Below are 64678 nucleotides of genomic sequence, written 5' to 3'. Positions count from 1 at the left end.
ATAAAGAATATTGCACTAGAAACCGGAAGAGGCAAAGGATATTACATTCAAGGCCCCTGACACTTCCCTGTTGCCACGCAGTTGTATAAGTTGTACCCCTGCATGAGAGGGCACCATCCTTAGGGAGAGAGGCAGAAGAATGGAGAAGACCCTATGAGACTTTTATTCTATAGAAAGAAACATTATACTTGTTTTTTTTTAATGTTGAGCCTTCTTTTAATTAATTTATTTATTTATTTATTTTTGGCTGTGTTGGGTCTTCGTTTCTGTGCAAGGGCTTTCTCTAGTTGTGGCAAGCGGGGGCCACTCTTCATCACGGTGCGCGGGCCTCTCACTGTCGTGGCCTCTCTTGTTGTGGAGCACAGGCTCCAGACGCGCAGACTCAGCGGCCATGGCTCACGGGCCTAGTTGCTCCGCGGCATGTGGGATCTTCCTAGACCAGGGCTCGAACCCGTGTCCCCTGCATTAGCAGGCAGATTCTCAACCACTGCGCCACCAGGGAAGCCCAGAAACATTATACTTTTAAAGATGTGGGATTGGATTAAATTTAAATGGAATTGGACAGTTAATTTTTTTCCTATTCAAATGTAGGGAATTCAAGTTGAAAACCAAAGTAGTTGTAGACAAAATAAAGCAATTACATTTTATGTAATTTATTTACGATAAGAAGTACATTCATAAATAAACATATATATGTATATGTAAAATGTATACATTACATAGTATGATGTAAAATTCTGACCCTGCTATATATATTAAATTTTGAATACAGTGCTCATAATAAGTGCTTAATAAATGTTAAATTAATGTTAAAATTTCCAGAATGCATGGAATCTCTTCTTGGATATTTAAGAAGCACATAAAATTTAGTATGTTAAATAAAGAATTCTTGACTGCCCACAATTCCGATTTATTTCTTCTCTGCCTTTTCCATTTCAGTAAATGGCCTCACCATCCAGCCAATTTCCTCAGTCTTTGAGTTTTCCCTTTTCTTTCAACTCCACATCTAATCCAGCATATCTTTTTTTCTTTTTAATGTCAGCACTTGGTCTTTGCTTTTTTTAATTAATTAATTGATTGTTTATTTTTAAACATCTTTTTTGGAGTATAATTGCTTTACAATGGTGTGTTAGTTTCTGATGTATAACAAAGTGAATCAGCTATATGTATATATATATCCCCATATCCCCTCCCTCTTGTGTCTCCCTCCCACCCTCTCTATCCCACCCCTCTAGGTGGTCGCAAACCACCAGAGCTGATCTCCTTGTGCGATGCAGCTACTTTCCACTAGCTATTTATTTTACATTTGCTAGTGTATATACGTCAATGCCACTCTCTCACTTTGTCCCAGCCTTCCCTTCCCCCTCCCTGTGTCCTCAAGTCCATTCTTTATTCCTTTCCTGCCCCTAGGTTCATCAGAACCACTTTTTTTCTCTTTTAGATTCCATATGTACCAGCATGAAATCTTGTTGGCTTTCTTAAATATGTGTTGAATCTTCCTTTCTCCCCATGTTCATTATCTAAACTTAAAACCAACTGGATTTCTGCATTTAACTTCCTAATAGTCCCCCATCCATTCTGTATCTCTCCCAGAAGCGAATGTAATCTTTTAGAGACATAAGAAGAATCTGGTCAATCCCTTGCTTACAAAGACTTTGATGACTTTCCATTGCTCTTGGAATAAAATCGAACCTCGTCACCTTCATCAGCTAAGCCCTGCGTGGTCGCTCTCTGCCTATCTCTCTTTCTCCCTCACCACTCTCCCCCTTCCTCCCACAGATCAGACCACGCAGGACTCTGAAATTGTTCACTCATGTTCTTTGTGTCTGGAATTCTCTTCCTCGGGGTCTTTGCAGGACTAGCTCCTTCACAGCCCACAGCTCTCATCTCCAGTATCACTTCAGACTTTCCTGACTCTCCTGCTCATTCTTTATCAAATGTTTATCTCCATTATAACATTTATCACAATCTATAACTATTTTCATTTGCAAACTCTGCTTACCTGTTTGTCGTCAGTAGATTATGAGCTCTGTGGGGGCAGGAATCTATTCACTGTTGTATCTTCATCATCCAGTACCCTTAGCTGTACATAGAGGAGTTCAATACTTATTTGCTGAAGGGAGGAAGAGGGAAGGAAAAAAGGAAGAGAAGGAAGAAGGAAGGAAGGAAGGAAAGATGTGGGTAACAAATGAAGACTCCCAAGTCCAAATCATTAATAAAATTCATTATAATGACTGTAACATATCCTAACCTATTTTCTGCTATATAAGTCTTAATAAACCATTTATTATTTATTATAAAATTAGCATTATTTGTTTTTTACAATCATTGCATATTCTGAACTAATGTCACAGGAAATTTTATTTATTTATTTTTTATATTTTTTGCGGTACGCGGGCCTCTCACTGTTGTGGCCTCTCCCGTTGCGGAGCACAGGCTCCGAACGCACAGGCTCAGCGGCCATGGCTCACGGGCCCAGCCGCTCCGCGGCATGTGGGATCTTCCCAGACTGGGGCCGAACCCGTGTCCCCTGCATCGGCAGGCGGACTCTCAACCACTGCGCCACCAGGGAAGCCCAGGAAGTTTTATAATTTTGGTTATTAAATTGTTTTACCAAATTTGAAACATAATTCACCATGTGGTAGTGCTAGTCATCAAATATTTCCAGGTTCTTGCCTTCAGGTAGATGGTGGGAGTGTACTTTCTGGTCCCTTTTTTGGTTGGGAGGGGCCCCGTGGCTAGTTCTAGCTAATGAGTAATTAGTTGTGATGGAAGTGGTGTGTTTCATTCGCAGACTGGAGCACATAATTACTGATACAAGGTCTTTCAAAGATTTCTTTCCTTGTGCCAACAGGTTCACCAGAGAAAGTAGTAGTCTTTATGTTGCTTTTTATTATTATTTGTTCTTTAGATGCTTATAGACACTTAAGCATTTTCCCCATTTATTAAATTTTGATGAATGTATGTAACATTTGCTTTGTTTTGTAAAGCTATTACTTCAACGTGTCTTGGAAATCTATTTTTATCGGCTGTTCATCATTCATTTATTCATTCAACAAACATCCACTAAGTATCAGGCCCTCTTCTATGCTCTTGGGATAGATCAGTGTACAAAACAGACCACGACGTTCACCCTTTCAAAGCTTGCATTGTAGAGTTGTAGAGATAGACAATAAGTATAATATTTAAGTAAATTATATAATATGTTGTAAGGTAATAAACGTCATGGGAAAGAGAAAATGTGAGTGAGATTCAGAAGTCTGAGATTTAGAGGAGGTGGTCAGGGTAGGGTCACTGGGAGAGTGAAGCACAAGCAAAGTCTTGAGGAAGGTGTGGAACTGAGCCAAGCAGATATGTGAGGGAAGAGCCCTCCAAGCTGCAGTGGATTAGCTAGGGCAATGATTCTCAGTGTTTTGGTCTCAGGTCTCCTTTACACTCTTCAAATTTGTTGAGCTTTTGTTTTATAGTTGACATTTTAGATCCCATGAAAGGGTCCTGGGGACTTACAGGGATCCCTGGGGCATCCTTTGAGAACTACTGAGCTGGAGCAGAGTCTCTTAGGGAGGCACACGACTGGTCTGTTGTAGGAACTCCAAGGGTGCCTGTGTGACCAGAGAGTGATCCAGGGGAGAGTCAGGAGAGGAAGTCAGAGAGGTAGGTAACTGTGTCCCAATCACGCAGGGCCTTCCAGGATCATGTAAAACCTTAAGTTTTACTCTGAGACACATGGGGCATCATTGAAGAGCTTTGAGCACAGAAGGGGTATGATCTGACATAAGGTTTTAAGAGGACACTGTGGTTGCCATGTTGCAACTAGACTGGAGGACACAGGAGTGTAAGTTGGGAGACTTGTAAGAGGCTATTACAATCATTCAGGGGAGGCAACCACTTTATCAGTTAACTCTAAATACATCAGTAGGCTCATTACAAACTCCTTTTGTATTGTTACAGTGATGCCACTTCCCTCTGACTGAGTCACATTCAATGTATTCTCTTTTCCCCTCATGGCCTTATGTAAAGATGTTATTTCTTAATTGCACATTTCCTGTAATTTTCTTGTTAAAAGGCAGTACCAAAAAAAAATCACTTACTTTCATAGCTCCTTTTTAATATTTTCAATTCTTACTCTTTTATCAGCAGACTAATTTTTCTAGATCTTTTCAAACATATACTACTTTGAAAGGCAATTATGAATTCTTTTGTTAACATTTTTGTTAGTCATTTTTTTCCCAAACCCATGTTTTTTTTATTGAGCAAAAATCACCATAGCGAAACCTTTGACATATTACAAATATAGCACCCTGAAGTACAGAACCACATCTATTCAGAGTATTGCCTGGCCATGTAAGTTTGCCTTTAATAGTCCATTCCAGCATTCAGTGAGGCCGGTGACTTCTAGAAGGTATAACCTTCTATAGTCATTCTCTGGGCTTCCTCTGGTTTTTGCAGAGATCAGACTGGTGAATTAAACACCAGTGATGTGATGGTGACCACCACCTCTGCATCCCACAATTTTAATGGTGACACTAATTTCCACTCTCTCACTTAGGATGTAATAATTGGTTTTCATTTACTACCTCGACTTGGGTGCAATTTCAGGGCTTCCTTACACTGACGGGTCTTACCCACAGGACTGGAAACCAAAATGAGGTTATTGCAACTGCTAAATATATCAGCCCCAAATATACATGTGGGTACTGGAGATGTGATCACTGTGAGCCACATTTGAGTCAAGACGCCCCTGACCCCTTTAAGACCCCACTTTAATGGGGTGACCATTTTGACCCTTTGGGTTTCTATGAGCCAATCAATGTCAATGTTTTATTACTGGTCCAGGTTTCCTCATTTTCTCCTCAAGTAAATGATAGACTATTAAAAAAAAAAAAGAAAACTGTAGTATGTTTAAACTTATTTATTCTATCTCTAAAATTTGTATCACAGAGAAAATGTCACCTTCTCTTATGTCAAGATGGCTTATAATCCATGTCTCAATCTAATAGATCAACCCTATTTTAAAATTCTTTGACTGTTTTAAAGCAGTGGTGTACTCAAATTTGGTCGTGCCAGTAGCCATGGCAACCACAGACCTCAAAGGCTACCTTTGTGGGAAGTCACTATTAGGACTTGGCAGCCCTCCACCGTGGACCCTCGGCTCACACCCGCTGAGGTTGGAAAGAGGCATCAAACGTGGCCTCCAGTGGGGAGAAGATTGGAGGCGCTGGCTGAGTTCTCGCAGGTGTGGAGACCCACAGAAGCCTAACACGGAACAGATTATTTTTTATTTTCTGGTCAGTGAAAAGACCCAAACCTAAGTTATCTAAAAGGAGAGGATAATGGAAATGGAAAATTTCTAAGAAGAAGAAGAAGAAAATTAGTGAAACAATTTGAAACACTTTTCCTAGCTCAAGAAAATGCATTTGATAATTTCCTGAATGTCTCTAAAAGTATGGTTATACATTTTGCTATGATGAAATTTTAAGTCACTTTTAATGAAATTCGATTCACAAACAGCACAATTCACCCACCTTTAGTGTGAAACTTGGTGAGCTGTAACAAATATAAAGGATAATCACCACCCCACCTGAGATAGAAAACCTTTCTATAACTTCAAAAATTAACTCCTTCAAAAAAGAGTGGATATATGTATATGGATAACTGATTCACTTTGCTGTACAGCAGAAACTAACACAACATTATAAATCAACTACACTCCAATAGGGATTAATTTAAAAAAACAATTAACTCCTGCTCCTTTAGAGTCAATCCCTCACCTCCAGGCTCTGGCAGCTACTGATCTCTGTATTTACAGTTTTGCCTTTTTAGAACGTTTTATAAATGACCTGGCTTTTTCCACATACCAAAACACTTCTGAAATTAACCCTGTTATTCATCAGTAGTTCACTCCATTTTATTGCTCAGCCCTTATTTCTTTAGATCAATATGTCCCAATTTATATATCTCTTTATAAATTGATGGATAGTTGGGTTGTTTCCAGTATGTGGCTATAATGAATGAAGCTGTTATAAACATTCATGTTCAAATCTCTGTGTGGGTATTTTTTACATTTCTGTTGCGTAAATATCTAAGACTATTCAAAGAGACTGCACCATTGCACCCCATCAACAACGTAGAAGGGATCCAGCTCTGCACACTCAAGCATTTAATGTTGCCAATTTTTCTTCTTGTTGTTGCTTAATTTTAGCTCTCCTAGTAGCTGTGTATTAGTATCTCATGGTGATTTTAATGTGAGTTTTTCTGATGAAAACTGATGGAAAGAAAGCGCCTTTCTATGTGTTTGCTCTCCAAATCATTTCTTTTTGGTGCATCTGTTCAAATATTTTAATGAGTATGTTTAAGTTCTTTATGTATTATTGATACAGTCTCCCATCAGATATGTGTTTACAAACATTTTCTTTCTGGTCTGTGGTTTGTCTTTTTATTTTATTTTCAGTGTCTTTCAAAGAGCAGGGAGTTAAATTCAATTACCCAGTTTTTAGGGGTTCTGCTTTTTATATATGTTCTATAAAATCTTTGCCTAACCTAAGATCTCAAAAATTTTCTCCTATGTTTTCTTTAATTTTTGAATTTTATTTTTTAATACAGAAGATTCTTATTAGTCATCCATTTTATACACATCAGTGTATACATGTCATTTCCAATCACCCAATTCATAACACCACCATCCCACCCCCCAACTGCTTTCCCCCCTTGGTGTCCATACGTTTGTTCTCTACATCTGTGTCACAGCTTCTGCCCTGCAAACTCGTTCATCTGTACCATTTTTCTAGGTTCCACATACATGTGTTAATATACGATGTTTGTTTTTCTCTTTCTGACTTACTTCACTCTGTATGACAGTCTCTAGATCCATCCACGTCTCAACAAATGACCCAATTTCGTTCCTTTTTATGGCTGAGTAATATTCCATTCTATATATGTACTACCTGTTCTTTATCCATTCATCTGTTGATGGGCATTTAGGTTGCTTCCATGACCTGGCTATTGTAAATAGTGCTGCTATGAACATTGGTGTGCATGTGTCTTTTTGAATTATGGTTTTCTCTGGGTATATGCCCAGTAGTGGGATTGCTGGATCATATGGTAATTCTATTTTTACTTTTTTAAGGAACCTCCATACTGTTCTCCGTAGTGGCTGTATCAATTTACATTCCCACCAGCAGTGCAAGAGGGTTCCCTTTTCTCCACACCCTCTCCAGCATTTGTTGTTTGTAGATTTTCTGATGATGCCCATTCTAACCAGTGTGAGGTAATAACTCATTGTAGTTTTGATTTGCATTTCTCTAATAGTTAGTGATGTTGAGCAGCTTTTCATGTGCTTCTTGGCCATCTGTATGTCTTCTTTGGAGAAATGTCTATTTAGGTCTTCTGCCCATTTTTGGATTGGGTTGTTTGTTTCTTTAATTTTGAGCTGCATGGGCTTCCCTGGTGGCGCAGTGGTTGAGAGTCCGCCTGCCGATGCAGGGAACATGGGTTCGTGCCCTGGTCCGGGAAGATCCCACATGCCACGGAGCGGCTGGGCCCATGAGCCATGGCCGCTGATCCTGTGCGTCCGGAGCCTGTGCTCCGCAACAGGAGAAGCCACAGCAGTGAGAGGCCCGCGTACCACAAAAAAAAAAAAAAAAAAAAAATTGAGCTGCATGAGCTGTTTATATATTTTGGAAATTAATCCTTTGTCCATTGATTCGTTTGCAAATATTTTCTCCCATTCTGAGGGTTGTCTTTTTGTCTTGTTTATGGTTTCCTTTGCTGTGCAAAAGCTTTTAAGTTTCATTAGTTCCCATTTGTTTATTTTTGTTTTTATTTCCATTACCCTAGGAGGTGGATCAAAAAAGATCTTGCTGTGATTTATGTCAAAGAGTGTTCTTCCTATGTTTTCCTCTAAGAGTTTTATAGTGTCTGGTCTTACATTTAGGTCTCTAATCCATTTTGAGTTTACTTTTGTGTATGGTGTTAGGGAATGTTCTAATTTCATTCTTTTACATGTAGCTGTCCAGTTTTCCCAGCACCACTTATTGAAGAGGCTGTCTTTTATCCATTGTATATTCTTGCCTCCTTTATCAAAGATAAGGTGACCATAGGTACGTGGGTTTATCTCTGGGCTTTCTCTCCTGTTCCATTGATCTATCTTTCTGTTTCTGTGCCAGTACCATATTGTCTTGATTACTGTAGCTTTGTACTAGAGTCTGAAGTCAGGGAGTCTGATTCCTCCAGCTTTGTTTTTTTCCCTCAAGACTGCTTTGGCTATTTGGGGTCTTTTGTGTCTTGAAAAAAATTTTAAGATTTTTTGTTCTAGTTCTGTAAAAAATGCCATTGGTAATTTGATAGGGATTGCATTGAATCTGTAGATTGCTTTGGGTAGTATAGTCATTTTCACAATATTGATTCTTCCAATCCAAGAACATGGTATATCTCTCCATCTGTTGGTATCATCTTTAATTTCCTTCATCAGTGTCTTATAGTTTTCTGCATACAGGTCTTTTGTCTCCCTAGGTAGTTTTATTCCTACGTATTTTATTCTTTTTGTTGCAGTGGTAAGTGGGAGTGTTTCCTTAATTTCTCTTTCAGATTTTTTCATCATTAATGTTTAGGAATGCAAGAGATTTCTGTGCATTAATTTTGTATCCTGCAACTTTGCCAGATTCATTGATTAGCTCTAGTAGTTTTCTGGTGGCATTTGTAGGATTCTCTATGTATAGTATTATGTCATCTGCAAACAGTGACAGTTTTACATTTCTTTTCCAATTTGTATTCCTTTTATTTCTTTTTCTTCTCTGATTGCCGTGGCTAGGACTTCCAAAACTATGTTGAATAATAGTGGTGAGAGTGGACATCCTTGTCTTGTTCCTGATCTTAGAGGAAATGCTTTCAGTTTTTCACCATTGAGAATGATGTTTGCTGTGGGTTTGTCATATATGGCCTTTATTATGTTGAGGTAGGTTCCCTCTAGGCCCACTTTCTGGAGAGTTTTTATCATAAATCGGTGTTGAATTTTGTCAAAAGCTTTTTCTGCATCTATTGAGATGATCATATGGTTTTTATTCTTCAATTTGTTAATATGGTTATTGATGTTAATCACATTGATTGATTTGCATATATTGAAGAATCCTTGCAACCGTGGGATAAATCCCACTTGATCATGGTGTATGATCCTTTTAATGTGTTGTTGGATTCTATTCGCTAGTATTTCTTCTTGCTTCTGCTGTCTGCCCTCTGGTTGATGAGGCTATCTAAGTGACTTAAGCAAGCTTCCTGATGGGAGGGACTGCTGGTGGGTAGAGCTGGGTGTTGCTCTGGTTGGCAGAGCTCAGTGAAACTTTAATCCACTTGACTGCTGATGGGTGGGGCTGGGTTTCCTCCCTGTTGGTTGTTTGGTCTGAGGCAACCCAACACTCTAGCCTACCTGGGCTCTTTGGTGGGGCTAATGACAGACTCTGGGAGGACTCATGCCAAGGAGTACTTCCCAGAACTTCTGCTGCCAGTGTCCTTGTCCCCACAGTGAACCACAGCCACCCACTGCCTCTGCAGGAGACCCTCCAACACTAGCAGGTAAGTCTGGTTCAGTCTCCCTGGGGTCACTGCTCCTTCCCCTGGGTCCCAATGCACACACTACTTTGTGTGTGCCCTCCAAGAGTGAAGTCTCTGTTTCCCCCAGTCCTGTCGAAGTCCTGCAGTCAAATCCCACTAGCCTTCAAAGTATGATTCTCTAGGAATTCCTCCTCCTGTTGCCGGACCCCCAGGATGGGAAGCCTGATGTGGGGCTCAGAACCTTCACTCCAGTGGGTGGACTTCTGTGGTATAAGTGTTCTCCAGTCTGTGAGTCACCCACCCAGCAGTTATTGGATTTGATTTTACTGTGATTGGGCCCCTCCTACTGTCTCATTGTGGCTTCTCCTTTGTCTTTGGATGTGGGGTATCTTTTTTGGTGAGGTCCAGTGTCTTCCTGTCGATGACTGTCCAGCAACTAGTTGTGATTCTGGTGCTCTCACAAGAGGGAGTGAGAGCACGTTCTTCTACTGTGCCATCTTGGTTCCTCTCCTCTGTTAGTCATTTTTTATTTATTCATTTTGACTCCATGTTTTTTTTTTGCTGTTTTTATCAGACATATTTTTCTACAATGAATGTCTTACATTTTAAACTAGCTCTTTCTTTGACTTCAATTCCAACAAGAATTTTTTTCTGAATACATTTTTTTTGGTACATGAGTTCATTATAAAGTAAAAATAGAAGTTTCTTTCCCTTGGTACATAAAAAAATCAAATAAGTCTATATCATCTGTTATGATTCAATTAGAATGCAGTCACTCTGTTTCTCTGCATTTTAAAAATTCTTTCTACTCATCTATTTCAAATCTCAATGTTATTTTGAAAGATAATTTATTATGCAGCATTGGTTTCTATGTCTATTTCATCCTCTTGAAGAAGAAGCTTCACTAATCTTCCTTTACCCACCCCTCATTTCCTGTCCCTTGTTGGCTCATGAGGATGTGATCAATTTAGGCATATATTTATGTTATTTCTCATTCACTTCTGGTTTCCATACTGAGGCACTTGAAAAAATCTTACTGAACCAACTAAAACATTTTAAAACTTTTAAAAATTGAGGTGTAACTGACATACAACATTATATTCGTCTCAGGTGTATAACATAATGATTTGATATTGAATATATTGCCAGATGGTGTCCACCATAAGTCTAGTTAACTATCTGTCATCATACATAGTTACAAAGATTTTTTTCTTGTGATGAGATCTTTTAAGATTTACCCTCTTAGAAACTTTCAAATATGCAACACAGTATTATTAACTGTGGTCACTATGCTGTACATTACATCCCCATGGGTTATTTATTTTATAACTGGAAGTTTGTACCTTCTGACTACCTTTACCCATTTATCCCACTTCCTCCCTCCCACCCCCCAATCTGACAACCAGCTATCTGCTCCCTCCTCCCTGTATCTATGGGCTTTGTTCTTTTTGGATTCCCCATACAAGTGAGCTCCTATTATATTTGTCTTTCTCTGTTTTTTTTTTTTTTTTTGCGGTACGCAGGCCTCTCACTGTTGTGGCCTCTCCCATTGCGGAGCACAGGCTCCGGACGCGCAGGCTCAGCGGCCATGGCCCACGGGCCCAGCCGCTCCACGGCATGTGGGATCCTCCTGGACCGGGGCACGAACCCGTGTCCCCTGCGTCGGCAGGCAGACTCTCAACCACTGCGCCAACAGGGAAGCCCCTTTCTCTGTTTTTACATAGCATAATCCCCACAAGATCCATCCATGTTTTTGCAAATGGCAAGATTTCACTTTTTATGTCTAAATAATATTTCATTATGTATACATATGTGTGTGTGTGTGTATCACATTTATCCATTAATGGACATATAGGTTGTTTCCGTATCTTGGCTATTGTAAATAATGCTTCTGTGAACATAGGAATGCATATATCTTTTCAAGTTAGGTGTTTTTGTTTTCCTTAGATAAATACCCAGAATTGGAATTGCTGTATCATGTGATAGTACTACTTTTAATTGTCGAGGAAACTCCATATGGTTTTCCACAGTGGCTACACCAATTTACATTCCCACCATTAGTGTACAAGGGTTACCTTTTCTCCACATCCCTCCTCACAAACACTTGTTATTTCTTGTCTTTTTCATAATAGTCATTCTAACAGGTGTCAGGTGATATTTCATTGTGATTTTGATTTGCATTTCCTAATGATTTGTGATATTGTCTTTTCACATATCTGTTGGCCTTCTCTATGTCTTCTTTGGAAAAATGTCTATTCAGATCTTCTGTCCATTTAAAATCAGATTGTTTGTTTTTTTATCATTGAGTTGTGTGAGTTCTTTACATATTTTGGATATTAACACTTGATCCAATATAAGATTTGCAAATATTTTCTCCCATTCAGTAGGTTGCCTTTAATTTTGTTGATGGTTTCCTCTGCTGTGCAGAAGCTTTAGTCTGAGGTAGTCCCACTTGTTTATTTTCACTTTTGTTGCCTTTACTTTTAGTGTCAAATCCAAAAATATCATTACCAAGGTGGATGTCAAGAAACTTACTACTTATGTTCTCTTCTAGGAGTTCTATGGTTTCAGATCTTACATTCAAGTCTTTAATCCATTTTGAGTTAATTTTTGTGTATGGTGTAAAAGATAATGGTCCAACTTCATTCTTTTGCATGTGGCTGTTCGGTTTTCCCAACACCATTTATTGAAGAGACTGTCCTTTCCCCGTTGTATATTCTTGGCTCCTTTCTCATAAATTACTTGACGATATATGTATGGGTTTATTTCTGGGCTCTATTCTGTTCCATCAATCTATGAGTCCAAAACTATTGTTTCTTAAATTTAAGTGGAATTGAGTTGGTTCAGGGGTAGCACTGGTAGTTATTAATCCAGAAAAGGAATTTTGGTGTATTCTGTATAAATGGATCTTAACATGCTCTTAAACAGATATGAGATGTTTCAGTGTGCTCATTAACTTGAGCCAAAAATTACATGAAACCTTGCCTCTCATGAGGAGAAAGAGTAAAAAAGTACAAATTGGTTTATTGAAGATGACTAATAATTCTATAGTTAAATTTTCAAATTAAAAAAACCCTACCCTTATTTCTAAGCTGTTAAACTCTTATAAATAAAGAATAAAGTTAATAAATAAAATTATCATATTGACTGATGTCACCAATTTTATTGTTTGTTTTGATTTTATAATTTTTTTTGCAATTTCATATTCCTCCAGTTTGTAGGTTAATTAGAAAGTACTTTGAAACTTCTTTTTTTGTTGTTTGTTTTACTCAGACAGTGTCCTCTTCCTCTTGCTCTCCCAAAGGGAGAGAAGAATGATCATCAGTGGCCAATGGCAGTTGCAGAACCAACACCAAGAACCAGCTTCACACTCAGGAGAGAACACTAAGCTTCTTCCTCAGAGTTTCAAGTGCTCTACACATTCAGAGAAACTTCTCTCATAATGAACTACAGAAATGATCCCTGAAAACATAATCTTTGAAATTTCTATTTTTGGTGCAGGCAGTTCCTGACTTACAGTGGTTCCATGATTTTTCAACTTTACAATGATACAAAAGCAATATTCATCCAGTGGAAACTGTACTTCAAGTTTTGAATTTTGATCTTTCCCTGGGCTAGTGATTTGCCCTAAGATACTCTCTTGTGATACTGGGCAGCGGCAGTGCTGCAGCTCCCAGTCAGCCACGCAATCACGAGGATAAACAACTCGTACACTTACAACTATTCTGTGCCCATACACCCATTCTGTTTTTTTCTTTTCCTTACAGTATTCAATAAATTGTGACATGTGACATTTCAACATTTTAGTACAAAACAGTCTTTGTGTTAGATGATTTTGCCCAACAGTAGGCTAATGTACGTATTCTGAGTACATTTAAGGGCGGCTGCACTAAGCTGTGATGTACAGTAGGTTAGGTAGATTAATGTGGTTTCAACTTAATATTTTCAACTTATAATGGGCTTATTGAGACTTAATCCACCGTAAACTGAGAAAGAGCTGTGTTATACTTCTCTTGAGTCTATATAGGGCAATTGCTACATATGTAGGGTGTACATATAATTTATTTTCTAAATTGGAGCAAAACTGAGAAATAAAAGGTGCACTAGAACCTAGGACAATGGGTGTAATTGTGACTGTCCCCAGCACACCAAAATATCTCATCACCCTATAGACATGTATTGGAGAAGCACATTTCTTTGCACGGTTTTTGTGTCCTGAAGGGAAAGAAATTTCCAGAATAGTATGGTAGAAACACTTTTATCTTTTCTCTGCCTCTTCCCTTATCCCTCCCCAGAAGAGGAGGAGATTCATGAGTCTGGGAGAAAACTGAGCATGTAATCTCCAAGTACAATCACTGCCAAAGCAACCAATGTAATACTTGATACTTCCAAAAATAAAGATTTTCCCAGATGCTTGCTGCAGAAGGTTCTGATATTATATAAAATGATAAATGTTTGCTTGATAATTCTAATTTTCAATATCCATGTGGAGTTTTGAAAAATTAAATTAAAAAGTGTCTCTCTCTTCACTACAACTCCCTCTACTGTAAATCTTTTCAAAGTCTTCAGGTAGAAACTTCTTTTTAAAGGAAAGCTTTCTTCTCATTTTTACGTATCATCAAAAGATGCCTTCTCTGTTTCTGAGAATCCTCTGTTTAATAAAATTTAAATTTAGCTTTTGCCTTTTTGCACTCATTAAGGGTGCAAATCAAGTTCAAACTACTTTATTTTGTGTATTCTTGAGCTACATTTATTATTAATCTAAAATTTAAAATCTAACCCAAATTGTGGAGCCCAAGTTGGGAAGTTTTTGTTTTTGTTTTTCATCTTTTAAAGACTTCCCTACAAAAGAGTGCCAATGAGTATATGTCACTTTTGAGCAGCCTATAGATCTTTCCATGGTATTGAATCTTTAATTTTAAAGACAGAAACAAAAGATACAAAAAGCAAAGCTAAACATTAACAAATGCCTATTTTCAACTGCTTGAAAAAATAAGATGGCTTAATAAATAAAAAAGAAAGATGCAGGGCTTCCCTGGTGGCGCAGTGGTTGAGAGTCTGCCTGCCGATGCGGGGCGCGCGGGTTCGTGCCCTGGTCCGGGAGGATCCCGCGTGCCGTGGAGCGGCTGGGCCTGTGAGCCATGGCCTCTGAGCCTGCGCGTCCGGAGTCTGTGCTCCGCAGCGGGAGAGGCCACAACAGTGAGAGGCCCACGTACCACACACACACACACACACACACACACAGAAAGATGCAGTACTGTTCCAAATATATCTTTTAGATTATGAAATATCTACAGTCGTATACTACTGTATCAGCTAGCATTACCCGTATCTCTTAAATCCACTAGTATTTCAGGACTAAAAGACATCAAGCTCCTGATTATTTACTATGACTCTAAATATAGTGTCAGTTTGTTCTTTTACCTCTTCAGGAGTAAATTCAGTTGAGTATATGGGAGTCAAGAGGCCTGAACCATCCAGGCATCTTTTTTTGAGACGGAATCCTCTCTTTACTCTAGCTGAAGGATCCCTAGAGAGAGACATCAAGAGGACACAGAGACTGCACTTGAGTCTGAGGAAGAATGCTGCCTTCACTAAGTGGATTCACTCATAAAACCCTTAACTGTCTTGAAATTGCTATACTGAAGGTCATTAGTCAGCATCTGATTGCCTCAGCAAGTTGTCTTTTCTTGGTTCTCATCTTGCACAGCTCATTACCTTCTTTAAATGCTTGTGGACTCTTATCCTTGGGTACACTGTCCTGACTTCCCTATTCTCTCGTGGCTTTTGTTTTTTCCTTCTGTTAGTGGATATTTTCTCTCCTTCTTCAATTTTGAGGTGATTTCCAAAATCTCCTTGTCTCACCTTTTGCCTGTAGATATTTTCTTCCTTTGTGTCAACCGCCTCCTCAACAAAGAAGATTCCCACTTCTATACTTCTAGAAAAATTCCTAACTTCCTGCTAGACTTCTCCACCTCGAGCTATCTACACCTCGCAAAGCAGTGTGTGTTACCATTTGCGCAGGCCCTTTGTCTCTCTTCCTCTGCGGTTTTCTTCCTGCTCTTCCCTCCATCTGGAGCCCCTTTGCAAATTCATCCTGTTCAAATCCTGCTTAAGTTCAAGCCTCAAATACACTTCCAGCTCAAAGCTTATCAAGACTTCTTTTAACCACATTTGATATCTTCATGTTTTGAACTCAGGTGGCACTCTGGGTTGTCTAACTTACAGAAATGATTCAACTTCGTATAATTTGTTGGTTATTTATATACCCTTATGCTGTAATTCATAATTTACTCGTACTATACTATATACATGTTAAGAAAATGTAGCTTTCCCCCCCATAGCCAGGCTGATTACCTTCACAAGCCACCACCCACTGATGTGAATAAAGCACAGTAGTAAATGGCATATATGACATGACAATTTTTTCCTAAACAAACATGTGATGAGTGTGGTTATTCACATATTTTTCCTGACTTTACCCACCATTGAGGATAAATGGTTCACATGTGTAATAATACACAAACTCCAGTGTCTGAGACCCCTCATGTGGCTATAGAATACTTTACTCTGTCCCCTCCAATTTGTAACTTGAGGAGTCCTAGAGGAAGGGAGGAGAAAGATCCTGATTTAATCAGCACGTTGCATTCCTTCTGCTCCAGTGTCCTTTGCTCAGACTTTATGACCCCTTGTCACAGTTCACTCAAGGGGTTTGTCCCACCCCTTTTCTGTGTGGCTACCAATCTACTCCACTCCTCCAAAGAGCGATCTTCTTATCTCTCCCCAGATATCTGAGAAGCTTGCTATTTTAATTCCACGGGGAAATTATAGGTCCCTGTGGCAGTAGGAATCACAGTGCTTTCTTCTATATCATTGTTCTCTTTTATTCAGAGCAGTCAAGCTCTTGAAGGGAGGAGACAAAGAGGGGTCAGAAGATGGTCAAGCCCAGTATCACACTGTACTTGTACCTGTTCCCTCCAATCTTTGGGTGCTGGACCTCAATCTACCTACCCTTCAAGAATACTATACTCTTCTTGTACCCGCTCCAGCCGAATCTCTTTCGGGGAGCCTGAGTTCATCTGACAGATCTTACAAATTGGAAACCTATCTGCAGGGAAGATTCATATTTTCTCCCACAGTCCTAGACTCAGTGAAGATCAGAAAATATGTCTGGACTCCTGTTCCAGTGTCCTTGAGGTCATTAGACTGACGTGGCTCTAATGCCATGGCAATCTGTGTAAGTAAGCAAACCAAAGTCTAAGTCTGTATTTTATAAGCTTTATAGAAAATTTTTTACTCCTTTGTTATTAATTTTTTGTAGGGGAATTTAAATAATTTGAATTTGACCTGACATCATTTTATTACAAATTGGAAATATGGGTGAATTTGAACAAATGCTCTATGGAGTCAAATCTGCTTTAATCATTATTTCCTTTCTTTTTCTTTTTAGAAAACTACTATGGCTCTCTCTGAGAAAATCAAAACCGTAAGTAACCTGCAGGTAAAAAATAAATCTATTGATGCCATGTGGCTTCTACAGGGCTCCAACTTTCATGCAAACAAGACATGCCTTGAGAGAAAATTTCACCTATGTCTGGAATGCCCCACAGCACATTGTAAGAGGCTCTATGATGTTATTATAAACCTTTGTTGGTTTAAAGTTGTTGTAAACCGCAGTGTGATTTTTACTGGATCCTAAGTTAATTAAGTGTTATCATAATGAACTTAGTGGTTGTTGATTTCATCATATGTAAAAAACATATCTATCTGGGAGACGTCACAAAGTTTACTGTCATTGACTGGAAAGAATGAAATCCCCAATTACATATGAATTTGGAGATATATATAGACATATATATCTGTATATATGTCTCTATACACACACCACACACACACACACGTGTGTGTTTAGAACCATGTTAATTGGTTCACATTTTAGTTGAAGAACATGCATAACAAAAAGCTAAACCACATCTTTTTCACCTTTGACACTGTCCTGGGCAGAATTGAAAGTGAGGCCCACAGAACTCTGAATGCTATTGGCAAAATGATGTCCCTTTCCCAATACTTCTCACTACAGAATATCTAAGATACCAATGACAAGTAGGAGGCTGTAATTGGAACTGACGACTTACCTCCCTTTAGGACTCCATCAGAATGCATTCCATCATGCCTTTAACACATAAAGCCCAAACTCCCAGGGTATTTTTATCACTTGTATTTTCCTCTATACCCTGTCATGGAGCCAAATTCACATCCCTCCCTGACCTGACAAACCTGTCCATTATATCCTCTGTAATTTAAAACCTGTAGTCAAGAAAATCCCCTAGATCATACATCTCTTTTTCTGAATGGTCACTTAACTTTCTTGATATAACAGAAAACTGGCTGTCTTCTGCTTCCCCTGCAGCATTCTTTTTAAGTTTATTCTTTAATTATGGTAAAGTAAACATACAATCAACTAACCATTTTAATGATTTTTCAAATGTACAGTTCAGTGATATTAAGTACATTCACATTGTTGTACAATCATCTCCACTGTCTACTTCCTGGACTTGTTTCCCTGAAGCCCTCTTGATTGATGGTTATTTTCTCTCTCACCTGTCACCTCCCATTGGACAGGGAAGGAGCAGGTGTCTCCTCATTACTGTTTGGGACCATTGCCCTTCCATTCGCTACTTATTGGACAACCCCAATTTACTGAAGCGTATGGCATCAGTTTAAACTGAACATCAGGCCAAACCACTCAGAGCTGCATCATCCAGAGATCGCTAGTTGCAATGACCAGATTTTAGCACTTTGGTCACTCGTTATAGACTTAAATTCAAAGTTCAATTAAAAAAAGTTAATATTTTTCTTTTTTCTTTGGCTTAAATCCTTTGGGAACATATCTGTCATGAGAGAAGGGAGGTATGTTTTGCTTCTTCTCCATTGTCTTTCTTCCAAATACTAGGCTGCTGCTGGCTCCTTCAGGGTGGAAGAGGGGATGGCGTGGCTTCAGGGAGAAGCAGGAAATGTTTACTTGAGAAGTATCAATCTATAATTGAATCTTTAAACCTGACTTTTGTCTTATGAGGGCTTTCATGGCAAAACAAGAGAATAAGTTAAAAGACGATGAGAGACTGGGAAATACTTCACGCTATTTAATGGAACCACATAATATATTTCATAATATATTTAACAAACTCCTTATTGATCACATATGTATGTTGTTTCTAGCTTTTCTCTATTGCAAATATAGCTCCCATGAACACAACTTTGTCAATGTTTTCCCATTTAAATTGATTTTATTTTTTAAAGAATTTTTAAGTTCACAGCAAAACTGAGCAGAAAGAGTTTTCCTACCCGCCCCCCACCCCGTCTCCACACATGCACAGCCGCCCTCGCTGTCAGTATCGCGCATCAGAACGGTACATTACAGTCAATGAACGTAGAGCGATGCATCATCATCACCCAAAGTCTACAGTCCACATTAGGGTTAACTCTTGATGTTGTACATTCTACAACATCAGGGTTTTGAAAAATGACATGAATCCACGATTGTCGTATCATATAGAATAGTTTCACTGCCCTAGAAGTCCACGGATTTTTTTTTTTTTTTTTCGGTACGCGGGCCTCTCACTGTTGTGGCCTCTCCCGTTGTGGAGCAAGGCTCCGGACGCGCAGGCTCAGCGGCCATGGCTCACGGGCCTAGCCGCTCCGCGGCATGTGGGATCTTCCCGGACCAGGGCACGAAGCCGTGTCCCCTGCATCGGCAGGCGGACTCTCAACCACTATGCCACCAGGGAAGCCCCACTGATTTTTTTTTTACTGTCTCCGTTGCCTTTTCCAGCAGGTTATATACTGAGAATACTTTTCAGATTGGTTTCTTTCACTTAGTAATATGCACTTCATGGCTTGATAGCACATTTCTTTTCAAGGCTGAATAATATGCCATTGTCTGAATGTACCACAGTTTATTCATCCATTCACCTATTGAAGGGCCTCTTAGCGGCTTCCAACTTTTGGCAGTTATGATTAAAGCTGCATCCTTGTGCAGGTTTTTGTGTGGACCTAAGTTTTTAAGTAATTTGGGTAAATACCAAGGAGCAAAATTTCTCTATCAAATTGTAAGAGTATATTTAGCGTTGTAAAAAACTAGCAAACTGTCTTCCAAATTAGCTGTTTTTGCTAATTTGCTAAAGATTTTGCTAATTTTGCTAATTTGCTAAAGATTTTGCATATCTTCTTTAGGGAGGTGTCTATTCAGATCTTTTCCCTTTTAAAATCAGGTTGTTGGGTTTTAAGAGTTTTTGGTAGATTTTGGATAATAATCTTTTATCAGATATGCTTTTTGCAAATATTCTCTCCCAGTCTTCAGCTTGTCTTTTCATTCTCTTGATATCATCTTTCACAGAGCGGAAGTCTTTAATTTTCCCAAAGTCCAGCTGATCAAATCTTTCATGAATTGTGTCTTTGTTGTTGTATCTAAAAAGTCATTGCCATGCTCAAGATCATATAGATTTTCTCCTATGTTATCTTCTAGGGGTTTTACAGCTTTGCATCTTACATTTAGGTATCTGTAACTCTTTGCGATGTGTAGAATTATGTTGGTTTCACCACTGTATCCCTAGACCTGGCTCATTGCCTGAATCACATCAGATACTCAGTAAAGATTTGTTGTATATATGTTATGGCTCAGAAAATTTAAATCTAGTTTTATATTCTGAATAATAAAAATGACTAGAAAATGGAATAAATCTAAGCATCATGAGGAAAGAATTAATTATATTTAAAAATTCATACAATTCACAAAGCATAATTTTTTGCTGTGGTAGAAGTTTATAATAAAATTCATACCGGGGACCAAGATAAGTCAGTAATAAGTTTTCCATAGGCTAGTGTAAAAAATAGAGGGTGTAACTTCTATACAAATAGAAAACATGATTAAAATCCTTTAGAATAGGAAACGTTTAACTGGATTTTACTAAAGCACAATGTTTTGGATTTTAGCATCTTTGTCTCTGAAAAGTTTAATGTAATACCGTAATAGAGCGCGCAGTGCGCAGCCCTTAGCGCTCGGCCATTGCTGTGCGCTGTTACCCGCTCCCCGCCCCACGCCCAGCCCGGACTCCGTTACCAGGCAACAGTTACCGGGAAACCATTAACGCGGGAAGAGTAGAGCGGGTTAGAAGTCCTGCTCAGCCATTAGTCGGCACCGCAGTGGGTCCCCCGACCCGCACCGAGCGATCAACTCTCAAGGAGCGACCGTTAGAGGGGCACTGAGCCAACAGTCTGCAGACTGGTGGTCGTCAGGTGGAGAGTGAGGGAAAAGGCAGATCCCGGCCTTCGCCCCGGGGCCCTCCAGCTCACCCGGCCTCGGGCTGGCGGGTGAGCCGGGGGCGGGGGGGCCCAGGGAACAGGCTGGGGGTGTGTCCCGCAGGGCTCCAGAGCCCTCGCCAGGACCAACCACTGGCCGGGCCCAGGCCCTGAGGCGGCAGCGAACCTCCCCCCCATCCCTGCCTCTGCGACCTAATGGCAGCGGCAATCTGCATGGGACACAGTCTGGGGACCTGGCCCCCACCGTTTAGGCGGCCTGAAGAGCCTGAAGGCCAGTTAGGACCTGGGTGCCTGGCTCCCTCAGCGGTGACAGCTGGGCAGGGTTTGGGGACCTGGCCCTGAGGGAGCCACCAACTGAGATCTGCCTCTTCAGCCAGGCCTGGGCACTGGCGGGAGGACCCAGACTGGGTGCTGGACGAACTCGCTGGGTGCCTTGGGAACTTCCCCTTTCTTGTCAGAACAGAGAGTAACATTTGTTTGGTGAGTTACAGGAATAGCCTTACCTGACCATGACCTGACCTCAAGAACAAAGCATCTGACACCAAGAAGTTTGCAACAACTAACCACACCCCTCCCTCACCTTTCCGATAAAAGGGCTTTGCTGATAGCTTTCAGGGAGTTTGGGGGTTTTAAGGCATGAGCCACCCATCTCCTTCATGGCCCTGCAGTAAACCTTTCTCTGTTCCAGACTCTGACGTGCTGGTATTGTTTGGCCTCTCTATGTGTCGGGCACACGGACTTGCATTTAGGTAACACTTTCATGGTGAGATCTCCCTGGCTGGAATGCATAATTATTAGACAGTCCTTGTTGGGGAAGATTCTTTGGCAGTTTTTGGCTCAAGTGTCTATTTAGAAGGGACTTAGTCAAGTTTCATTTGGGAATTGACTGGTAAAAATAACAGTCCAATTTCTTCATGGGAAAACCATGGAGTTAAACTATTAGTTGGTTTTTAGGTTTATTTATGTACCCAAGAGAAGATAGCACCAAAATCCATAATCAACAGCAGGTAAATGCCATTTCTACCTGTTTTCTGTTTTAGCCTGTACTAATTCCAAAGGCAATTGCTGTGTTTTAAAAATCAAACAAACCAACAAATGAACAAATACACTTTTGAGGCCAGTGCCTTTCAAATAGCAAGCCAGGTATTACTTACTGTTAGTACCATTTGATAGTTCTTTTTGTTCTGTTTAATTTTTGATAAAAATGACAAATGGTTAATGTAGTCAGGATTATAGGAAATTAAAACCAGAACAGCTAGCAGAGAGAGTTTGCATAGCTCAGGATTTAGGTGAAAATTTTTACTCTGGTTTTTATACACTGGATTTATTTTCACTTTTCCAGTTTTAAAAAAAAAAACAACTCATTTTTTCTTCCCTGTTAAGATAAAAGTATAAATTCAGCTTAAACACTACCATGAGTTTACTTGATCTGCTATTCATTGGGTAACATAAAACTAAAGGAACATTTAACTCCATCACGTCTAACTTATCTTCCTCTTCTTATTTTTATGGAGACTGCTGTGATCGTGACAACTACGAGCCATGTGTAACCCATGGGTGGCGTGGTTAGGAGGGCTGCTGCTCTTGATAGGGTTCCCTCATTCAGCCCTCAAGCCAGCAATGCCTCCAGTGATCAAGAAATGACCTTTCAACATTTTCTGGGCTGCCCCAACAATGCAGTGTCAGCATTTCTCCAATGTGGATCTGAATCCTCAGTTATTTAATATTATATCAAATCCTTTAGAGACTCAGAGTGGATCAACAATTGCCATACTTTATCCAAATGAATTAGGGTATTAGCCTTATTTCTCTCCAGAGAGAAAATCCTTTAATGGAGGGATACCACAGATTATGAGCCTTTCCAAAGGAAGACAACTGATGACATTGCAAAAGTTGTCCTTTGATGGAGGTCAGAAGGTCTTGTTGTCATTGACTGGGAAAGCTGGAAGCCACAATGGGACAGAAACTGGGGCAATAAAATAATGTAGAAACACTACTCCTGGGCTTCCCTGGTGGCGCAGTGGTTGAGAGTCCGCCTGCCGATGTAGGGGACACGAGTTCATGCCCCGGTCCGGGAAGATCCCACATGCCGCAGAGCGCCTGGGCCCGTGAGCCATGGCCGCTGAGCCTGCGCGTCCGGAGCCTGTGCTCTGCAACGGGAGAGGCCACAACAGTGAAAGGCCTGCGTACCGCAAAAACAACAACAACAAATAAAAACTCTACTCCTTAGCCTTTACCAGAAACCACCATCCTGGTTGGTCAGAAATGACAGTGAAAACAGTTGCCCAAGAGGAATTTGAAACTGCTGGAAGGAGTATTATCACACTGGCTTTAGAAATGAGACTAAACTCTGGATTATAGGGTAAATCCACAGACCTACACAGGTAAATGCCCAAGCGATGAAATTTTCTGCAATGACCAACTCCAGTGGCTATGGGAAAAAAGCAGAGCACTTTATACTTCCATATATTTGGATAAAATATTGAAGTCAAGTGTAAAAACTTTGAAATTTGTTCATTATCCAGTTAGAGAAGCTATGAGAATTGCTGAAATGGCTAGACATGACTGTGTTTTACCAGTTTTTATTTTTTCCAGACCATTTTATTTGCATAATATTGAAGCTTTGTCACAGGTAAGAAGAAATAAGTCACACATAAAAAATGGAAATTTAGTAGAATAACTCTATAAAGTTTAGGGAAAAAATGTTTTAGGATGCTCATTTCCCCTTAATGATAGAATGCTATTCTATTATGAAAGCTATATATTCCTTCAACTGTGAAGCCAATTCTGAAACAGTGTCACTGACAGATGTTTACTTAGAGTTTTTAGATGATGATTCCTACCAGCTTAGCATTTACAAGGGTTTCCTGCAGAACAGTTGTTAAGCTTAAGTTAAATCATGTAACATAGATTAATTTTGACCAGGGAGAAATTTCATATTAAAGAAGCTCTTAATATGAAAGAGTAGCAGCAATTTTCCAAATCAAAAATATACAAAGTAGAGCTTGGGTAAATTATTAACCAAGTATATTTTCAATATATTGCATTTTTAAGTTTTAATTGATTAGGTTACTTGAAAAATATAGATCCTGTTGATTTTATCTTTATGAGTCTACATTGTGATCTAGTGGTGAGTGTCAAGGCACTAAAAGTGGTTTATATAAATAGATAGATATTGTTCTTAGACTTAACACAAGCTAGGAAGGACAAAGATGTGGGAATGAGCTGTTTTGGAAGGTAATGAGTTTGTAGACACTTGGAAGTGATCAAGCGTTAGTTAGATTGTCACTTAGGGCGTTATTATAGGGATTCAATCATTGGATGTGTGGCTAGATGAGAAAACCCTTAAATCTCCATCCATACCTGTAAACTCACAATTCTGTTATTCTCATACCCAAAAGAGAAGCAGGGCTGTTGGATAGATAACACACAGCTCACCTTCTTAAAACACTTAGGTTTGAGATAAGGACATTTAAATGCAGTATCAATTCTTCCTCAAATATTTTACAATAAAATCTATTGACCCAAACACTGTTGATTAGACTTGACATTTCCATCCTTTCAGGATTACTCAGTATTATTCAAAATGAAATGTTCATTCAATAAGTTTAGGAGGAAAAGAAACATAGCACCATGACAAAAAGTTGGAGGATCTCAGAGGTCTCTAACCCGCCTCTCACTCAGACATGGATCTTTTCTTACCTGCTTTAGCACTTTTTGATGGGACTCTCCCTATTCCAGAAGGAAAACTGCCCTATAGGGACAGTATTAATCCCTGGAAAGTTCTTGAGTATGTTGAGTTTACTCTGCCTCTGGATAACTTCATACCACTACTAGTTCTAATTCTAACTTCTCGTGCAACACAGAATAAATCAAATCCTTATTTCAAAAGTCAGTTCTCCAGGTATTTGAAGACACCAGTCATGCCTACCAAAGTCTTCTCAATAAGTTATTCCTCAAGTAACAGATCTCTCAAATCACGTCACTTTTTCAAATCCTTTTGGGAAAAAGACTAGGTTATATTTATTCATTCAAAAACTATTTATTGAGTTGCTACAGTGTGTCAGATAAAATATGTTATTAATAATATTGAGTAGAAAATAATAATAATCCATGCAGATAGTTTGTCTTGATAGAAAATGAGAGAATGAGATGAGCCATATTTTAATGAAAGTCTTTTTCATAACTTTCCCATTTTTTTGTACTTTTTGATTTTGGAAGTAAATTATGGGCTAAATAAATGAGCTCTATTTCAGAAGACTAAAACTCTAGTATTACCTGAGTAATAGTATATTGAAGTGTTTTAATACTATCTTGTTGCTTTTCATTTTTCACATATCAACAAACAGTATGGATCTTTCTCATTTATTGTCTAAATAATATTTATTATGTTATCATAATATCATTATGTTCTTCATATTATAATTACAAAATCACTTAAAACCAATTCTGCTGAATATTTTCTTTCCAGTGTCTCAATTTAACTGAGAGACTTGATTTTCATTTAATGAACAGAATACTAGTTAGTATAATGGAAGAATGATTTTCTTTCTTGTTTCATTACTTAGACAAACTGTGAAACACAAGTACTAGTGTTAGTAGAGACTTCATACAATGCAGAGGGGCTTTGCTATAGCATGGCCACTTTCTCATTCTGGCTTTTGAACACTTTGCCTTTCTACTGGATCTCTGATTCTCCACTGCTTGTAGGGAAGGAAAGAATGCAGATGGTCCGTCAATCATTCCCTCTGTCTTTCATCTCTCCCTATTTCCTGCTTCTTTACTCTTGGTCTATAATCATGAATGTAACCTTCTCTCTTTCTCATCTTGGTGAATTATAATCTACTTAGTCATCCAACTTGAGAGTCACTTGGCTGCCTCCCCTCTCTTTCCATTACCCAGTAGGTAACTAAAACTTATCCATCTTAATTTCCAAATAACTGTTCAGTCTGTCCCCTCTGCTTTACAAGGACTGACCTTGCCTTTGTTGAGGCCCTCATCATTTCTCACTGAACAGTTTCTATCATCTCCTATTTGGGGTCCCTGCCTGCCATCTTGACTTCCCCCTCCAATATGATTTTTTGTGACAGCCAAAAATACCTATCAGAGTTGCAAATGGGGACTTCCCAGGTGGCACAGTGGTTAAGAATCTGCCTGCCAATGCAGGGGACATGGGTTCCATCCCTAATCTGGGAAGATCCCACATGCTGAGGAGCAACTAAGCCCGTGCGCCACAACTACTGAGCCTGTGCTCTAGAGCCCACGAGCCACAACTACTGAACCCATGCACCACAACTACTGAAGCCCACACACCTAGAGCCTGTGCCGCACAACAAGAGAAGCCACCACAATGAGAAGCTCACGCACCACAATGAAGAGTAGCCTCTGCTTGCCACAACTAGAGAAAGCCTGGGTGCAGCAACGAAGACCCAACACAGCCAAAAATAAATAAATAAATTTATTTTTAAAAAGTTGCAAATGTGTGGTCTTCCAGTACTAAAACTTTCTTGTAGTTAAACCCTAGGACTTTAAAATAGCGTAATAAAATAAAATAGCATAAAAGACACTGTATTTGGATCCTACTTATATACAATGATTCAGATGCCTTTACTTCTCCCCAAGTCCCCTGTGCTTTTTACCGTAAGAGTTACTGGCACTTCTCTGGATGGATCATGCTTTTTCGTACATATGAGCCTCTGCCATTTTTCTTCCTTCTGGATATAAAACTCTGCTCTCTCTAGTCTATTTTATCAATTTATACTCATTTCCAAAGACCCTTCTAAAATTTCACCTCTTGAAGGAAGTCTTCCCAGACTTTTCCATGCAGCATTAAGCACTTCCTCTAATCTATATATATCTTGTTGGTGCTAATATGTAATTTAATTTGTTACGCTGTAGTTATATATGTCTGTCTCAATCATCACAGTAAAGCATTCCTTCAAGAACAGGAACTGGAATCTATTTCATTTTTATATTCCTAGTGTCTAGAATATTGCCTGGAGCATCATAAATATTTATCAGGTCAGTATCCCAGGCAGAATTACCCTTTCCAATTCTGCTCTATAGTCCTTTGTTTTAGACGCAAAGATAACATTATCAATGTGCTCTTTACCACAGTTGATGGATTGAGACTTACTGAATTGTCAATGACTAAATATGGTTGGCACAAACCGCTTGTGATCCTTCTCTTTTCTAGGAGGACTTAGTACATGCAGTTGGTGAGAGTGCAGCATTGGGGAAGGCAGGAATAATATTGTGGGGAGGATATGAATATTCTGATTCAAAGGTAAGCAGTGATTACTCCATCAGCATCTTGGGGGTCTTCTAGATATTGATTTTTTTTTAACTTTTCAGGTTGGAGACAAACATTTGCAGATTATCTACTCACTTGACTTTAATAAAGCACAAAGAGGACAGGCACTCACATTGAGCACTTACTCTGTACCAGCCACTGTTGCTGGTAGTAGCATAGAAAGGGCACAAGTTTTCCAATCAGACAACCCTAAGTGAGAATTCAAATTTTGCATTCTAGGGGTGTAATCTTGGACAAGTTAATTAACCTCTCTGAGACTCCATTTCTCCATCTAAAAAAAAGGATTGAAATAAAACCTATTTTGCCAGAAGTTTGGTAGATTAAATGATGTAATATATATGTGGCAAAGAAAGAATACTAAACGTTAAAAATAAATATTTTTTCATCCACATGGAGGATGGATTCTCCAAAAGTGATTTTTTATTTTCTGATTATCTATGATAGAAATGCTCATGGGAGGAAAAATATATTTATATAAACTTTATTAACAATCTACTCTTGATAGAAATGCTCACGTGGAATAACTCTATTATTTTTCCACAGCTGACTTTGGACATGTTCAGTTGGTGGCCTGTCACACTACCTAAGTGAAAATTCTGAAACCACAGTTTTTCCTCACTTCTAGGTATTAACACATAGTTCAATTTTCAGGTATTAAAACATCCAGTCTCACGAAATATAAAAACAGCCACGTCTTTCTCGTTCGGCATTGCACGAGTCAGCGTGGTGGGGTTAGTAAGAGCAGGAGGGTTGAATTGCTTGGGTTCCAGTGTTCACTTTTTGCTACCTACTAGCCATTTGACCTTGAGCAAATCTCTACAATTTCTTTATCTGTAAAATGGGGCAAATAATAGTATCTATCTCATAGGGCTGATATGAGAATGACATTATTCATACATGTAAAGCACTTAAAACAGTACCTGGCACATGGTAAGTGCCATATAGGTGGTGGTTGTTATTCTCCAGATTAAAACTTCTTGCTTCTCCTCCCCACACCCCAAGCCTGGGTTTCAGTTATAGGGAAGAGGAGCACCATCAGTTTTGTTGCTCATTTGCTTCAAGGATGGGTAAGGAGACTAGGGTGGAGAGGAGACAGCTGGGCAAGGTAATTTTTATTTATTTGGTGACGTTTGTAATTGTTGTTGTCTCTTGAAGACCTTTGCACATGGCTGCCATGTAGGGTCTGGCTCCTTCTTGCATGAGGGGCACTTGAGATTTGGTTAGGGACACTCCCAACACCCACAAAACTTGCACCTCCAAGCTTTTGCTCCTGAGGCATTGGAAAGAGGGAGCTGGCATATGCTGAGATGGGGAAGGCTGTCAGAGCAGCAGGCTGGGAAGAGGATCAGGAGATCAGATTGGAGTAGGTTAAGGTTGAACTGTTTGTGAGACATCCAGGTGGAGATGTCAAACAGGCAGGTGGGTGTACAGTCAGTCAGGGATAAAGTCTGGGAAATACACATTTGGGAGTTCTGTTTAAGGCAGTGAGATGGGATGAGTTTATCCAGAGAGAGTATAGCTGGAGAAGAGAAGGGGTCCAAGAACTAAGCCTAGGGCACTCCAGGATTAAGAGGTAGGGAAGCTGAGCAAGAGCTAGTAAAGGAGATTAAGAAGGAGCATTCAGTGAGATAAGGAAAAACTCATCCTGGAAGATGAGTGAAGAAGGAATTTCAAGGAAGAGGGCTGGGACAGAACAGGGGATGCCCCAGTTGAACTTGATTGGGTTTACCTGTGTTCTATGCTCTCTTTGATTACAGTCTCCCCCCAATCTTTTCTTTTCTCCCTCCTCCCTCCCCTTCTTTCTTTCTTTCTTTCTTTCTTCCTTCCTTCCTTCTTTTCTTTTTTCTTTTTCTTTCTTTCTTTCTTTCTTTCTTTCTTTCTTTCTTTCTTTCTTTCTTTCTTTCTTCCTTCCTTCCTTCCTTCCTTCCTTCTTTTCTTTTTTCTTTCTTTCTTTCTTTCTTTCTTTCTTTCTTTCTTTCTTTCTTTCTTTCTTTCTTTCTTTCTTTCTTTCTTTCTTTCTTTCTTTCTTTCTTTCTTGCTCTCTCTCTCTCTCTTTCCCTTCCTTCCTTCCTCCCCCTTTCCTCCCCCCACTTTCTTTCTTTTTCTTCCTTTTTTTTTATTCTATGGTTTCCTGGTTTTATTTTCTTCCATCTGTCCTAGAAACCTCCTCAGATGCCTCAGATAAGGAGTCTTGCCCTGACTAAAAATGACATTTTTTCCTAAATATAGTATGAAGCTGGCCTAGACTGAACGTGCCTTGAACAAAAATATTACACACAGGATTTTCAGAACTTGTAATTGCCCAAGTGATCCTTGTTCAACTGGCTGCCATTAGGTGCTTTATTCTGCCTTATGACTTTGCATTTGAACCCCTAAATCCTTATTAGATGGATTCACATTTCCGGGGCCTCTTCTCCCAGAGAAACTATCCCACTGTTTTAAATTAATTGGAGTTTTTTATACAAAATAACTGACGCGCTAGTTGAAAACACACTTGATGTTTATTGAATCTACTAGGATTTTCCCATGGTCCTTCCTTTATGGATCAAGGCAGGCATTGATGAAGATTCTAGCCAGATTATTCTGGGTTAGCTGATGATGTCGTTTCAGTTAGGCTAGCCCATTCTAGCCGCACAGTGTGATCATCCACAGGTGGAAATGTGTCCTAGCGTTAAAGCCCAAAATTGTGGACACATCAATGGCACCCAACCATAGACTTGTGGGAAGACAACCTTACTTTCTATATGCTATACAAGTGACTTAGGTATTTGGTTGTAAATAATGATCTTTTATAGACTCTCCTACAACCCAACTGATGAATAAATAATGGATGATATATTTATACTATGAAACTGAATCACTGCTAAATTTTTTTATTAAAAAGGGCTACATGTATGAACATGGGGGAAAAAATCTCAAGAATGTTGTTTGAAAAGCAAGTTGTATAAAATAAAATATCCCAAATAATATAAATTTATATAAAAATTTAAAAACACACTGGGACTTCCCTGGTGGTGCAGTGGTTGGGAATCCACCTGCCAATGTAGGGGACACAGGTTCGATCCCTGGTCTGGGAGGATTGCACCTGCCGCGGAGCAACTGAGCAACTAAGCCTGTGCGCCACAACTACTGAGCCTGCGCTCTAGAGCCCGCGAGCCACAACTACTGGGCCCACGTGCCACAACTACTGAAGCCTGCGTGCCTAGAGCCCGTGCTCTGCAGCAAGAGAGGCCACCACAATGAGAGGCCCACACACCGCAGTGAGCAGTGGCCTCTGCTTGTCACAGCACAGGGGAGCCCACGCGCGGTGGCGAAGACCCAACACAGACAAAAATAAATAAATAAATTAATTAATTAAAGAAAAAAGAAAAGTATAAAAAAATTAAAAACGCAAAATAATATTACATATTGTTCATAATTACATTTATATGTAGTAAAGTTATAAAAAGATGGATGCAAGGACTACGCCCCACCCCCAACTTCAGGAGGACGGTTATCTCTGCAGAGGTAAGAAGAGGAGTGGGATAACTTGGCAGTCTTAGAAAAATCTGACCTGATATTAACATAGATGAAGTATCAGTATCAAAATTGTTTCACAATTAAATTGAAATTAAAAAAAAACACGTTAATGATTTTCTTTGTAAAGCGTTACTACAAATATCTCTTTAAGGATAGTCTCTAGTGGAAAAATGTGGAATCATCTTCCCCTGAAATGGTTTGAAATTGGTTCGTTAGTGTATTCCTAATCAAAGGCATGGATCATCACTTATGGGACTTTATAAGGACTTAGTCTATCATTTAAATGATTAATCACTGAAACGCTCTTTCTTCCCAGCCTTACCAGATATAAAATTCAGGTATTAATAAATACCACCTGGATAATGGAATCACATTATGAAAGTGATCTAAATAGATCTCTGTTTTTCCTACAGGAGACCTGCTTGTCTGTGCAAAAATTCATTCAAGGGCCATTGGACCGTTATGCTGTTAATGTGACAACAGCAGCCAAACTCTGCAAAGTCTATGTCACAATAATGGAAGATGTGTTCGAAAAGCACCTGAACCCTCCTCCTATCTGCATATGCCTGAAAGTAGCAGTGAGAAATATGCCCTAAGTAAGAGCTTGAGAGTCATCATTTCTCCAGTCAATAAACTGAAGACGATAAAGGACATGAAGGATGGGCTTGTGTGTCACTGCTGTCATGGCTGGCATGGAGAGTCTTGCCAGCAACGTTCTTCGGATGTCTTGAGAGGGAAAGATAAGCCTCCTATGGCTAACTTTAAATTATCGGTTTCTCTGCATGACCTTCTCTGCGATTCTGTTGATTTTTTTTACCCCCTACGACAACGTCAATATTTCCTTGAAATACTGAAGGGTAGGAGATGCTGATTTTTTTTCTTTAACTTCAATCTACTTCTAAAATATCTGTTGGCTTTAAAGTAAAATAAATAAATAAATAAAGGGTATTCATTGGCTCCATAGAGCCATTAGATAGAGCAATTATTTATTGGGTGCTTACTTCATGCAAGGCACTAAGGATAAGGATGTGAATGTACCGAAGTCTCTGTCCTTGGGGAGCTTAAATTATTGTGGGAAAATGAACTATAATAAATAAACAAATACGTTTATATCAAATGGTGCTAAGTGCAGTGGAGGCTAACAAAGCAGGGTAAAGGGATTAGGGAGTGTGGGAGAGCTCTGGAAATTACATCTAAGGTCGTGAAATGTGGCTCCCTAATGAGGGGACCTGAAGGCAGGAGGCGCAGATCACAGATGTGTCTGAGAAGAGCATTCTTGGATTAGGGAAGAGCAAATGCAAAAGTCGTTAAGTGGGAGCAGGTTTGGAGGGTTTCAGGGCCTCAAGAAGGCCACTGTGGCTGATGCAGGATGAAGAGTGAGCCAGGTCATTAACTGACTCTATTTGAACTAAGAGTTTGAGTGAAGGTAACTTTAAAAAAATAAGAGAAATTTCTGGAAGAAAATGGGTCAAGTAAGATGTTATCTACATTTTATTATTTTTTAAAAAAATAAATATACACTTAAATTGGACAGCAACAGGAGCATCTATTATGATTAGATGTTGCTACAATAGTTTTGAGACTCTGATTGCTAATAGCAAATTGAGAAATTGGTAATAAGGTCATGTGAGATATGGAACGTACAATAACATGGGAGCTACAGAAGGCAACCATTGTGTTATAGCTGTTTCTGTTCCAACAATTGGGAATTCCTACATGATACAAGTGACCCCAGGATACCAAGTCATGGGGCAAGAGGGAATCTATACTGAATGCTGTAGGGCTCAATTTTATCCAAAGTATCTCTAGGGCTCTTAGAAATTCATTTGGCAATCATCAGTATCAGAAGGTAAGCCCTATTAGACTCCCATAAATGGAATTTGTATAGGAAATTCTTTGATGTGATACCTACTGGTTTATTAAAGTGTAGTGTATCTAAGCAATTTCCTTTGAGTTTTGAATGCATGGCAAGTCATTTGAAAAATTCATATGACGACTTGATCTGACCTAGTTGTAATCCAGATCATTTTCTTTCATAAAGATTCAAAAGAGATTATACTATCTCAAATACCGTTTCCCTCCTTAGTTTAGGGAAGATGTTTTCCTGCCTCAAACTTTCCAAATATTAGACTTTTCTTGGTACTTTATCCAGGCATATAGAACGTTGATAGGTAGATCACACTCAGCTTCAAACTTCATTTGTTTGTCTATTTTCTCATTTTCAGGAGAAGTAACTATAAAGAGGCAGTGAAATATAGTAAGCTAAATTGGGGGCTCTTTGTAAGTTCCCCTATTTTGTTGGTATCCTGCTGCACCAAGGTTGCAATTACAGTAATTCGATTCTCATGCCCAAGCAAGAAATGTTTCTACAACTGTTAAACAGTTGGTGCTAAGCCATGATAAGTGAAAAAGAATAGCTCCTTCTATCCTTACAGTGATAAGTTTTTCAACGATTATTATACGAGTTTCGATATGCAGTGAATTCCAGTAAGGCAGGCAAAGGCAAATATTAATACATATTATCACCATTTTGAAGATAAAGAAAATAAGATACAGAGATATTGAGAGGTATAGCCAATTTTACCCACTAATCAGTGAATATATAAAGGATGGCATACACATCACTGCTTTCCACTGTTTAAACTAACATGCCTCCAAAATAGTCAGGGCATAAGAAGGATTAAGGTAGATGAAAGAAAAAAACGTATGGAAAAGACATAGAAGAAAATAGGACCCCCCAATTCTATTCCCCACAAATAATCATTTAACTTTTTCTAAATAAAAAACGTTATATTTTATTTCACTTAAATTTAATAGCAAGCAAAAGAAACTAAAACCAAAGGATGCCACATTTCTAACAACAGATACTTCAAAAATTTTGGCTTGTTAAAAAAAATCTGCTCAGGTTAAAAACAGATTATGAAAAACATTGAATTTTTGTTATTTATTTTGACTTGCATAACTTTGGGTTTCCAGACCATAGTGCTTAGTAAACTGTCTCATAAAAACTCATCAATTATGTCTAATCCAAAGACAAACACATACATCTTTATTTTTCTTAAATAAAAGATCGAAATTTAAACTCCATTACTATGTTTATGATAATTCTCCAAGAGACATTAATAAAGGATACACTGTAATCAAAATATCTTATAAATACTACAAACCACTTTAGTAAATGAAACATACCTTGTAAGATGATTGGTAATACCTGTTAGAAACCCTGAGAGTGCCCATCTCGCTCCCAAATTACCTGAACAATGATACTTTGTCTGTTGTCTAGGGCAGTGCTGTTTCTTACCTCCCATTAATTGTTAAAAAAAATCACCGTACCCTTTATTGGACACAAACTTTTTGATGAGATACTTGCTTTTTTCCAGTCTGGTAATTGTTCCACACCATTAACTTTTAAATCAGAAAGAATGTATGTCTTCATCTCAGTAGCAGTATGTCATACTTTCTGGTCCTTAGTAAATTCATGTCATTGTGTTTATTTGTATATTGGAGATATTCTTTACAAAGCCGTCTAGCTTTCTCTCCTAATTTAAACTCCCATCTTCAGCTCAGGATAATTTTCATTCATTATTTTTCATTCTCTCTGTTCATTTAAGAAATTACTATAAGATGGATCTTAGCACTTCTTGATCTATACTCAGTGTTGCTTTTCTTTCATGTATTCTAAGCCTTTGTCTTTTTTGTTTTGTATTATGGATTTGCCCACTTTTTCTTCTGGAATGCTAGTTTAGTCTTCACAATATTCTGACACTCGTATTTTTAATTCCAAAGAATTCTTTTCTTGTGTGTGTATGTGATCCTTGGCTATCCATTTATATTTATGAGGGAACAGAGTGATTGCAAACCGTCAGAGGGATCCCCCAACCCCTGCCAACCCCCTGCCTTTGTTTGGGTATATTTACTCAACAGGACTCTATGTTGAATGGGAGAATGGGCTGTAGACTGTGAAAGGGGCTGAGGCACGCTGACAAGTAAGATTCCATCTGGGGCATGTGAGCAGAAAACAGGCAGGTTGGTAGGAACACTCACAATCATCATAGTAAGGAGAAAATTACCTTGGAAGAGGAGTGTAATTCCCTCGAGGGCTGAGAAGCCTTTTTATGCCCTCTGTGCCCACTGGGGAGACCCAACTATACCCAGCTCAGCACTGCTCTTGTATTGGGTCCCACAGACACTCTGAACCCTACCTGGGAAGGTCTTTCTCTATATTTCAGCGTCCTGGGGTCACATGGCTCTCTTACTTGTCGTGCTCCATACTCTGGGAAGTTGAATGGTCTGACTGGTTCTGCTATACTGGAGTCAATATTTTAACTGATTGCTCAGATAATTGGTTCCCCATGCACTTGCGTTTTTTGGAGCTGTTGTCTCTGCACCTAAGGTTTTTTTCTCCAGTGGAAGGGACAGTTCATACCTCTAAAGTAAATTTCTACTGTTAAAAATTTCTGATTCAATTCAATCTATTTTCGATCTTTGAGTCATGTCACCTCTTCTTGTTTTCAGCTTTATACTGTACTTTTTCTAAGGACATGTACTGCAGATGACACAGTAAATACATGATCTCAATTTATCATCTTGAACCAGTGGTTCTAGTAGATTAATGTATTTACTCAGTATGATAACTAAAACCCTACTAAGAGTTAATTATTCCATTATCATCAAGGATAGCACATCCTAGGAAATCTTTCCAATGTATGGTTATTTTTACCTCTATTCTCCAACTAAAGTCTCAATCAAAGTTTTCTTTCTTCCTTCTTAGGTCAGTGAATTTAAATTGGGTATTTTCAGAAACAATGGTCACTTATACCAATGTGCTTTTAAGAGAGTCTGACTTTGGTTATAAAGAGATGTAATGCCAGCCTCTAGTTTAACTTGGAGGACTGAGTCACCTCTGTAATGACATGTTTCTCTGAACAGCCATAGGGCATCCTTTTGCCACTGAACCTCTGCTTGCATCAGGTGACTAAAGGACGGGCAGCAAACAAAAGCAAAGGTAAAATACACTTTTTGTTTTGTTTGAAAATTTTTTGAGGACTGTTTTTAGAAACATGCTTTCTCAGAGGAGTTAGTTAGAAGAAAACTAGTTTTGTTTCATTTCTTGGAATATCCTGATTTCTTTTCTGTCCTAACTTATTTTATTTAGTTTCCAAATTCAGTATCTTTCAAAACGTGAACTTGCTTTTATGAACCTAACATTGTAAAAAGTACATTTGTCGCTGATAGATATAACTTAAATTCCAGTTCATTTTTTATTATAAATTTGTATTTGAGGATGATTCTTACATTAATATGTATTTGAGACTTGTTTCATTTCTCTTCTATATGAACAATTTCTCTGAAAAGCAGCTTTTTGCAGTATGTTGTGTTATCATAACCTAATACTTAATCCTTAATACAATAGCATCAGAATGTATTCCTTGTAGCAGGTTAGTAAACTAACTGTAGATAAGCCATAGAACATATGGCTTTATGAGAGAGCCACAATTTTAATATTTTTTATAACTGATAGCTCAAGCTAACTTTATATACCTAAATGGTTTTCTTTACATATAAGTGTATTTCTTTATTTGATAAAGATTTTATTTTTGCATGATCGTTAATAAAATGTATTTTAGAAGATACGTTACATAGTTATCATACCTACTGTATTGGATAGTATTAGAGGGCTGTTATTTGGAACAAGTATTGCAGTTTTTAGGAAACACATGACATTAAAATGGTTCAGAAGATGGTTATTTTTTTGGTCATAAAATATGTTTTAAATTTTCTTTCCAAATGCTAATAAAGGGACTGAATATTTAGAGATGAAAATCAACAGGCACTTCAAATAACAAAATCAGTAATTGGGAAGAGGATGTAAACATATGTATACATAAAGATAGATAGATTTAGATTTTCCAGAAAAGAAAGAACAACTACCAAAACAATATGAGAAAGACAAATCTTAAATCATTTAATCTGTTGGAGAGAGTACATCTTAAAGTCAAGAAATAGCTTAAAGACGGAGAAAAAAGCTGTCTACTTCAGTGGCTACATACACCAAAGGTAAAGTGAAAATTTTGAAAAATTACAAGTTGAATAACATAGCTTAGGCAATGAAACTTGATTATCTCTAACTCCTTCATGGCCAGCTCCTGAACCGCGATCTTTAATTTAGAGCCATTACTAATTAAGATATTCATATTACTAATAAATACTTATATTGTAGATTTACTTAAGAGAGTTTAGTCACATGATTTATTTCAGCCTTGTCTGTAAATTTGAATTCAGTTTGATGACAGAAACAAGGTTCCTTGTTGAAGTATTTATTCATAGATTCTTAATTTTTAAGTAGAGTCAGGAGCAAAGAGTTGAAAAGGTGTTAAATGGTGAAGTTAAGAAAAATTTTTAAAATAACAAGTTATAAAAAACTCACGTGCAGAGATTCAGGATTCATGTCCTTTATAATGTTTTTGAGAATCATAATATGTACCATATTTTCTTAGCAATAAACTTCAATGGGAACCTGACTCTTTCTTGGGAAAAACTTTAGCAAATTCAGTAATTAAAGTTATAGTTATATTTACATCATCATCTATAATTACTTGTTTGTTGAAATCTAGCTCTCCTTAGGTTAGCACATCCTTGAATTTTTCTACATATAATAGACTTGCAGTTGCTATGAATTTCTAACAGGAACAATCTCCAGTTGTCTTTTTCACAGAGGGAAGCTTTTCACCTAAGCATTGGTCCAATGTTCATAATCGATCCAAATGAATAAATCCCATGTTCCCTCTTATCAAGTATACTTGAAAAAAAAAGCAAGTTCCACTCTTCAAGGAACACTATTTCTTAGATGCATTATATTGGGTGGTTCAAGAATTGTCTACTATCCTAGGCTGGAATTGCTCTGCCTTTATCATAGGTATCCCAGAACAACCTTGGTGCATCCTTAGTCCAACCCAGAACCCATGACTGGAACATTTCCAAATTTCCTTATTGTATTAAGAGATTCTGTCAAGGTTACATTTGGAAACCAAAATCTATTTCAAAATATTTTCAAGTTATATGGTTTGTATAATTAAACTGGGTGGAATTAATGGTCATGAACGAGTAAACTTTTTAAGGAACTAAAAATTCATTGTATGAAAAAGCATTTACTTCACATTTATGGTTAGTATATGCTACTATAATTAATGCAGAAACTCAACTTTCTTTACTAATATCCAAGTGCAACACACCTCTCATATCATGTGAACGGGCAACCAAAGTAGAGATCAAGTAATGATCTTTTCCAAATTCATACAAATTAATGACTAGTTAGCTACTATATTTCGTGTTTCAACAGTTTATTAAATTTTTTTTTTTTTTTTTTTTTGTGCGGTACGTGGGCCTCTCACTGTTGTGGCCTCTCCCGCTGCGGAGCACAGGCTCCAGACGCGCAGGCCCAGCGGCCATGGCTCACCGGCCCAGACGCTCCACGACATGTGGGATCTTCCTGGACCAGGGCACGAACCCGTGTCCCCTGCATCGGCAGGCGGACTCTCAACCACTGCGCCACCAGGGAAGCCCAGTTTATTAAAATTTTTAAAAAATAAAGCATAATTCCTTGGTTACACGATAATACATACTATTTGTTATTAAAACCTGGTGGAGCTCAGGCTGACCAGCACATTCACTTGCAACATCAAAAACTTTATCATACATCCAGCAGGTGTACCTGAAATGGAAGCCTAGAGCCTTAGAAGGAGATATGAGATATCTAGGTAGCTAAGCATACCTAGATCCAAACCTGAAAAGTGAAGAAAAGTACATGCAAACATAATTTTGCCAGCTCTTAATTTTTTATGTGCCACAGTATTTTCAGATTGCTTAATTGTAATGGGTTTGACAGTTTATAACCAAGTTTACTGAAGGTTGAAAGGGATATTTTAGGTAGGGAACATTAGTTGCAATGCCAAAGGGCACTGCAAACTCAGGCATGAATCAACTGAGTATCAGGAAGCAAGGCCATAGTGGTGAGATGTCCAGAGAGCAATCCAATTCAGAGGGATTGCCATCTTGGTTAGAAAATCTGTCTTTTGTGAAAATGTCAGCCAGAGGGCTATAAAGTTGCAGAGGGGTGTGGAGGAAGGGGTGGTGGGCAAGATTCCATCCTATATTCATAAATTTAAAAAGTGGAATTTAAGTTCACAAGTATAATTTTGAAAAACTGAGATTTCAGCTCATAGACAGGGGATAGATGTCAGTACTATATTTGCATATATAAAATGCTATCATACCCTTGCTGCCCCCCCAAAAGACAGTATTGTGATATGCTATAAAGGCAAATTAAAACAATATAAATAAAAATTGAATAGGTGAGACAATGAAACTTTTTCCAGTAACCTCTGCTTCATACTGGCTTCTGTTATATTGCACTGAGATCTCCTTATTTTGTGTTGTAAACACACCAGGGTAGTTGGATAGAACTCAAAGAAAGAAATATGATTTGAGAAATAGGGATTTTATAATAGGGAAGTGTGAGGAAGAATAAAAAATAAAAATAATGCCATAAACATTGAAGAATTAAAAAAAAAAGTCAGAAGTTAATTTCTGTCAGAAAGGTACTATTGGATAAAATACACTGGAACTGAAGTGTTTAAGAAAACACAAGAAAAAATGATCTGAAGTTGAATGGGTAAAATGCAACTTCCTGAGTTATTTAAAATTAGTTGGATAAATCACCAAAATTAACATATAGGCAAGGAAATAAAAAGAATGATCAAAGCATTTTTTTCATATCAAATCCTTCCAAATGCTTTTACTGTTATAGCTAGAGCTTTGCATTGTTTACAATCAGAGAAGGCCTATTACCCTACAGCGTATTTTCCCACTTGTAATAAGTAATGTAGTGGTATTGTGCACTGCCTTTTGTGGTGCATAATAACACTAATCAATTTCTTTTCTTTTTTTTTTTTTTTGCGGTACGCGGGCCTCCCACTGTTGTGGCCTCTCCCGTTGCGGAGCACAGGCTCCAGACGCGCAGGCTCAGAGGCCATGGCTCACGGACCCAGCCGCTCCGCGGCATGTGGGATCCTCCCAGACCGGGGCACGAACCCGTGTTCCCTGCATGGGCAGGCGGACTCTCAACCACTGCGCCACCAGGGAAGCCCTAATCAATTTCTTTAGGCCTATGTTCTGTGTTCCTACTGAACATCTCCTAAACCATTAACCTCTGTTAGTTTTCCTTCACCATAGATAATTAAACAACCTATAATTAGTTCTTAATATCCGCGTGACAGCATAGAGTGGTAACTTAAATCTCTGGCTGATGGTGTTTACTTCAACTACAAAAAATAAAACCTCTCTTATTTCCTGAAAAGGTCTTTTTCTTGCCCTGTTGCAGAAAAGCATACCATTTTCTCAAATAACGTTATAAAAAAATGGTCTTTGTAGTAAAATCAACTCAGATGTTACCTTGTTTAGGAAGCCATGCCAGATTCCTTATAGTCAGAATCAATGTACATCTTCTTTCTTTTCCAAAGAATTTTATTCATTTTTTTAAATTTGAGTAATGGTTTTGAATAGCTGCTACAACAACATAGTACAAAATCCCAACAGAAGTTTCCTCCCCCACAAATCTCATCCTACCCCTGCAGTTTCTCTCCCTCAGCCACAAGTTCCTCTTCCTGGAGGCAAGTAATGCAATCATAATTCTTCCAGAGATATTCCTTACTGCACAGATCACATATTTACATATATATGTAATATATATATTTGTATATATATATTACATATATACACATACATATATATATATATCCCTTTGTTAGAAAAATAATGGCTGCATTCTATACATATCTAGCTTTTTAAGAATTTTAAGTATATGTACAGACATATACATAAAACAAATATATACTTTAAAGAATAATTATGATATCTGGTGAATATCCATATCAACCTGGAGAGGCAACCTCATTCTTTGTTACAGCTGCATAGTATTCCATTGTGTGGAAAGCCATGCTTTATTTCACCAGTCCCTTAATGATAGACATTTGTTTCCAGCTTGGAAATGATAGGCAATGCTGCAATGAATAACACAGAAGCAGAATTTCCAGGTGAAAGGTTTTGTGCATTTGTCACTCAGATAAAAATTTTCTGCCTTCTGTTTCCACCAGGAATGCACCATCATTCTTTATTCTTTCTTCATTACAGAGAGTTTCGAGCCAGTGCTTGCACATTTCACCTTGCTCAAATTTCCTACCTTGCTAAAATATGTGTGCTCCCACAGAGGAATGGGTGCTGTTAACAAAACCAGGCCAATCCTAGATTCCAAGCTATTCCTGTCAGGACAAAGACAGAAATTGAAATTAAGCCATGCTTACTTAAGAGAAAACCATGTGACCTGGCCACAACCTTTTTCCTCTCAAGTGCCTGCCCTTTCACTCCAGTCTGTACCCTGACATTCAGATCTGGTATCTAGAGAACCCAGATCAAACTCTCCTATTTAAATATCCTTGTAGTCCTTAGGCCTGAGGTTCGGCCTCACCACCACCCACCCCCAGCTTCCTAGTTTCTGTCTGCTTACCCTGCCTGGTATCCCAGCTCTTCCGGTCAATGGCTTGGGTCATATTATGGGAGTAGAGGGTGTTTTAAGTTATAATCTTGACTATGGACATTGAAAAAAACCTTAGTAACATTTCACAGACCACTAGATGGCTTTACAGTTCAAAAACTTCAAGTAGAAAACTGAGGATTCAAATCAACCTAATGTTATTTTAAGGAGCTTAGTTAAAAATGGTTTGACAAAGGGAACATTTTATTCAAAATGTGGTTCTAAGACTTTGTGTGCTTTTCCTAGAAGCTGTTGATCTTGGCTGCAAGAAATTTCAAGTCCTAAAAGAGAAGTAATACTTTTTGACAAAGACTAAGTATATACGCTTATGTAAAGACAATTACATTCTCTTTCAGGTTTTAAAATGCTCTTGCTTCATAAGAAATGTGGCCTTTCACACCGAAGAGTGAATTTCCCATTAGCACAAGCAACACTGAAATAGTCATTTTTATATACTTACAAAACTTAAGCTCATTTTTAGGAAGGGAAGCCGTTTTGTATAATCAAGGTAGTCCAGTGGTTCTAAAATTTGTTCAGATGGAGGGACATCAGTGTTCTTTGATTATGACATGAAATAGAGTTATAATAAAACTTAGTACCTAATGATGAATTGTGGAACTTAAAGAAATCTTATCATATAGTATATTATATTGTAAACCAATAGGCATCAAGTTTTTAAGAAAAATGTATGGGAAAAACTCTATCCATTAAACTATATTTTTTCTTCTGGTGGAACACTTAGCGCCAGCTTTTACAATATTGATAGTTCATGAGAGAAGATCTTAAGAACCATCAGGATAAGACAAACAGTCAGACTAAGGTAATAACATTCTTCAGATAAAAAAATGGAAGCCTATTATTGGCCTTTTCTCTAATAAGCTTTTATGAGAAAGCAGGTTAACAATTATTTCTACAGAGTTGAGTTGAACTCAGCAGCTCTGCTCTATTTTCCATTCTGATAAATATTTATGCATATAGGGCTTCCCTGGTGGCGCAGTGGTTGAGAGTCCGCCTGCCGATGCAGGGGACACGGGTTCGTGCCCTGATCCGGGAAGATCCCACATGCCGCGGAGCGGCTGGGCCTGTGAGCCATGGCTGCTGAGCCTGCGTTTCTGGAGCCTGTGCTCCGCAACGGGAGAGGCCACAACAGTGAGAGGCCCGCGTACCGCAAAAAAAAAAAAAAAAAAAAAAATTATGCATATATATTTATTATTGGCAACAAAATATCACTTCAGTCAGTACTTTCCTTAAAGGTTTGGAAATAAAACATTGTTTTTAAATTTCCAATAAAAATGGGGATAATGACCTTCAGGATACCTTTTTAAACCCTTGTGGATTTAGGGGAAGACACTTGGAGTCCTAAAAGTTTTGAAAACAAATCCCAATATCGCGAAAAAAAGAAACAGAAGACTTGTAGACTTGGAAAATTAATTCCTTCCACTAATACATTAATATTAAGAGATGAACGTGTATGTTTTTGGGGAATACTCCCAAAAGTATTCCCTCTAATCTTAAAGATTAGTAAGAATCACCATGCTGTATGGGAAAAAAAAACTACATTGTGTATTAACAGAAGTTTAGAGTTGTAATCAAAATTAAAACAAAATTAGTAGGATTAATTTATAGGTTTATAATCTTATTATTTTTCTGTGTTGGTGATTATTAAAAATATTGTGAAGTTCTTCTAAATAACTGGATCGTGCCACTGTCATCTCTGTCCTGGAATATGACAAGAGCCTCCTTACAGGCTTCCTGCTGCTTCTTTCTTGTGCCCTTTCACTTTCATGCTTGTCTCAACACAGCAGCCTATGGAATCCAGTTAAGCCCAAATCAGACAGTGTCATTCTTCTCTCCAAACTCTCTCAACTCCTTCCCATCTCACTTAGAGTGAAAGCCATAGCCCCAACAAGGCCCTACAAGACCCCCTCTCTTACCTCTCTGTCCCTTTTACTTAGTAACTGGCTTCTTTGAAGTTCCTTAAACATGGCAGGCATGTGCCTGCCACAGGGCCTTTGCACCTGCTTTCCCCCCATGCTTCCCCAGACATCCTCCAGCCTTACTCTTTATCTTCTTTTCAGATCACTTCTTTTCAGATTAATGAGGCCTTCCCATCTAAAATGAATCCTTGCTTAATTCTTTTCTTGGTTGTTACCGCCATCCAATATATTGTATATTTTACTCACCTTATTGTCTGTCTCCCCTGAAAGGATTTAAGTTCTGTGAGGGCAGGTGTTTACATCTGTTTTACTCACTACTGTATTCCTAGTACTTGGAATGGGAGCCTGATGTGTAGAAGGTGTTCAATACCTTTGCTCTTACCCAGGTGCCAATTCCCCAAAGACCACCAGGAACACACCTGCAGTTCCATGAGTTGGGTAATGACGTTGCAGAAAAGGAAGACACACACCACAGGGAGCTGTGAGGTGTTCCCGTAAGACGGTGTCAGAAAGAACCTGTTACAGAACTTAGGTTTAGTTGGGTGATTTGGCAGAGGGTCTGAGGAAACCGGGGTTTTCTCCAGGTTGGATGTGGTCAGAAAGCAGGGGCATTTCTACGTGGGTAAAGAACAGAAGTCATTCATTTAGCAAGAGAGGGATGCTTGGTGTTCTGTGGGTAGCACAGTGATCTTCGTTTTATTTCTGCTCAGACACAATGAAAAAGTGGTCTTGTTTTATCTCATGTTATTATAGTCTGAGAATAAACCTGAGGTTGGCATTTTGTGAGACTGTTTATGTCTAATAGGAGAATAACATGGCCTGGCTGTGAGTGCTGTCAGCTTCTGAAATTGGGGGGGGGGGTTGTTTTAATGTATCACAAGCAAGTAAACTTTGGGGAGGAAGGAGCAAGAGGGGAAATAGGAATAAGCAGGGGATAGAGACTTCTCTGCAGACTCTTGTATCTGTACATGAAGGGCCTCCTCCCCCAAGGGGACCCCTTGTCTTCCTCACCATCCTTCACCACCAGGAGGGGAGCTGTACTGCAATGAGGTCTGAGGCCTGCTTAATGGAAGGCAGTACCCAACTTCCTTTTGTTGGTGTCACGTTCTCTTCTCAGTGGGTGAAGAAGTCCAGAGCTGTGAAGCCAAGGTCAAAGCAGTGGTGGCCAAGCCTTGGTTGTGAGGAGAAATCTACCTCCCTTTACCCTCTGGCTTTCACGGATGTGTCACTTTGCTGGGAATCATTTATCCAGGGCCCTTCAAAACGTCTTCATGGAAGTTTCCCAGTTGGAGGAAGGGAACTAGTCTTTCATATATGTTCTCAGAACAAACCTAAGAAGAGAAAACTGGGTGATAAAATTTTAGGGGAAAAATCCAGATTGAACTCCTCGCCATACCCACCCCCAATATCCTGCCAATTCTTCCTAAAATCCCACTAATTCGATATTTGTTTAAAAAAGCAAAACTTCCTGGAAAGATTATGAGAGTGGGGAAGGGAAAAAGACAAGGAAAGTGCTACTGGTGACTCATGGTTAAGTGTGGATAATTCAGAGATTGTTATGCTGTGACAACTAGTCAAGATACAGGTAGAGCTTGGCAGTGGGGATTTTGATGGCCTGGGTAGGATGACGGAAAGGGTTTTAGAGGGATTCTGAAGCCATTGGCAGGCCTGCGGAGGTTCCGTGGTGAAGGAAAGAGGGTGGGAGAAGCACACAGCTAATGATAGCGCAGCGGGGGCAGGGGACTGAAAAGATTGTCTGGGAGGTGCAGAGCGAGGGACTCTCCTCCCAGCAAGCCATGCTTAACTAGGAGAGTGAGAGAGGGGGCACCAGTGCCGTGACAAACCTGCGTGGGAAGCAGAAACCCAAGGCGTACAGCAAATAGAAGACACAGGCACTGGATTTCCCTTGTTTATTTTGCCTGTATTGGTTGTGCACCTGCACATTTTATCAGGAGCTCTGCCTGCCACCTGCCGTGGAAAGTGCACCTACCATTTACTGGAGAAAGGAGAATAACAATGTTGCAGGATAGGAGAACAGAACCACTTGGTAACTTTGTAGTAAATGAATGAGGACTTTCTGTGGCAGTGATGAGGAGACTGACCAAAAGGGAAACAATAATCAGTGGAAAACTATGTTTTGCATGAAACCCAAAGCAGGAAGTGTTCTGGGAGAATAGATTTTTTTTTGTATACATACGTAGCCTTCTCTAACATAAACTGAATTTTAAATTCAAAGAAAAAATGTTTTTCTATGAATGAACATCTTATGCACATCCATTTTTCTTACCCTGAGGCAGAATATGATAAAAACATTCAAAGATAAGAGGCAGTTTTGAGGACCGCAATTCTTATTGTACTCATAAAATTATACTCCCTTGAAAATACTGTTCTCTTCAAACCAGAATTTATACGTTCAGTAGATTTCATGTTACTAAGTAATCTTACTCATCTTTGCATTGTGGAAGGATACAGATATTTATTCTGTGAATGGCTGAGGAAAATATCTACCTCCATAGCCTTAAAAAGTGGTATTTTGTGTATATCCCCAACTAATATTTTATGTATAACTTAGGACTTCTTAATGTCACTGAATAAAGTTTTACAGATTACTTATAATTTTCGTTTACTTCCGTGTCCTAGGCCTGAGAAATGCTATAAGGTTTGCCTGGTGACACCTGGTGGTTAAAAATGATAATTACATACAACATGCTGCCCACAGCGATCACCTTTGCTGGAGGAAGTACTCACAAGCCACAGATTGCACGGAAAGCATCTCTGTCAGTTAGAGTTCCTGGTTGTAAGCAACCAAAACAAAACCTCTCTGATCTGCGCAGAAGAGTGCTGTTCCGTGAGGGCAATGCTGCCACTTAACATCAACACCATGGGTATCAGATTGTGGGTGCCCTGACAGGCACTGCCACTCCCGGCATTTCTGGAATTTCTGTTATCACTGGCACCACCACCTTTTAGCCACTTTGATTCCCAAGATCTCAATTCAAAGTCTAGAGTGGGCTGCATCTAATTGTCCTGTCTGTGGTCACATACCAGTACCCTAGCGGCAAGGAAGCCTGGGAAAGCAACCAGACATTTGGCTTATTGAATGAAATAATAAAAAGGTATTACAAAATTAAATGAGATAAATATTTATTCAGGAAGTAAGCACTGAGCCTGGGATTTGATGAGTTTTCCAAAATGGTAGTGAATACTCTTTTACATCTTTATTTGATCATGAGCTTTTTTGAGGGCAAGGACCACATCTTATTCATTTGGTATTCTGGACACAGCATCTGATGCTCCATGATGTTTGTTGAGTTGCATTGCTTCCCCCTGAATAGAAGTTAGGTCACTGCACTCACTTCTATCTCAATGTATTTATAGGGATCTTTAAGACCTTTAACTAAAATGTACTTAAAGATGTAAATAGATAAGAACTATAATAATATCCAGCCAGCATTTGAGTCTTTTTCCTCAAAATTATCGTTAACAGAAAATTGAATCTCTCCTCAGGTCTTCCAGAGTGCATTAAAGCAGAAGAGAAGATTTTTATCTTATCATGAAACCATTATCTGAAGGACAACTAAGGTTTTGTGTTGTTCAACCAATACATCTCACATCATGGCTGCCCATATTTTTCATTCTGAAGTCTATCTCTTCCCTAAAACCTGCCCAACTTCCAATTTATCAAAGGAAACCTTTTATAGCTGCCTGGAATGCTCCAACAGATCAGTGCTTGATAAAATATAATTTAAGACTAAATTTGAAAATGTTTCAGGTGATTGGAAGTCCACTGGCCAGGGCCAGGGGGCAAAATGTCACTATATTTTATGTCAACAGACTGGGATACTATCCATGGTATACATCCCAGGGAGTTCCCATTAATGGGGGTCTCCCCCAGAACATAAGTTTGCAGGTACATCTGGAAAAAGCTGACCAAGATATTAATTATTACATCCCTTCTGAAGATTTCAGTGGACTTGCCGTTATAGACTGGGAATATTGGCGACCCCAGTGGGCCAGGAACTGGAACACAAAAGATGTCTACAGACAGAAATCAAGAAAGCTTATTTCTGAGATGCAAGAGAATGTATCAGCTGCTGATATTGAATATTTAGCCAAAGCTACCTTTGAAGAACGTGCAAAAGCTTTTATGAAGGAAACCATCGAACTGGGAATTAAGAGCAGACCCAAGGGCCTTTGGGGTTACTATTTATATCCTGATTGCCACAATTATAATGTTTATGCCCCAAACTATACTGGGTCATGCCCAGAAGAAGAAGTTTTGAGGAACAATGAGCTCTCTTGGCTCTGGAACAGCAGTGCTGCTTTATATCCTTCTATCGGTGTCAGGAAATCTCTTGGAGACAGCAAAAACATTTTGCGTTTCTCGCAATTTCGGGTGCATGAATCCTTGAGGATCTCCACCATGACATCCCATGATTATGCTCTGCCTGTGTTCGTCTACACAAGGTTAGGCTACACAGACCAACCTTTATTTTTTCTTTCTAAGGTAAGAAAGATACCCCTTGACAAAGATAAGGAGATTTCCTCTTATCTCTAAAAGAGACATTTCTTTGCTAATTATGTTCTTTAAAGGATTCCAGAATAGTGGTCCATTAGATAGGAGCATAATTCTTCCTTGGAGTAGTCAATCACTCAGATTCTTCATTTGTACAGACTGAATTTTGATTATCTCATTTATTATTTGTCTTTCAAGGAGCAAAGTAAGGAGGGAAGGGGTTAAAGTGCAATGTCAGCAACTACTTCTCGCTCCCCAACCTTGATTGTGTTCCCTTACAACTGGCCTCTTGCGAAGGTTACTGAAACAATTGGGGGTGAACAGGTTGGGAAAACAGAGAGGAGGTTTTAAAATGGAGTAGTTTGCTCATACGTGTGGAAGTAGAATTGTAGACATTTCTGCTGCTGGCCTCATTGTTAAAAATCTTAAGAGGAGGGCTTCCCTGGTGGCGCAGTGGTTGGTTGAGAGTCCTCCTGCCGATGCAGGGGACGCGGGTTCGTGTCCCAGTCCGGGAAGATCCCACATGCTGGAGAGGCTGGGCCCGTGAGCCATGGCCGCTGAGCCTGCGCGTCTGGAGCCTGTGCTCCGCGACGGGAGAGGCCACAACAGTGAGAGGCCCCCGTACCGAAAAAAAAAAAAAATCTTAAGAGGAAAATAGTGTTTTCTTTTTAAGGCACAATAGCAGGTTTTATAAAAGATATAAGGGAGGCACAACAACATGAATATACTCAGAAATACCTAAGATAGTAAATTTTATGTGTTTTTTCCACACAATTAAAAATAATGTTTTAAGGAATAAGGGAGTTACAAATCTGCTAAAAGTAGGTGACCCCTATAGATTTAACCATCTGGTTTATTCTTGTCTCTATGACCACAATTAGTGGAAAGTTGGTAAGCGTGGTGTGAGTTTCTAAATTCAATAGTAAATTCATCACTAGTAGATGGTTTCATAACCCTAGGTTAAAACTTACATATAGAAGTTTTATTCTGTTTATTTTACTTAAGTCATATATGCAGCCAAAGACCTCACACAAACTGTGAGTGTAGCTTTTAAGATAGATGAACTTTCAGCCCCGTTTTCTCTCCCTTACTTTCCCTTTACTACTCTAGTCACTGAAATGGAAACTTGTAGAGACAAAAATTTCAAAGAAGATGCTACTCTAACCTTTGGACTTGGATAATTATGTGTGATTATGAGAAGACTTGAGCCTTGTTCAGACCTTCACATTTGTGATGCAGAGGTATTTTAAGATATTGCTGCACACTAGGGGTTGATCACCTTTCTTTTTTCTCCACTATAACAAGTTTCAATTTGCCAGCATGTATCAAAATATAAAGATGTTCTGAGTATGAAGTATCCAAAGGAGACTCAGGAAACACCCCAGTGAGGACTCTACCATGAGCAGTAGGTATCTGTGGAGCAGACAGAGAGTAGAGCTTACTCCTCAGAGGGAGAAATGACACAAATGCATCAGGATTTGGTAAATGCTGTGCCTCTGACGCCACTGATGAGATGAGTAAAGATAAAAATTCTGTCTTGTGGGGCTTCCCTGGTGGCGCAGTGGTTGAGAGTCCGCCTGCCGATGCAGGGGACACGGGTTTGTGCCCCGGTCTGGGAGGATCCCACATGCCGCGGAGCGGCTGGGCCCGTGAGCCATGGCCACTGAGCCTGCGCGTCCGGAGCCTGTGCTCCGCAACGCGAGAGGCCACAACAGTGAGAGGCCCGCATACCGCAAAAAAAAAAAAAAAAAAAAAATTCTGTCTTGTGAACTGATATTAATACTACCCAGAAAAATCAGCAACAACTGATTGAGAATGGTAGGAAACTAACACCATTTGGAAGGTGTAAAAAAGTTATCTACATCTTTATAAAATAGTCTTGACTCTAGAATTGAAAGTTAAATACCACCTTCCTCTATGAAACTTCTTTTGCTTTTCTGTGTTTGGCTCAAACAAGTTCCTTTCTTTAGTGATAACAAATTTACTTTTGGAAGAAACAATCAACTTTAAAGGACAAAGTGTTCATTTCAATAGATTCGTTTAAACTACTGGTACCTTCTGCACATTCTGCAAGCCAACGGTAAGCTCCTTCTTGAACAGCTACAGCCTCAGAAACATTTCTGTTCCCTCTAAGGGAAGAAGGAACAACCGTTAGGGTCTCACCTAGAAACAATTTTCTTTGTTAGTCTCGTGGTATCATTCTGTAAACTTTCTGAAAGGCAAGGCATTTCCACATGTTTTACACCATCAAACCACCATTTTATTCCATCCTCAATAAAAACCTGCCCACAAACTTTTCAAAACGTGATATTCACTTATACCAAATTGTTAATACTAGTAATGGCTTCCATTTCTGCCTTCCCAAAGATATCTGCATTTTAAAATGTTTGTGTGTGCACACACACATATAATTAGGATTAGAAAAACAACTTACCAATAAGTACCAAATCTCTTAACCTCTCCAGACCTCAGTGCCTCATTGTCTTAATCTACAAAATGGCACAATATTACCTGCCTTATCTACTTAGGAGAAATATTATGAAAACCAAATAAGAAGATAAAAATGAACATTTAAAGCACTACAGAAATATATGTGGTATAGATAACACTTTTTAACAAGTAGCAGAGTCTTAAACTTGAAAGGGGAATATGTAAGAATGAAATCTCAGTCAGCAGCCATAGCTTGGGGGAATCATATGCGGGCTATAAAGCCTCATTTCACACAGTAGATTGCCTATACCACATATATAAATGCAATTTAGATATTGTTGATACTATGCTTTTAAAAAATAATGAAAGGGGTTTTCTTGACTATAGGTTTAAAGATGTTTTCCCCTGTAATTAATTCATATTCCCTCTGATAACACACAAAGGGAGCACATTAGTGATGCTCCAGCCCCCCACAGTGGGCTCCTTACTTACACGCACTGTGGTAAAGCTTCAGGGACTGAAACCCAAGGGTAAAGAATGAGTCCTCTGGGTGTCCCTACTCTTAACTTCCAAAACCTTGATTTGAGCCAAGAATCATGGGTAGGGCAAGGCTCCCTTACACCAGGCTGGGACCTGGAAGATGTGTTGCTATTACATCAGGTGCTCTTCCTTTATTTCTCCTTTCATGTGGCTTATGCGCTCAGGTGGTCCCAATTTACTCCTAGAGACATCTTACCTGTGACTTCCCTCACTGAGTAGTACCCTGATTTTTTGGCTCCCCAAGCATAGCTGTTCTGTGTTTCATCCAGCACCCTGCTCTCAGCTAGGTGACGGTGGGCTAATTTGTTAGAGGAATTTGCCTAAATATCTGCTAGTGACTCCTTACCTCTAGTCAACACATGCTAGAAGACTTGCCATTTTGAATCAGTCCCAATAAACTCTCTTTGATAATGACGCTAAAGGACACGTTGGAAAGAAACTAACGTTCCCTCCTGATATCAACCTCAGAAGCTGTGGCTTTCACCACAAACATCTGTAGTTTCCGTACTTACTGAATACGGATCAATAACCTGTAAGATCCCACCTGCTGCGGAGCAATTAAGCCCGTGCGCCACAACTACTGAGCTTTGTGCTCTAGAGCTCACGAGCCACAACTACTAAGCCCATGTGCCACAACTACTGAAGCCCGTGCGCCTAGATCCCGTGCTCTGCAATAAGAGAAGCCACCGCAATAAGAAGCCTGCGCACCTCAACGAAGAGTAGCCCTGGCTCACCGCAACTAGAGAAAGCCCACGCAACAGCAACGAAGACCCAACGTAGCCATAAGTAAATAAATAAATTTATTTAAAAAAAAAATAAGAAACTTATTTAGAAAATCAACTGCAGAAACTTTATTTAGGAATCCAACTGCACACGTTCAACTTTTAATTTCCCTCTGAAATTACCTAGATTCATGTTAATCTTTAAACACTAAAACAATAATCCTTCAGGATTACAAAACCAAAATTCTCCCTGCTGAAATTTAGTTTTCATCTATCTTAACTATATTGAGAAAAATCCCGGCAGCCTTACCGTGACTGGAAGAATCATAAGTAAAGCCAATTAAATCAGGTACTTTAAACTTAAATACAAATAATTTCAGGGACCAAATATAAGGGCTGGATCAAATCGGATCCTGCGGGGCCCTTAACACTGTGCTCCTTTGCCTATCCTGGGAATCCAAATGACACAAAAGCCTTCCAAGTCACTGCAGAGGCAAAGTTCTCAGGAGAGTGTTGCATACTGGGAAGGGAACTTGGCTAAGATGAATGCAAGGCAGTCGTCACATTTAGAGAAGGAAAACTTTTGGATTCTGTTTCCAGGTCGTATACTCATAGCTGGTTTGTATGTATATACTCCTAGCTAACTTCAATTAAACAACTTTTAGTGGCTATTTACAGGCTAATTGTTTAAAAGTAATGTCCTGTTTGGCAAAATATAAGTTTAAAAATATGTATTTAATATGTTTTTATATGATTATAGAGTGAAATTTCTGAGCCCCAGTGCATTTAACATTTGCTTTACTCTAAGAAACTGGAGAATAGTTTCATGTATTATATTGAATTTAGCCTCCAATCCTAATCCCTGGCAGGGATTATATTTCTAATCAAATGAATTTATATTCAAATGAATACAGTGTAATGAACTCTCTTCATTCTAGCAAGATCTAATCAGTACTATTGGAGAAAGTGCTGCCTTGGGAGCTGCAGGCATCGTTATCTGGGGAGACATGAATTTGACTTCATCTGAGGTAAGACAGTACCTTGGCAGTATAGTTAATATTACAATATTTACATTATTTGCTCTGTTTTCCTATAGAACTTACTCTAATCAGAGCTCTCAGGTCTCCCATAGTAAACCTGCTTTAGAATTAAAGTCCAAATCAGCACGTGATACATAGAAGGAGCTCCATAAAGATTAGCTTTGGTTCAGATAGTAACCATGATACTGACGATTGTTGAATATTTACTCTATGCTAGGATTGTGCTAAGTGCCTTTTGGTTTCGGATTTGCTCACTTCCTGATCATAATAACCCTTATGAGGTAGGGACTAGCATCCTCATTTACAGATGAGGAAACAAGAAAGGAAATCTAACTAGGGTAACAGTTATTTAGACTAGCTGGTGGTGGGGCTGGCACTAACCACAGATGGTATGACTTTGGAGCCCTTGCATTTAGCCATTACATAAAATGTATGATATCATATTTTGAGAAGTGGAATCACATGGTAATTTTTAATATCTACATCGAACTTATTTTTCTTCTATGGAGAAATTAGCTGAAAATTAATAGCATTTAAAATAAGAGTTATGTCTCTTTGCATTTCTTCCTGCTCAAATACTATCTACTCCAAGAAGTCTTCCTAGTTTTCTCCAGTCCATATTAACCACAATCTCTTCTGTATTTCCAGATGTTGTTTGTTTATATCCCTATAGTGTACTGCATTTTGCCTTGAATTATAATACTTGTATCCTCAATGCTTTTATTTATTTATTTATTGCTGTGTTGGGTCTTTGTTGCTGCATATGGGTTTTCTCTAGTTGCAGCGAGCAGGGGCTACTCTTCGTTGTGGTGCACGGGCTTCTCATTGCGGTGGCTTCTCTTGCTGCAGAGCTTGGGCTCTAGGCGTGCAGGCGTCAGCAGTTGTGGCGCGTAGGCTCAGTAGTTTTGACTCGCAGGCTCTAGAGCTCAGGCTCAGTAGTTGTGGCGCATGAACTTAGTTGCTCCGCGGCATGTGGGATCTTCCCGGACCAGGGCTTGAACCCGTGCCCCCTGCACTGGCAGGCAGATTCTTAACCACTCTGCAACCAGGGAAGCCCTCAATGCTTTTTGTTAAATTGAATTTTTTGCAAGTTCATGGTGATCTGATATTATTCTTAGAATTTCACAGGCTCAATTTGTTGCTACCAAGACATTGTTCATGAAACTATTTGTGACAATATAAAGTTAAAAGTCTCCTCTGTCCACACATGAGAATTAGGTAGAAACTGAGGATCAGTACCTGAGTCTCCAGGTGCGACATTTCCCCTCCAGCCCATGTGGCTCCTGAGAAGAGCATCCTCAGGAAGCTGAGTGCACAACCAGGTGGCCTCTGTTTAGAACACACAATAGGAACCACACACAAATGACCTGGTCAGCCTTCCAGGCTTTCCTGTCTTTGAATTGTTTAGAGGGGGCTAGATCCCAGCGCAGTTGGCATTTGAGCATAATTAACAGGAAAATCCAGAAGGCTCAGGTTGACAGTCAACAACAATTTGGTAGAACATGATGACTCAGGTTCTAACACAAGCCTGAAAGACACACACACCTGAAAGGTGGCCAGAGGACAGCAACTTTGGCACGATTTCCCAATTTGGGTTTGTTCCTCTTTTTCTCACCCCCATTAACTTGGGATCTAGAAGGAGGAAATAAAGGATGTAAACTGAAAGAAGGCAAGGTCACATATGCTGAGGCTGGGGCCCATTTGCAAGTTCAGATAGCCTATGGTAACATATTCTCCATCTCCTGTCGCAACCACCTCTCATTTTGCTGGTCTGGGTCCCCTGTATTACAGCACTTGAACCTAAGAGTTCATGGGCTGGAACCAAGCCATTAAGTTTCAATCAAGTCCAAAGAGCTGCCTTGTGGATCTAGATGCTCTAACCCTACCAGTACCAGCAAAAGCACTAAATCCCATTTGTTTCTACCTTTCTAGGGCAACTGTACAAAGGTGAAGCAGTTTGTGAGTTCTGATTTAGGGAGCTACATAGTCAACGTGACCAGAGCCGCTGAGGTGTGCAGCTCTCATCTCTGCAGGAATAATGGGAGATGCGTAAGGAAGGTGTGGAAAACGCCCGATTACCTTCACTTGAACCCTGCAAGTTACCACATAGAGGCCTCCGAGGATGGAGAATTTACTGTGAAAGGCAAAGCATCTGATACAGACCTGGCGGTGCTGGCGAAGAGATTCTCCTGTCATTGTTATCAGGGATACGAAGGGGCTGATTGCAGAGAAATGAGGATGGCTGACGGCTGCTCTGCGGTTTCCTCTTTTTCTGGCTTCCTAATCACATTGTGTCTGCTGGTTTCCGCAGGTTATCAGAGCATTCAGTTGTGAGATAACTGAGTTTAAAGGGAATGAAGTTTGGCCTCTAGAGTCGTCACTTAGGGAAGATATGAAACTTAAAACAATCTTTTTCTCATATGAAATCCATTGAGAGGTATTGTAAGTAGACATGTGTGTCACTTAACATAAACAGGAAACGTATTACTTCATCTGGCTCCGATTTGGCTAAGAAACCAGATCCAGGAGTGAAATCAATGCATTCTTCTTCCTTACTGGAATGTTTAAGTTGTATTTAACCTGAAACGAATATATTTTAGTCTTCATATGAACATAGATACATAAAAGTATAAATATTAAATTATTGATTTCAAAGACTGGTTTTCCAGCTAGCAACTTATTTAAGGACAGATTCCTATGCAGTTATCTGATTTAACAAATGGGGTCACCTCAGGGTGTGACCTGGTCACCTGGTCCACCAAAGGGGACCAAATGCAGAATTCCTGTTCCAGCCTTAGGTTCAAACTTCTTCTTCAGGCTTCTTCTCCATGCCTGGACCCGATGAGTGAAGAACCAGTCACTGATGTGTCTTAACAGAAGAGCGCAGGAACTGAGGCAAGGGGAGCTGTAGTCACTGCAAAGACATCTATTCCAATATGGCGCCTTTCTCACCCACCGTGAGTCCCTCCCTCACAGAGGCTGGTGATCTAAATAGAGCAAAAGGCTTCAGGATAGTACTCATGCTTGCCGAGGCTGACATTGCTCTAGATCTAGAAACTGGAGAGCCATGTTAATAAAAATTCAGTTGGTGTCTTTAGCAAGCAAAAATCATTACTAAAAATTTTAAAAATAAATGATATTTAAGGGACCTGGAAGTGCTATTGGGAAGTGCTATCGCTATTTTGGTCCCCACATATGAGTTTTGAGTAGTGGTTTTGAGTCAGTTTGAATCTGATTTGAATCATTGTTTCACTCTCCATCTGGTTGTGTGACTCTGGGCAAGTTATTCATATTCCCCATTTTCTCAAGTGAAATTTGTTAATATAATTCCTACCTCAGTGAATTATTCTGAGGAATAAATGGGATAACACATCCCATGCATACTTCAGCTATTAATACATGTTGCTAATCTTCAATTATCTTCTCTTGATCACCAAAGTAATGGAGACACTTAGGATAAAACAGTCTTGGGCAATTTCCTCTTTCTGATATTATGTTCTATGTACAATCACTTATGCATGTGTTCTCTTGAGAGCCACTGTTTCAACTGACAGGATTTCCTTCTCCTGGAAATGATCTACTTAGAAGGTAAACTCAAGACAGGTATGATGCTATTACAGAAGGCATGAGAGTTGATTCAACCTCCTCCTCTGCCTCTTTTGTCTTTCTGTGAAACATCTGCAATACAGGTGTGTCCTTTTCAACTCTGGGTCCCTGCTTGTCAGACGTTACTGACATTGTGAAGGTCTAATTTCTAAATGTAAAATACAAACAAAACAAAAAAAATTTATAATACCATAAAATACAGGTAACATTATGTAGGTTAACTTTTTAAATTTTTTCATTATTTTATTTTTATATCAAAGATGATATAAATACACTATAGAAAATTTGTAAATAGAAAAAAATAATGGAGATCACCAATAATCTCTATAATATATACTGGTAACTCTTGGTGTATTTCTTTCTGGCCTTTCTTCTAAAGACTTTTTAAAAACATGGTTGTAAATAATAATATACACATATTTTTGCATCTTGTGTTTTTCACTTAACCATACATCATAGTTTTCATGTTATTTCATAGTCTTCATAAATATGATTTAAATAATTTTAATACCACATAATAGTCTATCAACTGGATGTAGCAAAACTTAATTAGCAATTTTCCTTAAGTTTTGAGTATCCAGCTTCTACTATTTAGTCACCTCATCAGAGAAGACTTTCTGTATCATCTTCCTAATTCACCTATTAATCAATTTGTACATTAATCAATTTACTAAGCATTACTTCCTATCAGGCACTAAATATATCCTAGAACAAAACAAAGAGCCTTACCTTCTTAGAACTCATATTCTTGCTGGGGGAGACAGACATTCAACATACAAATAAACAATTTATATCAGATGTTAGATGTATACGAAAAAATTAAGAGAGCAGAGTGGGGGAGGGTGGGATTCTCCATGTGTTGGTCACTTTGAGAAGATGCTGTTTGAATGATAGAGAGTTAGCTATGGGGATATTTGGGGGAAGGGTATTTCAGGCGAATGAATCAGCAAGTGCACATTTGGTAGTGGGCCTGGTGTATTCAAGGAAGAGCATAGAGGGCACAAGGGCTGGACACGTCCCTTCACCATCAACTTCCTTGTTTATTCTCCGGTCTGTAGCATTTATCACCAACTGACATAGTATAGGTTAAATATTTGCTTATTTTCTGTCTTCTCTTACTAGAATGTAAACTAGGAAAATGAGGACTTCATTTTGTTCACTGCCAGAACACTACTTGGTACAGTGCCTGGCACATAGTAGGTGCCCAACAAATATTTTGAATGAATGAATGAGTGATTCAGAAACCTGAATCAATAGAAGCTATAAGTTTGTTACAGGTTTTTTTTTTTTTAAACTTTGCACATTAATGAGAGAGTGATTGCAAAGTCATTGGCCAGTGTTATTGTTTTATTCTTATCCTAGTTCATTAGCCTCTGAAATCACATAGTTTAACTCCTCTGTGAAGAGCTGAGGCCTGAGGAGAATAAATCACTTGGCAAAGTCAAAGAGCCAGTTTGTAAAAGAGGCCAGTCTGGAATCTGAGTTGCCAAGTTTTCTCTTCACCATAACTCTTGTCGCAATGGAATCCAAATATATTCATTCACCTTTTGACCATGAATTTAATGCATTTTTTATTAATTTGGGCTATGACTACTGATTACGTTCAACCAGTCCCCAGATCTTCCAGATACAGATTCTCTGTTTCACTTGGCTCACTGCTCCAAGGTGGATGGGAAATTCACCTCTAAAGCTGCTTAATGACTGCAGCTTCTTGGGATTGTCCTAACTTCCCTTTATGGAAATAGCAAGGTATTCAGGGTCTCTAATCTTCCGTGTTCTCTTTTTCAAAAGGGAGATCCTAATGGTATCTTTTTTCCTTTTATACAGATTTAATCATATCAAGTCGATAAAATACTTAGCACAAAACCTGGCACATAAAAGTCCCCAACCAAATGTTAGCGATTATCGTCAAGCACTTTCAATAGTACAATGGGATAGCATTCAACTTAAAAAGGAACGAGGATGTTCTCTATATGCTGATGTCAAAAGAAGTTTAAAATACAAGTGTCTCGTTTAGGCTTTATTTTGACTTCTGTCTAATCATATTGAGGGAGACCCATAATCTTATACATTAGAAATGTATTTCCAATTACATTTTAGAAAGACTTCCTGGAGATAGCTAAACTAATCTAAAATTTATTAAGCATCTACTGGTATGGAACTCTAAAGTATACAAATGTAAAAGCCATATGTGACTAGCCAGCTAAGTTCAAGGAAATGATAATCTCATCAAAGAAAGGGAACCTGAAGAAACCATTACTAAGCCATGTACATCAAGTATAAAGTGATATATAGTGCTATCAAATTTTAAGTTATTTGCTTATTCTAAACCTTGAGCAGCAGCTCTGTTATAATTTAAAATTATAGAATAAAATTTAATAATGGAAAAATATTGTGTCAAAGTGAATGTTAGTATTATGATTTTTGTTTCTATCAAAGGACTAAATATATAAACTTACTGTTTCCTTTGTCTTTATTACTAATCTTAAGAACTTGGAAAATGTTTAATGTTACTGAACGTTCATTTATGAGCTCGACATTTTGTTCCTCTCTGCGAGCCCAGGAACCATCAATTTTTCACTTCAAGTACCGCTTTTATTGTGCAAACTTAGAACAGGGTACTCTATTCTCTGTGTCTGGAAAGTAGAAGTCTTAGGTCATTATTTAGGCCACTTACTGCATTTTGTTCTATTCAGTTACTGAAAGAAGTAATTTTCTGCAATCAAATTTATTGCTACCCCCAAATTACTTACAATTCTTTTGTCAAGGCAAAATATATAGTAAATGTTGTACTTTTAATCTACTAAAGATTGTACTGTGTTGGTAAACCTAAGTGTAATGAGGTGCTACAGTTTTCCACCTAGGAGCATTTACTGATTTTAATTTGTGTGTATTCTAGCAATCCATATTTCCCTCTGGATTTAAGAAATCTGCCCTTATTCTCTTTTTCAAAAATATTAGTTTATTTTTCCCTCTGGAGGCAGATAGTTCAAGACTCTGCTCTACAGAAAGACAGGGGAAAGAATTGTCAGACCCACTACTTGATCGTCTCGAGATGGTGAATGACTTTGTAACTATCACATCTAAATTCCACGCAGTAAAATGGAGAATAGTACAAAGAGGAAATAAAACAAATGAATAAAATAAATCTCTTTTTAGAAAATTTCCCAGAATCTATCACATGATGCATCAGCTTACATCTTTCGGCAGAATTTGGTCACGTGAGCCAGCTGGCTGCAAGGAGGATGGTAAATGTGTTCTTTTTCTGGCAGCCATATGGCTAGATTAAAATCTATTACTACTAAAAAAGGGAACAGGAGAGTGGGGCATAATAAGCAGTTTCTGCCATTACTATGTCCTGCACAATGGACACTTTTTTCATTTCATTTTTCTCCCTCTACTCACTACAACTTCCTAAACAGTAGGGACTATCTTGTTCACCATTGTATTCCTAGGTCAAGCTCAGACCAGGCACACAGGAGGCCCTTGAAAAATGTTTCTTAAACAAAGAATAGTTAAAACAAAGAAGAGTAATTCAGTTATTCCTAGCCAGAGATGCATATTAAAATCATTTGGGGCGCCATCCCAAAACAAATACTCCTGGGCGCACCACCTACTGTGGAGTCAGAAGTCTTAACTAACTTGTATATTTTGAAAAAGCTCCCTAATCAACTATGATGGGTATTCCTAGTGAAAAAAGTTAAAATATATATATAACAAGAAAAGAAAAATTTATGTGATCTTTTCAAGAACATTAATTGGAGTTTTCTGCTTCATATCCTAAGCAGGAGCAACAGAAACAACTAGATTGTTCTTAGGAGTTGTGAGAACCATAACATGGGGATGGTTGTTTCTCCTCCCTTCCTTCCTCCCTCCATCCTTCTCCCTTCAAAATAGGTTTCCCTTGGGATTCCCCTGGCAGTCCAGTGGTTAGGACTCAGTGCTTTCACTGCCATGGGCCCAGGTCCAATTCCCAGTTGGCGAACTTACATCCTGCAAGCTGTGCAGCGTGGCCAAAAAAAAGTTTCCCTTAGTGAAAGTCTGCTGGGGGACAACTCTCTATTTTTTAGTCTGATAATGTCTTAATTTTACTCAATATAAAAAGTTTTGATGGTTATAAAAGTTGACAGTTATTTTTCCTTAGCACTTTGTAGATCCTTTTTCATAGTTTTATGTTATTTTTTGTGATAATGCTACTTTTTATCTGAATGCCTTTCTTTGTAAGTAAACTGTCTTTTCTCTCTGGGCCCACCTTATGTTTTGGGTTTTTGTTTGTTTGTTTTTTGCGGTACGCGGGCCTCTCACTGCTGTGTCCTCTCCCCTTGCGGAGCACAGGCTCCGGACGCGCAGGCTCAGCGGCCATGGCTCACGGGCCCAGCCGCTCCGCGGCATGTGGGATCTTCCCGGACTGAGGCACGAACCCGTGTCCCCTGCATTGGCAGGCGAACTCTCAACCACTGCGTCACCAGGGAAGCCCTCTGGGCCCACTTTAAAATGTTAGACCTGGTTTTGAAGTTCTATATTTTTGGTCTAGTGTCTAAACAGGCAATTTTTTCTGCTTATCCTGCTTATCATATAAGAGTCTTTTGCTTAATCATTATTATGATTTCATCTTTTAAAATTTTAAGATTTATACAGAGATATTTATTATTTTCTATTTGATATTTATAATTACTTAAACATTAGGAGATCCTATACCTGTTTTCCTGTTGTTTTGGGCTTTTTTTTATTCTTGCTGACCTCAGTCATGGTAGTTTATTTATTTGTGTGTTTGGCAACCTTTGATTATGTGTCTATTTTGTTGATCTTAGTCTGTGGGAATTCTAAGTGTCAAAATTTGAGTTGCTTTCCTCCAGAAAGAATTTTTAAAATTATAACATCTTAATGGAGATATAATTAACATATCATATAATTTATCAATTTAAAGTCTACAATTTAATGGTTTTTAGTACATTCACAGAGTTATACATCCATCACCCCATCACATTTTTGAACATTTTCATCACCCCATCAAAAAACTCCTAATCCATTAGCAGTCACTATCTATTTTTCCCCAATCCCCAGCCTCCCTAGGGAACCACTAATCTACATAACACACAGGGGCATACCTGGGAGTGATATTTGGGAGAGGACAGCCCTAAATTGGGTAATGCTTTGTGCTATACAATTGTTTGTCATTAAAAGAGTTGAAAGTCGTTCAAATGCTCTCTACTTAATACCTACCTTACAAGATCAAATTTTTCTCCACTGGAGGATTAAGACATTTCTTTAGTGGAGCCTGCATGTCCTCCAAAAAGAAAATAATTTGTGATATTAATGAAAGTCAATATCAGGGGCTATTTTCAAGTTACTCCAGAAATATAGCAAGGACATCCTTTATGAGTAATGGTGCAAGACTAAATTCTGTGCTCCTTAACCAAGACCAAGCACCCCCTTTTCAGTCCATTACCTCTTTTCATAAACTCCCAAGATCTACATCTAAAGTTACCTACTTGGCCTTCAGCTTAATGAAAAGTGCCTTTCCCAATATCTTTGGCACCATCAGGCCTGACTGTGGAAATCCGGGAAGAGGTGAAGGAGAGGAGACTAAACTGTCCTGGCTGGGTGGATTCCTTCTGTTACCTCATTTAATAATTAATCACAAGGAAATAATAAGATATTTCCACATTGAAATCAAATGCTGGGCTTGAACTTCTCTAATTCTTTCCTTTCATTGACTCTTGCCCCACACAATGTTAACAGACACTGACAGCGTCCATACAGATCCCCCAAGGTCCCTTTTATTGTCTGTTGTGTATCCCCTCCCCGAGATTCAGTGGCTTCCCCTCCTCCCTCCCTCCCATTCAGTGTGGTTTTGCCTCCTGCAGCACTTAATTGGATCCTTTGTGTGATGAGGCTAATGCTGCCTTCCACAGGACTTTACTTGAAACTGCACCCTTTCTTGGCTTCATCCCCTTTTTTTCTTCTGCTGCTTTCATCCTCTAAGAATTTTTTCCTGAAAAAACTTCCTTAATAAATCACTTGCACATTAAACCTCATCTTAGAGTCTGCTAGTGGGGAACTCAAACTAAGTCTCATTTGTTCTCCAAATATTTAGAAACAAACATGAAAAAAGGAGCTTGCTTTTGCATGGAAACCATACCATGGGCAAGTCAAAACACAAACTGGAAAAATACATTTGGGACACATGACAAGACACTAATTCCCCTGATATATAAAGAGCTCTTAAGCAAACCAATTCAAAACCACCCAAACCTAACATGGGAAAAGGACATGGACCAAGAATTACAGCAAAGAAAAGATGCATGGCCTAACTTCTCAAAATAAAACAAATTATTATTAAAATGGCAATGAGATATCATATTTATATTACTCAGATTGGCAAAGGCTCTACAAAGTATAATAATATAATGTGAGTTTGGGTATGGGGAAATAAGCACTAATTTTTGGAGGACGTGTTAACTGGTACAATCTCTTTAGGAGTCAGCATTATATATTTTACCTTTAAAATGGGCAAGAATTGCCTTTTCAACCCTGACTACTCTTTCCCATTCTTCTCTTTAAATTCTGTAATAGCATTTGCTGAAGTCTGAATGTCTGTGCCCCTCAAAATTTATATGTTGAAATCTTAATGCCTGTTGTGATGATATTAGGATGTGGAGCCTCTGGGAGGTGTTTAGATCATGAGGGATGGGTGCTTTTATAAAAGAGGCCCGGAGAGCTTGCAAGCCCCCTTCCACCATGTGAAGACACAGTGAGAAGTCTGCGACCCGGAAAAGGGCCCTCACCGGACCATGCTGGCAACTTGATCTTAGGCTTCCCAGCCTGCAGAACTGTGAGAAATAAATTTCTGTTGTATATAAGCTACCCAGCCTGTGGTATTCTGTTAGCAACCTAAATGTACTAAGTCAGCATTTATCAACTGGAAGTTACTTGTTCGTTGATTTTCTTATTGTCTGTTTTCTCCTACTAGAATACAGTCTCCATAAGAACACAGCCTGGTGCATGTAGTATCCTCCATGCCTGCGCTTGGCATGTAATAAATGCTACATATAGTTGAATCAATAAATCAAGTAGTCGGTACTTATGGTGTGGTTTGAGGTGCCCCAATGACTCCAGAACATCCCCTTGATAGCTCTCCGCAATGCCTGAAATTCTTACTTAGGCAATCAGTGAAGACCGTGAGGGAGCCTATGAAACTATTATTTCATGATAATCAAAATAGAAGGAAATTGGCTAAGGAACCAGAGCAAGAAAGAAGTAAATTTTCACTGAGGTTGTGGACCAGGTAAGATCAGAATCATGAAGTAGACTTTAATTAATTGCAAACAAGTAGGTGACAGACTTTGCAGGTAGTGTGGGGAGCCTCACTTGGGATGTAGAGATTGTCCAACCCAAGTAAGACAAGAGACGTCTTAAGATAGTACAGAGGAGAAACCAGAATCCAAACCAAAGCAGGCAGAGTACTACGGCGTCCGTCACGAAGTTCCAAGTGGGGAAGTGAAAGCAAGGGCACAGAGGAAAACTGAAAGCATCAGAACAGTTCAAGCAGCGAGAAACAGTGGGTCATAGCAAGGGTCTAGAGAGACCAGCAAGCCCTAGAGTAGAATCCACAGCATTATTTCCGGAGGTAAAGGGAGGCATTTGAGGTGCCAGTGAGTTTAGGCTGAAATATGACAAAAATGGAGACTCCTCAATTTTTCCACTTGTAGGAATATGGAAGGGGCCGGGTTGAGGTGTGGAGTAGTCTCTGGCCCTTCTTGTAGGACCCTGTGTCATGGTCCAGCTGCTGCCAGGGCTACACTTGACTGCAGATACCCCCGCTACAGGAGACAGAGGGCTCCCAGACACAGTCTAGTTTCATCCAAACCTTCGATTTGGGACTTTGGTTCCAGCCACACCTCTTTGGACTGGAGACAACTTTCTAGAGTTGTTTTCCTTAGATTTAAACATTTTATTCTAGGGGAGTTCCCTGGTGGTCTAGTGGTTAGGATTCACTGCTTTCACTGCCATGGCCCAGGTTCAGTCCCTGGTCAGGGAACTGAGGTCCTGCAAGCCGTGTGGTGCTGCCAAAATAAAATAATAATAATTTTATTCTACGTCTTTGAAGATAGCCAGAAACATCTCAGACTTCGCCCAAGCCAGTCTTCTGATGAAACGGATCTCTTGAGCTGAAGTACTCAACAGGTCTCAGTGCAACTGGTTTCTTTTCTTCTTCTGACCTGCTGCACTAAGGCACTCCAGGATTTGCCAATGGACTAGAAATGGTTCTGAAATCTGAATCCAAGGGATTCAACTGAAATTTGCTTGGCCTGAGCTAAAAAGAAGTTGAGTGATATCTGTAAAATAGGGACAATACTTGTACCAACTTCATAGGGTTGTTATTAGTATTAAATGTGTTAATATGTGTAGAGTGTCTGAGAGATAAGGAAGGAAGGGAAAGGGAGGGAAGAAAAAGAAGAAAAATGAAAATATTAGTGACTATTCAACTTGTCTCAGATTTGGGGCTGAGGCTAGACTCAAGCTAGTGCCCTTTGTCCTGTCTCTTCATTGTGCTTTATACCACAAAGATGTGTAGGCTCAGTACTGATGAGTACTGATG

General features: G+C 39.0%; 1 protein-coding gene, 1 non-coding gene and 1 pseudogene across 2 annotated transcripts; 2 read left to right on the top strand and 1 right to left on the bottom strand.

Moving 5' to 3' along the window:
* Positions 1-12813: 12813 nt before the first annotated feature.
* LOC132524984 (small nucleolar RNA U3) lies at positions 12814-13024 on the bottom strand. The gene has a single exon (XR_009542121.1). It is a non-coding gene; the product is annotated as a small nucleolar RNA U3 (small nucleolar RNA).
* A 9383-nt stretch (positions 13025-22407) lies between these two features.
* Positions 22408-31568, top strand: LOC132524314 (hyaluronidase-3-like; annotated as a pseudogene).
* A 15207-nt stretch (positions 31569-46775) lies between these two features.
* On the top strand, positions 46776-54804 carry HYAL4 (hyaluronidase 4). Its single transcript, XM_060155986.1, has 3 exons — positions 46776-47729; positions 52369-52458; positions 54403-54804. Exons 1-3 carry the CDS (start codon positions 46776-46778, stop codon positions 54802-54804), a joined length of 1446 nt encoding a protein of 481 aa, XP_060011969.1.
* Positions 54805-64678: the final 9874 nt, after the last annotated feature.

The sequence above is a fragment of the Lagenorhynchus albirostris genome, chromosome 8, assembly GCF_949774975.1.
Source record: "Lagenorhynchus albirostris chromosome 8, mLagAlb1.1, whole genome shotgun sequence".
In the NCBI taxonomy this organism is placed as follows: domain Eukaryota; kingdom Metazoa; phylum Chordata; class Mammalia; order Artiodactyla; family Delphinidae; genus Lagenorhynchus; species Lagenorhynchus albirostris.
The sequence above is the reverse complement of the archived record's forward strand: the minus strand, read 5'-3'. Positions and strand labels throughout refer to the sequence as shown.

Bases quoted from the DNA above. Each gene is read 5' to 3' on its own strand.
- HYAL4 (XM_060155986.1), top strand. From the start codon at position 46,776: ATGAAACCATTATCTGAAGGACAACTAAGGTTTTGTGTTGTTCAACCA. The intron at 47,730-52,368 runs GTAAGAAAGATA...TCTTCATTCTAG, and splicing joins CTTTATTTTTTCTTTCTAAG to CAAGATCTAATCAGTACTAT. The intron at 52,459-54,402 runs GTAAGACAGTAC...CTACCTTTCTAG, and splicing joins TGAATTTGACTTCATCTGAG to GGCAACTGTACAAAGGTGAA.